The 71,898-nt window shown below is 37.5% G+C and overlaps 5 protein-coding genes and 1 pseudogene across 7 annotated transcripts; 5 read left to right on the top strand and 1 right to left on the bottom strand.

The window, feature by feature from the left end:
• The first annotated feature begins 23,986 nt into the window (after positions 1 to 23,986).
• LOC104110507 (neutral/alkaline invertase 3, chloroplastic-like) lies at positions 23,987 to 32,220 on the top strand. Of its 2 annotated transcripts, none has more exons than XM_009620019.4 (7): positions 23,987 to 24,143; positions 25,159 to 25,966; positions 28,669 to 28,834; positions 28,945 to 29,156; positions 30,430 to 30,923; positions 31,039 to 31,087; positions 31,626 to 32,220. In XM_009620019.4, exons 2-7 carry the CDS (start codon positions 25,250 to 25,252, stop codon positions 31,950 to 31,952), a joined length of 1,965 nt encoding a protein of 654 aa, XP_009618314.1. In that variant the 5' UTR covers positions 23,987 to 24,143; positions 25,159 to 25,249; the 3' UTR covers positions 31,953 to 32,220. The 2 variants fall into 2 exon arrangements, with proteins under 2 accessions (XP_009618314.1, XP_009618315.1); XM_009620020.4 differs by lacking the exon at positions 23,987 to 24,143 and adding an exon at positions 24,248 to 24,916.
• Positions 32,221 to 33,557: 1,337 nt separating this feature from the next.
• Positions 33,558 to 35,692, top strand: LOC104110510 (protein kinase G11A-like; annotated as a pseudogene).
• A 1,341-nt stretch (positions 35,693 to 37,033) lies between these two features.
• On the top strand, positions 37,034 to 37,861 carry LOC138893072 (uncharacterized). Its single transcript, XM_070176842.1, has 2 exons — positions 37,034 to 37,157; positions 37,365 to 37,861. The coding sequence occupies exons 1-2, from the start codon at positions 37,034 to 37,036 to the stop codon at positions 37,859 to 37,861; spliced, it is 621 nt and encodes a 206-aa protein (XP_070032943.1).
• Positions 37,862 to 40,441: 2,580 nt separating this feature from the next.
• Positions 40,442 to 41,131, top strand: LOC108947565 (uncharacterized mitochondrial protein AtMg00810-like). Its single transcript, XM_018775708.1, has one exon. The coding sequence runs from the start codon at positions 40,442 to 40,444 to the stop codon at positions 41,129 to 41,131; it is 690 nt and encodes a 229-aa protein (XP_018631224.1).
• An 826-nt stretch (positions 41,132 to 41,957) lies between these two features.
• LOC104110509 (histidine-containing phosphotransfer protein 2-like) lies at positions 41,958 to 48,052 on the top strand. Of its 2 annotated transcripts, XM_009620022.4 has the most exons (9): positions 41,961 to 42,354; positions 42,460 to 42,540; positions 42,946 to 43,023; positions 43,692 to 43,822; positions 43,896 to 43,964; positions 44,369 to 44,440; positions 46,581 to 46,653; positions 47,668 to 47,719; positions 47,802 to 48,052. In XM_009620022.4, exons 1-8 carry the CDS (start codon positions 42,283 to 42,285, stop codon positions 47,707 to 47,709), a joined length of 618 nt encoding a protein of 205 aa, XP_009618317.1. In that variant the 5' UTR covers positions 41,961 to 42,282; the 3' UTR covers positions 47,710 to 47,719; positions 47,802 to 48,052. The 2 variants fall into 2 exon arrangements, with proteins under 2 accessions (XP_009618320.1, XP_009618317.1); XM_009620025.4 differs by lacking the exon at positions 43,896 to 43,964 and having other exon boundaries at positions 41,958 to 42,354.
• Positions 48,053 to 48,739: 687 nt separating this feature from the next.
• Positions 48,740 to 52,283, bottom strand: LOC104110508 (pentatricopeptide repeat-containing protein At3g53360, mitochondrial-like). Its single transcript, XM_009620021.4, has one exon. It carries the CDS (start codon positions 52,203 to 52,205, stop codon positions 50,109 to 50,111), a length of 2,097 nt encoding a protein of 698 aa, XP_009618316.1. The 5' UTR covers positions 52,206 to 52,283; the 3' UTR covers positions 48,740 to 50,108.
• Positions 52,284 to 71,898: the final 19,615 nt, after the last annotated feature.

The raw sequence follows: 71,898 nt of genomic DNA, 5'->3' as shown, positions 1-71,898 counted from the left end.
CCGTTAACCATCCGGAATCCACCCGAGGCCCTCTGGACCTCAACCAAATATACCAACTCATCCCAAAACACATTACGAACTTAGTCGAGCCCTCAAATCATGCCAAACAACATCAAAACTACTAATCACCAATAATTCAAACTTAATGAACTTTGAAGCTTCAAACTTCTACAATCGATGTCGAGACCTATCAAATCACGTCCGATTGATCTCAGATTTTGCACACAAGTCATAATTGATATTACGGACCTACTCCAACTTTCGGAATTAGAATCCGACTCCGATATCAAAAAGTTCACTCCCGGTCAAACTCTTCAAATTTCTAACTTTCGCCAAATGACCCCAAAATGAACTACGGACCTCCAAATCCACATCCGGACGCGCTCCCATTACCAGAATCATCATATAGAGCTATTCTTAGACTTGAAATCTCAAACGGATATCGATAACATTGAAATACACTTCAACCCAAATTTATGAAATCATTCCAAAATGCCAACCTCTACAATATGCGCTGAAATGCTCCCGGGTCATCCAAAACCCGATCCAGACATACGCCCAAGTCCAAAATCATTATAAGATCCTATTGGGACCTTCAAATCCCAATTCCGAGGTCGTTTACTCAAAATTTACACCTTAGTCAATTTCTCCAACTTAAAGCTTCCGAAATGAGAATTTTCTTTCCAAATTAACTCCGAATTTTCTGAAATTCAATTCCGACCACACGTACAAGTCATAATACTTGAAGTGAAGCTGCTCATAGCCTCAAACCACTGAACGACACGCTAGAGCTCAAAACGACCGGTCAAGTCGTTACAATTAGTGTTTTTATTGGGCATAACCTTTAGGACCAAAATGGTCATTTCCTTCATTATGTTTTGGAGCACGGTTCTTGGGCGATTTTGAGGATTTCTTCATGGCTTCGACTGCGATAGGTGTTCTACATTCGAAAGTGATTATATTTCATAAATCCATGGTTATATTTATTGTTTAATTCGAGTTTTAATGGAAGAAATTTGAATTTTTGTAAAATCTTTCAAAAATGAAAATTTTAGATTTGGAGGTAGATTCGTTATCGGAATTTGATAAAATTGGTATGGTTGAACTCATATCGAAATGGGTGTTTGGATTTTATAAAATTTCTGTCAGGTTCCGAGAGGCAAGCCCCGCGTTGACTTTGGTTGACTTTTTAATGTAAAATTTTAAGTTGACGTTTTATTATCCGGAATTGTTTTCGATGAATTTTAATGAAGTTATACAATAAATTTGGATAGATTTGAGCTGTCCGGAGGTCAACTCAAGAAAGAAGGCTATTTTGGGATATCAGCCTAACTTCAAAAAGGTAGTATCTTGTCTAACCTTGAGTGGGAGAAATATCCCTTAGGCATTGAGTCTTATGTGGAAATTGTGTAATTGAAACCATGTACGCGAGGTCACGAGTATGTATTTAGTTTATATGTGCAAATTACATTGGTTGAAATTCGTAGATACCCTTATATATTAAATTGAAAAATTATTGGAACATAGTAAATCCTTTATTTGTCATTCTTCATTCCTTGTTTGCCGGGATTGTTTTTATATGATAATTTGGTGTGATTTTCACTTTGATTTTTATGTGAAATACCGTGGTTAGTCGGGTTGACATTTTTTGAAAATAATTTCATTATGAATTACTTATCTGCAAATAATTATTAAATAAGTTTAAAAGGAGGCACTAATCCATTTGCCAAAAATTTGGATTTAAGAAGGCGTTGTTCCTTAATGAATTACTTTCCAGTTCATGTTGTTGAAATTGGTATTGAGTTATAAAGAGCGTAAATTATATTGAGGCAAAGTGTTAAATTGTGAAATATTATTCTGTGTAGTTGTTCACTCTCGGATATTTTGTTAAGATTTTGTGCACATTATGGTTGAGCCATGGTCTCCTTATTGTGGAAAATAATGTATTGTTGATTTCTGTGGCAAGTTGTAATATTTGAGCACTTGAGGTGCAATATTGACACGTGATATTGTTGGGAGGTTTGTTTGGGTGTTTGCACGAGGTTTCTGTCGTGCTATTGTTACTATTGATATATGCACATGCGGCGTGACAAGGCGGGCTATATATGTGGGTTTGCGCAGGTGGCGAGACAGGGTGGGAATATTATTATGCACGTGCGGCGAGACAAGGCGGCCATTTATTTTATTATTGCGCACGTGGCGAGACAAAGTGGTCCATGTCGGGGATTGATTTGTGATGACTTGTGATGGCCCGGGGGCCTTGTTGTTGTTGATATTTGTGTTGGGACTACAATTCGGTACCCTGGGAGTGCCCTTTTGTTGATATTTCTCTATGGATGCACTTGACTTTGGTTATTTTGATGTTCCGTAAATATGTAAATTCTTGTGTTCTTCATGATGTATTATTTGACTTAATATTAAGTGTTTTGCATTTCTTGTTGTATTGTGTTGGCTTTAGATTTTTCGTACGAGACTGAGGATTTATATGTCGGGTTTGTACTTGTTCTTAATGATTGAGTTGTTTTAAATAAAAGAAATTACTATTATATTTTAATTTAATAAGTTTTACATCCAAATCAGTAGCTTATCCGATACTTTATTTTAATTGAAATGATATTTTTCTTCACTCAAACTATTTCAAAAATAAACTCATTTCTTTGTTGAATTCTTACTTGATTTACAAAAAATAATAATAATTGTAACCTTACTTTATTGAAAATAAATTGATCGTGCATATTTTATGCATTGATATATATCTGGCACGAGAGTTGTCCGTACGGTTGTGATAGAGATATGGGCACGAGGTGCCGTGAGAATATGAAAGGAGGCTGAGACCCCTTATTTATGATTATGATATATGAATAACTTGTTGTTAGCTATATACTCTCTATGTGTTAGAGAAATTTAACTATAAATCATGCTGAGGCTATGTGATAGTATTATTGGGACCCGCAGAGGTCGCGTACTTATTAAATTATTTGCTAATTGTTGTTTTGTACTCAGTTATAATTTTTACTTACGTATTATACCTCAGTCTTTCTTGATTTTTGTTGATACACTATGTTATCTTTGTTTGGGCTGATCTTTGTGATTTCCGAGAGCCCGAGAGACTAGAGAGGTTGATGACTGAGTGAGGCCGAGAGCCTGTTAGTGAAGTATGGATATTATAACACGTGAGTTATCCGTGCAGCACGTGAGTTGCCCATGCTGATTATAGCGCTTGGGCTGTAGGAGCCCATCTGCAGTCTGTACATCCCCAGTGAGCGCGGGTACCTATTGATTGTGAGTGCTGAGGGCTGGGAGCCCAGTGAGTGATTGTTGTCCTGAGAGGTTGTACTTGCTTTTCATTTGTTGTTGCACTTGGTTGCTATCTATCATTGTTGTGAAATTCTCTGAAAGATTTTATATCCGGATTACATGAACTTGAACCGTATAAAACTGATTGGACTTAAACTGCTGGATTTGAAAGCATGTCTATTCTTTGCTGAAATTACTCAAAGTGAACTATAACTGTGTAGCTCGTCACTGTCTTCAGTTCTTTAATTATTATTGCTACTTGCTGAGTTGGTTGTACTCATACTACACCCTGCACTTCGTGTGCATATCCAGATGTTCCCGAATATAGCGGGTGTTGATTCTTTTGCACTGTTGATTTTTCGGAGATTTTGAGGTAGCTGTCATGTTTTGCAGACCTTGTCTCTCCTTCCCTATCTCCTTATTTATTGTATTTGGTCTCATACTATTATGGACCGTATTTTTCGGACTTGTATTCATATTAGATGCTCATGTACTCAGTGACACCGGGTTTTGGGAGAGTTTATATATGTATTTGTGAGTTTTCTTCCGCTGAATTTAATCATTATATTTTTTAAAAAAACATAAAAGATATGGGAGTTTATTGAGATTGTCGGCTTGCCTAGTATTGAGATAGGCACCATCACGATAAGTGAGATTTTGGGTCGTGACAAGTTGGTATCAAAGATCTAGGTAACATAGGTCTCACGAGTCATGAACAGGTTTAGTAGAGTCTTGCGGATCGGTACGGAGACGTCTGTACTTATCTTCGAGAGGCTGTCGAATCCTTAGGAAAATTTTACTTTCTTGTATTCTATCATGCGGAATTGATTCAGCTTGAAACATAACTCTTTGAATTTCTTCCACGTATTTCGTATGCGCATATGAGCGCTCGGTATCATCTGTGCATCGCCGGCTTGTGATTCTATGAACGAGGTTCAAGATGTGTATTTTGTGTTTTGGTGATGGGCCAGTCTGGAGGACTTGAGGCCAGGTTTAGACCGCAGCTTAGGCTTGGTAGCTTCAGTTGTAACTTGTACATTTGGACTCATATGTCCGGTAATGTCCCTACGAGTGGAATTAGTAGCTCGATGAGCGGTGGAATAGCTTTGTGATGAGTATGATGTAACTGCGGGATGTGTTAAGACGATTTGAATGTTCTTTTATTCCATCTCAATATCTGTATTTTTTTAATGATTTCGAGACTGTGCACGGGTTGCTATGATGGCTATGCGATGTTATCGCACAATATTGGTGTAATAGTAAGGTGCTCGCTATGTGTTGAGGCGGTGAATGGCTTGAAGAGAGGATTTCTCCATACATGATTAAGGGGTTCAACAATTAATTCCAGCGGAGGAAAGGCAGTCGGACTATAGATGTACAAGTTTGGTTGTTAAAGTAACAAGACTTGGTATTTGCGAGCATGCTCGAATTTTCATTGTGATGTTGTGTCGCCGTCCTTGTTTGAACGTATTATGGTCCGCCGGTGTTACGGTCTTCTTGGATTTTGCCTTCGAGGCAGGGTGTTATGAAATGGTGCATGGGGTCGGTTGCCAGAGATAGCTGTGTGCAGCGGTTCAGAATCGAATGGGTATTTCTAATATTGATGGCTCGAGAAAGATGATCTTCGAAGAGGCTTAGGGTCGGTAATAATTTATTGGTTCATATGCTACAGAGATGCATTTTCATTTGATGCAATAGTTTGGCAGCAAATTATGAGAGAAGACATGACGGGAAGTGTTTCGCGGTAGTTGAAGTAGTAGCAGGTCAAGTAGGAGAAGTAGAGGTTGAGAAGTTGCTTAAAGGAGATGGTTTAACCGAAGTAAGAGAGGCAGATTAGCATATAGATTATGTGGTAGGGTAGTCGCGCGCCTTGAGAAAGTGTAAAACGGTTTGGAATCGTGATAGAATGTGATTTGCCCTACGAGCTTTATTTGGAGTGATTGTTACTGTACGAAGAAAGATTGAATATGGCAAAAAGGAGTTTGTTTGAAATGAAGAGGGAGGTGAAGATCTGATTATCTTTTCAGGCGCAATATGACTTGAGTTCGGAAGGTATTGTTGAACTTTTAGTTGATATCAATAGGGAAAGTGCAGACTTATACAAATGGTGGGCGAGTATGAGCTCAGGAGAATTTACTGATTACGTAGTTGTTGCACCTAGTGCAGCATCGTTGGAAGATATCGGTAAGGAATTCCACATGTGGGTTATCTCTTATGAGCAGTTAGCGGTGACGTGATGTTAATGAAGCTTCTGCGAGGAATATTACTTGCTACCCGGTAAGAGGTCGAGTGTGTGACTGTGGCTGGTGATTCTGAATGTTCATGAAAAGCTTAACAAAAGACTTTGAGAAGTATGGCGGGTTAACGGTGCGAGATCATGATAATTGAGAAGGAGAAATCCTTGCGGGTTCTTTATACAATAAAAAATAATAAACCAATCAACCACACCATTCATAAAACACCGAAATTGATAACGTATATGTTTCCCTGCACATACCAAAACTTTACATTTGATAATACTATTGCATTACAAGTCATGACTTGCGAAACTAATGAGACTTAATTTGTTGTTTTCAAATCCAGAGTTAGTGTATATTTTCTGATGGTTTCTTTTGTAGCTTAATTTCTCCCTAATACTATTTGTTCAAGTCCATCGTTAATGTACATTTTCTATTGGTTTCCTTTTTAGATTAATTGTTCCAGGGAATATGATCTTATTGTTTGCTTAGGAACACATCTTTTAATTGTAATTTGATATTGATATTTTTTTTATTCTTTTACCAAAAAATTATTTTGCTAAACCATATATTACATAACTTAGTAAACACGCGTATATATATATATATATATATATAAAATTTCACACAGTAGGGTAATAGTAGCGTAAGAGAGTAGTAAATCTAAGAGCACATTCACTGTTGAATTATCTTATTTTTAGATAATTCAATCATTTATTGAGTATTTTGTAGCGTATGCAGTTGTTACGGTAATAAAATTAATGAAGAGATCTATTTGGTTTCAAAGTCCCAAAAATAGTTTTTAAGTTGGCTGGACGTTAATATTCGAAATCGTAGTTTTTGCAAAACACAGAGTTCTAGTGCAATCATACTATTAAAATTTAAAGTAATTATAAATTTATCCGGTATAAACTTATTTGTACTTTAGTTTTCAAAGGACATAAAAGTCAATCAATATTTTGAGTATATTTTGGTCGTTCTAGCGTTTTAACATTTGTATAGATATAGGCTCTCCTGTTTCTAAATGGATTTGAACAATATAATACGTTTTCAAATTAAATTAGTAATATAAATTTTTTAAGAAGTATATCCTAAAAGTAATAGGATTACATGGCTAAAAATATGTCCATATCCCGAAAGTAATTATACTAATAGGAAATCTAACGTGTTCCTAAAGGTATTAGGTTTATATGCTAACATGTAGTATTATATATCTATACCCGAAAATAATTATACAAATAGGATTCCTAAAGGTAATCATGTAGGATTCCTAACGTGTAGTATTGTGTCCTAAAACTAATAGGATTACAAGACTAATGTCTAAACTTTCAGTTATGTCCTTTTATTGTGAGTTATTATGCTTAAGATTAAAATATTAATTTTGTAAACCAACATTTTACTTATACTTTTATAATAATACTAGTTTCTATGAACGTGCGTTGCACGTTAATAATGACACGTGGTGGTTTAGTCAATTATTTATCCGAAGAAATACCAAATTTAATTATTAAGAGAAATATAAATAATACAACAATTATATATATTACGTGAATTCAAACTGATTGGACATCATCATCCGAACCTGCAAAATTATTAATATAGTTATGTTATGCAAATCACGTCTGTAAAAAGTATTAAGAGAAAACACACGTAAGATTAACTATTAAAGGAAGTGAAATATTTTACATACATTAAAATAAAAGTATCCATGTATTATCAAAAGATATCAAGAAAGAAATTACTAAATAATATTCTAATGAAGTAGTGAATTTTATTGTCTCTTTAAAGTTAGAAAATTATTTGAAATTTTGTGGTCGAAAAGTGTGATGGCCCAAAAGGTCATCTTATGTTTAAGAACTCGAATATGCGCTCTTAAGCCTTAAAAATCTCATTTTTATCCTCCTCGATTTGCGTGCGCAGTCCGGGCATGTATAACGACCCGGCCGGTCGTTTTGACTATTGCAATCTCGTTCTCCCATTTACTGCTCAAATTGTGAATTATAGTTATTATTGGGCTTGCCGGGGTAATTGGTTTGGGTCCGGTGAGGTTTTGAAAGGATTTGGAGTACTTAGTTCCAAGGTTTAGAATTTAAGTTGAAAAGGTTGACTGGGTGTTGACTAATGTGTAACCACCCCGGAGAAAACTTTGCTAAGGAAATTAAGGTTTGATGGTGCCGAGGTAGATCAATTAGTACAAAGATTAAGGTTTGGTGGTACAAGGCTCGGACCTTTTGAATTGAATAATGCACCGATGTGTAAAGAAAAATTTTGTCGGAAAAGGGTCATTTCTCCGACCACTATGCGGTCGTAGAATCACTATGCGGACCGCATAATGGTCGCAAAGTGGATCGGGAGAGGGGCAAGATTTGAGAAAAATCTGCGGTATACTATGGGACTGTAGACCTGTTTTGCGGTGCATTATGCGACCGTAGAATAAGTATTCGGGCCGCATAATGATCGCAGACCGGGTCAGTAACGCCCAGCTTTGGAGGCCAAATTATGTGGCCGGTATACGGACCGCATAACTGCGTCGGAGCTTCCATTCTTTCTAAATTTTGACCCGATCCAACTTCAATTTATAGTCCTTGAAGCTCATTTTTTAGCCAAAATCTGACATTTTAGAGAGAGGTGAGAGCATTTAGAGAGAGAAAGTGAAGACTTAGTCATTTATCCATCAATTCTTGTTCAAGGTTTGAAGATTTCACAAGGATCTTGCTAGGGCTTCAAAGAGGTAAGAATTTCTTTCCCTAATTCTTCAATTTTGGGTTTGGAGTAAAGATGGGTGAGTAATAGTATGATTCTTGGGTATAAGAGTATTATATATACATACCAATAAGGATGTTAAAAGATTGTTAAGTTCAAATGGGTAAAGATTGGGTTGAAAATGGTAGAAATCTTCATAGACTTTAATTAAAGATTTGAGGGTCGAGTTGATATCGAAATTTGATAAAATTTATACGGTTGGACTCGTAGTTGGATGAGCGTTCATACTTTGTAACTTTTGTCGGGTTTCGAGGCGTGGGCGCCACAGTCGATTTTTGAGTTAATTTCGGATTTTATTGAAAAATTAGTATTTCCTTATGGAATTAATTACAATAATTGGTATTGACTGAATCAAATTAATTGTGGCTAGATACAAGGCTTTTAGAGTTAATTTTCGTGGCAAGGGCATAGCGGAATAAAGAATTACACGGTTTGAGGTAAGTAACGATTGTAAATCTAGTCCTGAAGGTACGAAACCCCGGATTTCATATCATTCTACTATTTTGAGGTGACACACATGTTAGGTGACGGGCGTGTGGGCATACACTGTTGGGGATTGTGACTTGGTACGTCCCATAGCAAATGTAAAGTTGCATATTTTGTTGAAACTATATGATACTTATATGTTTTAGAAAGAGTTTCTGTAAATTGGGCTGAATGCCATGTTTTGGGCCTTGTGCCAGTGCTGTGTGGACCCTTAGGGGCCTTTTCTTACTATTCTCTCACTATTTTCGATTGAAAATCTATACTCAGTCATGGTTATACATGTCTACTGCATAACTCAGTTTTATTACTCTGTTTTGATGCATATAAATGTTGTTTTGGGCTGAGCACCCTATTTTTACTGAGAGCCCGAGTGGCTTGAGAGGTTTATGACTGAGTGAGGCCGAGGGACTGATTTATGAGGATATTTATGGGATCGGGCTTCACGCCGCCGCATGTTTGATATAGGCCGAGGGCTTGAGTGATTTATGCCATGATTTGGCTTGATATAGTGCTTGGGCTAAAGGAGCCCCTCCGGAGTCTGTACATACCCCCAGTGAGCGCAGGTACCTACTGAGTGCAAGTGTCGAGTGTCGAGTGCCGAGTGTTGAGTGACTGTGAGGCATGAGTGATTGTGAGGTATGTCCGAGTGGCAGGAGTGATTGTGAGGTATGACCGAGTGGCAAGAGTGATTGTGAGGTATGCCCGAGTGGCACGAGTGATTGTGAGGTTTGCCCAAAGGGCTGTTTATGATTTCATCATTTTTGCTCACCTGTGCATTTTTCATCTGTTGGGAAACTGCTGAAAAATATCTTTAAATGATTTTTTACTGGAACTGGGTTTAAACGAGATGTTTTGATTCAAATCCTGATTTTAAAAGCATGTGGTATCTTACTGAAATTTTACGATATGAACGTTATATGCTTTATTGCTCGTCACTACTGCTCAGTCTTTATTTATTGTTGTTACTTACTGAGTTGGCGTACTCACGTTACTCCCTGCACCTTGTGTGCAGATCCAGGTGTAGCTGGACACGGTAGCGATTGTTGATTATTCTGGTAGCAGATTTTCTCGGGGATAGAAAGGTAGCTGTTTGGCGACCGCAACCCCTGCTCTTCTCTCTTATATCTTCCTTTAATTTTATTTAGCTATTTTCTAGACTATGTTAGTCTTAGTTTTGTTAGACAAATGGTAGTAGATGCTCATGACTAGTGGCACCCCGATGTCGGGCTTTTCTTTCCGCACTTATATTTTGATTTGAACTCCTTTACGAAGGTTTTTATGTTAAATAGCCTTGAAATAATCTTTGAAATAAAAATATCGGTTTATTTTGGAAATGAGTCGGCTTGCTTAGTTCCACGATAGGCGTTATCACGACAGCATTAGTTTGGGTCGTGACAGTAGGTTTCCGGAAAGTTTTTATATTGAAAATTGATGAAAATAAGTATTTATGCCTTAAAAGTTGATTTTAGTTGACTTTGGTCAATATTTTTGGTAAACGGGCCTGAATCTATATTTTGACGGTCCCGGTGGGTCCGTATCGAATTATGAGACCTGGGTGTATGCCCGGAATTGAATTCGAAGGTCCCTTGCTCAAGTTATGAATTTTTGATAAAATTAAAAGTCTGAAAATTATTTATTTTTAAGAATTGATTGATATTTGGCATTGTTAGTACCGGGTCCATATTTTGGTTTCGCAGACCGGTACAGGTTCATTATGATATTTAAGACTTGTCTGTGAAATTTAGTGAGAAACAAAGTTGATTTGAAGTGATTCAAACGTTTTACTTGAGAAAATAGAAATTTTAAAGTGTTCTTGAGAATTTCATTTGATTTGGTGCTAAATTCGGAGTTCTAGGTGCTATTTTGGCGATTGGATCACGCGATCAGGTCCGTATGATATTTTTAGACTTGTGTGCATGTTTGGTTTGGAGCCCCGAGGGCTCGGGTGAGTTTTTGATATGCCACGGGATGTTTTGGACTTGGGAAAAATCTGGTTTTCTGCAGATTCTGGTGTCTAGCATATCCTTCTTCTCGTTCGCGAAGGTCCTCTTGCGAACGCGAAGAGTAAACTGGTGAGGCTGAGACTTCTTCTTCACGAACGCGAAGTGATGGGGGATTTACCCTTCGCGAACGTGACCGGCTCATCGCGAATGCGAAGCACTTGGAGACCTGGGGGAGGGTTGGTCGTTCCTTCATCGCGAACGCGAAGGCTAGGGGGGAGTAACCATCATGAACGCGAGCAGTGTCTCGTGAACGAGAAGGCTTGGCAGCCAGTACCCTTCGCGAACGCAACAGTGGCCTCGCGAACGCGATGCACACTATCGCCCAGTGCATAAAACAGAATCAAACACGGGTTTAAGCCATTTCTTCAACATATTTCAAGAACCAAACGGGTAGAGGCGATTTTCAAGAGTCATTTTCTTCCCCAAAGTGTTGGTAAGTGATTCTAAACCATTTTCTTTCAGTTACCGATTACATTTCTTGAATTATCAACCTAAGATCTAGAGTTTTTATGGTAGAATTAGGAGTTAGGGTAGAAACTAGGAATTTCGAAAATTTGGGGATTTAGACCTCAATTTGAGGTCGGATTCCAAAATCAATTATATATGCGGGCTCGGGGGTGAATGGGTAAATGAATTTTGGTCCGAACCTCGGGTATTGACCAAGCGGGCCCGGGGTCGATTTTTTGACTTTTGTTTTTGAGGAAAATTTGAAAAATTTAATTTATGTAATATAATTAATTCCTTTAGCAATATTTGATATTATTGAGTCATTTTAAAATAGATACGAGTGGTTTGGAGGTGAATTCCAAAGGAAAAGGTATGATTGAGAATTAAGTGGCCTTCGGAGCAAGGTAAGTGTTGTGTCTAACCCTGACTTGAGGGAATTAGGAACCTTAGATTACTTGCTAAGTGAAATTCATGTGATCGGCGTATATGTGAGGTGAAGAGTACTTATGCGCCGCCAATTTACCTAGGTTTTGTTTCCATATTTCTCTGTTTTTTCTTATATTATCTCATTCTTATGCCTAATTGCTATATGTTATACTAGTGTTATTCAATTTATCGTTCTTATTATGTTTACGGATTTTCTGGTGATAATTGAGTTTTTATTTCAAAGTTGAGACTAATATTATGGAACCAAATGTTGAAGTAAGGTTTGTACTTGTTATTCTATCTCCCTATTATTATTTATGCATTGCATTATGGTAAGGGGAGTGTTAATGCACGAAGGGTGATGCAGTGCCATATTGTGAGTGTTAATGCACGAAGGGTGATGTCGTGCCATATTGTGAGTGTTAATGCATGAAGGGTGATGCCGTGTCATATTGTGAGTGTTAATGCACGAAGGGTGATGCCGTGCCATGATATGAGAGTTAATGCACGAAGGGTGATGTCGTGTCGTTTCTATTAATTTTATGGTGAGATTGAGAGTAAAAGCACGAAGGTTGATGTCGTGTATTTTTTCTTACTGTATTCACTATTCCTTTTGATTCATGGTATATTAACTGCTCCAGTGATCATTCTGTTGTAGTTCTTTATCTTGTATTCCCTCAAGAAAGTTCCTCTCCCGACAATTCCTGTTTAGTTCTTCATTTATGTTATTTGTATATACACTATTAAATTGTACAGGTTGATTTGTTGGTGCCTTGCCTTAGCCTCGTCACTACTTTGTCGAGGTTAGGCTCGACACTTACCAGTACATGGGGTCAGTTGTACTGATACTACACTCTGCACTTTCTGTGCAGATTTTGATACCGGCTCGGGTTGATCGAGATTTTATTATTGGTCCGCTGTCCGGAGACTCAAGGTAGATTTGTCGGTATTCACAGACCTTGAAGTTCCCGTCTATCTTTTATGTTCTACTGTTTCTTTCATTTAGACAGTTGTATTTCTTTCAGACTGTTACTTGTAGTAAATTCTAGAATGCTCGTGAAATGTAACTCCAGATTCGGGTGGTAGTAATTAATACAGTTTTATGATACTCTGCACTTATTATATTTCGTCTTAGTTAATTATTGTTAATTACTGAATGGGGATAAGGAATTGGTTTAATGATTCCCTAACGTTGGTTTGCCTAGCAAGTGAAATGTTAGGCGTCATCACGGTCCCGTCGGTGGGAAATTTTGGGTCGTGACAGTTGGTATCAGAGCACTAGGTTGCCTAAGTCTCACGATTCACGAGAAATCTTAGTAGAGTCTGGAGGATCGGTACGGAGACGTCTGTGCTTATCTTCCAGAGGCTATGAAGTTTAGGAACAAGTTTCACTTCTATTATTCTCTGTCGTGCGATTTTGCTTTCTCAATGCTGATTGAACTCTTCTACTCTTATTCTCTCGCAGATGGTGAGAACACGTACCGCTTCCTCAGCTGAGCAGCAGCCAGAGCCTCCAGTGGCAGCTCCTACGCGGGGCAGAGGTTAAGGCCGAGGCCGTGCCAGAGGTCGAGAAAGGGACAGGGCTCAGCCTAGAGCCCGAGCAATAGCCCCAGCAGTGAAGCCTCAGATAGAGCTTGACGAGGAGGTTCCAGCCCAGACTGTTCCTGCCGGACCAGCCCAGGTTCCGGAGGGGTTCATTGCTACCCCAGTACTTCAGGACGCTTTGGTCCGTTTGGTGGGCCTTATGGAGAGTGTGGCCCATACTGGTGCATTTTCCATAGCACCAGCAGTCTCCCAGGCTGGAGGAGGAGCCCAGACTCCTACCACTCTCGCTCCGGAGCAGATAGCTCCCCAGTATCAGGCTCCAGCAGCTCAGCCAGTCGGATTAGTTCAGCCAGTTATTGCGGCACAGGTCGGAGATGGGCAAGCTATGTCTTCTGAGGCTTTATAGAGATTGGACAGGTTTACCAAGCTTTTTCTTGTTCACTACAGTGGTGCTCCTTTAGAGGACCCCCAGGAGTATCTTGACAGTTGTCACGAGGTCCTACGAAACATGGGTATAGTGGAGACCAATGAGGTTGATTTTGCTGCATTTCAGATGACTGGTTCCGCCAAGAAATGGTGGAAAGATTACTTGTTGACCAGACCAGCTGGGTCGCCTGCTCTTACTTGGGACCAGTTCTCTCAGCTCTTCATAGAGAAGTTTCTACCTATCACATTGAGAGAGGAGCGTCACCGTCAGTTTGAGCGTCTCCAGCAGGGCAGTATGACTATTACTCAGTTTGAGACCCGTTTTGTGGATTTGGCCCATCATGCTATTCTTCTGCTTCCCACCGAGAGAGAGAGAGGGTGAGGAGGTTTATTGATGGACTTGCTCAGCCTATCAGATTGCAGATGGCTAAGGAGACTAGGAGTGGGATTTCTTTTCAGGCGGCTACTAATATCGCCAGACGAGTCAAAATGGTTCTTACTCAGGGAGGTCAGGGGTCTGACAAGAGACCTCGTCATTCTAATGAGTTAAGTGGTGCCTCATCTAGAGGCAGGAGTACTTTTGGTAGAGTCCATCCTCCCAGGCCATTTCATTCAGTGCTCCAGGCATCCCACGGTGCCTCGGGTGGTCGTGGCCCTCAAATGCATTATTCCGACCAGCTAGCCTATGGTGCACCACCAGCTCCTATTAGTGCACCTCCACTCCAGAGTTATCAGGGTGGTTATTCAGGTCGACAAGGTCAATTCCATGGTCAGCAGTCACAACAAGTCGAGGTTATGTTATATTTGTGGTGATCCGAGGCACATTGCTAGATTTTGCCCTCAAGCAATGGGCAACTCACAGCATCAGAGTTCTCATGCCATGGTTCCGGCACCAGTTGCTACACCACCTGCTCAGCCAACTAGAGGCAGGGGTCAGGCAGCCAGAGGTAGCGGCCAGACTATTAGAGGTGGAGGTGAGGCCGTTAGAGGTGGAGACCAGCTAGTTAGAGGTCGTCCCAGGGACGTAGTTCAGGGTGGTGGGGCCCAGCCCCGATGTTATGCTTTCCCAGCTAGGCCTGAGACTGAGTCATCTAACGCTGTTATCACAGTTCTTGTTTCAGTTTGCAGTGAGATGCTTCAGTTCTATTTGTTCTGGGATCTACTTACTCCTATGTGTCATCCTATTTTGCTTTTTATTTGATTGTGCCCCATGATTCTTTGAGTGCTCCTGTGTATGTGTCCATACCAGTGAGAGATGCTATTGTTGTAGATCATGTTTATCGTTCGTGTGGTCACCATTGGGAGTCTGGAGACTCGTGTAGATCTTCTACTTCTCGACATGGTTGATTTTGATGTCATACTGGATATGGATTGGCTGTCACCTTATCATGCTATATTATATTGTCACGCCAAGACGGTGACCTTAGCCTTGCAGGGGTTGCCACGATTAGAGTGGAGAGGGAATCTTGGCCATTCTGCCAGCAGGGTTATCTCTTATGTGAAGGCCTGGCATATGGTCGAGAAGGGGTGTCTAGCTTATTTGGCTTATGTCAGCGATTCTAGTGCGGAGGTTCCCTCCATGGATTCGGTACCGGTTGTTCGTGAGTTTCCAGAGGTGTTTCCTGCAGACCTACCGGGGATGCCACCCGAAAAGGATATTGATTTTTGCATTGATTTGGATCCAGGCACTCAGCCTATTTCCATTCTACCATACCGCATGGCCCCGCCAGAGTTGAAAGAATTGAAGGAGTAGTTGCAAGATTTGCTTGATAAGGGCTTCATTAGACCTAGTGTCTCGCCCTAGGGTTCACATGTGTTGTTTGTGAAGAAGAAAGATGGATCAATGAGGATGTGTATAGATTATCGGCAGTTGAACAAAGTCACTATCAAAAACAAGTATCCATTGCCGTGGATTGATGATTTATTTGATCAGCTTCAAGGTACCCAGGTGTTTTTGAAGATTGATTTGAGATCTGGCTACCATCAGTTGAGGATTACGACATCTGATGTCCCTAAGACAGCTTTTCGGACTCGGTACGGGCATTTCGAGTTTCTAGTGATGTCATTTGGGTTGACAAATGCCCTAGCAGCATTTATAGATTTGATGAACCAGGTGTTCAAGCCCTACTTGGATTCCTTTGTGGTTGTGTTTATTGATGATATCTTGATCTACTCTCACAGTTGTGAGGAGCATGAGCAGCACCTTCGGATCGTTCTTCAGACTTTGAGAGACAACAGTTATATGCTAAGTTCTCAAAATGCGAGTTTTGGTTGAGTTCAGTTGCTTTCTTGGGTCATGTTGTATCAACAGAGGGTATTCAGGTGGATCCTAAGAAGATTGAGGCAGCTCAAAATTGGCCTAGACCCATATCAGCTACATAGATCCGTAGTTTTCTGGGTTTGGCGGGCTATTACCGTCAATTTGTGGAGGCATTTTCATCCATAGCAGCCCCGTTGACCAGATTGACCCAGAAGTGTGCCCCGTTCAGGTGGTTAGACGAGTGTAAAGCGAGCTTTCAGAAGCTCAAGATAGCTTTGACTATGGCACCGGTATTGGTGTTACCCACAGATTCATGATCTTATACAGTATATTGTGACGCATCTCGTATTAGTTTGGGTGCGGTATTGATGCAGGGTGGCAAGGTTATTGCATATGCTTTGCGACAGCTGAAGGTTCACGAGAAGAATTACCCTGTTCATGATCTAGAGCTGGCAGCCATTGTTCATACACTGAGGATTTGGAGGCACTATCTTTACGGCGTGCCATGTGAGGTATCCACCGATCATCGGAGCTTGCAGTATTTGTTCAAGCCGAAGGAACTCAATTTGAGACAAAGAAGGTGGTTGGAGCTATTGAAAGACTATGATATCACCATATTGTATCATCCTGGGAAGGCCAATATGGTGGCCGACGCTTTGAGTAGAAAGTCAGTCAGTATGGGTAGCCTTGCATATATTCCAGTTGGTGAGAGACTGTTTGCCTTGGATGTTCAATCCTTGGCCAACCAGTTCGTGACATTGGATGTTTCTGAGCCCAGCCGTGTCCTAGCTTGTACAGTTTCTCGGTCTTCTTTGTTTGAGCACATCATAGATCGGCAGGATGACTATCCTTATTTACTTGTCCTTAGAGACACAGTGCGGCACGGTGGTGCCAAGCAGGTTACTGTTGGAGATGACGGAGTTTTGAGGATGCAGGGTCGTATTTGTGTGCCTAATGTAGATGGGCTTCGTGAGTTGATCCTTGAGGAGGCTCACAGTTCTCGGTATTCTATTCACCCGGGCGCTTCCAAGATGTACCAGGACCCGTTGCAGCATTATTGGTGGAGGAGGATGAAGAAAGACATAGTTGCCTATGTAGCTCGGTGCCTAAATTGCCAGCATGTAAAGTGTGAGCATCAGAGATCTGGTGGTTTACTTCAGAGTTCATAGGTAAGAAACTCCTGAGTGGAAGTGGGAGCGTATCACTATGAATTTTGTTGTTGGACTCCCAAGGACTCAGAGGAAGTTCGATGCAGTTTGGGTCATTGTGGACAGGCTGACCAAGTCAACGCACTTCATTCCTGTGGCAGTTACCTATTCCTCGGAGAGGTTAGCAGAGATTTATATTCGGGAGATCGTCCGTTTTCACGGTGTGCCCGTGTCTATCATTTCTGATCGAGGTACACAATTTACCTCGCACTTTTGGAGGGCAGTACAGTGTGAATTGGGTACGCGGGTTGATTTGAGCACAACATTTCATCCTCAGACGGACGGGCAGTCCGAGCGCACTAATCAGATCTTGGAGGATATGCTCTGCGCTTGTGTTATAGACTTTGGAGATTCCTGGGATCATTTCTTGCCACTTGCGAAGTTTGATAATAATAATAGTTACCAGTCGAGCATTCAGATGGCTCCCTATGAGGCATTATATGGTAGGCAGTGACGGTCGCCAGTTGGGTGGTTCGAGCCGGGAGAGGCTCGGTTGTTGGGCACAGACTTAGTACAGGATGCCATGGATAAGGTCAAGATTATCTAGGATCGACTTCGTACAGCTCAGTCCAGGCAGAAGAGTTATGCCGACCGTACAGTTTGTGATGTTGCATTCATGGTCGGAGAGAGTGTGTTACTTCTGGTATCACCCATAAAAGGTGTAATGAGGTTTGGAAAGAAGGGCAAGTTGAGCCCTAGGTATATCGGACCTTTTGAGATTCTGGAGAGAGTAGGAGAGGTGGCTTACAGGCTTGCATTGCCACCTAGTTTAGCAGTTGTTCATCCGATATTCCATGTGTCCATACTTCGAAAGTATCACGGTGATCTGTCTCATGTGTTAGATTTCAGCTCTGTCTAGTTGGACAAGGATTTGACTTACGAGGAGGAACCGGTGGCAATTCTAGCCCGGCAAGTTCGCCAGTTGAGATCAAAGAGTTACCCTTCAGTTCGAGTGCAATGGAGAGATCAGCCTATTGAGACAGCTACTTGGGAGTTCGAGTCCGATATGCGGAGTAGATATCCCCACCTTTTCACCAGGCCAGGTACTTTTCTATGTTTGTTCGAGGACGAATGGTTGTTTTAGAGGTGGAGAATGTGATGACCCAAAAGGTCATCTTATGTTTTAGAACTGAATCTGCGCTCTTAAGCCTTAAAAATTTTATTTTTACACTCCTCGAATTGAACTGAATCTCATTTTTACCCTCCTCGATAAGCCTTAGCCTCGTCACTACTTCGTCGAGGTTAGGTTCGACACTTACTAGTACATGGGGTCAGTTGTACTGATATTACACTCTGCACTTTCTGTGCAGATTTTGATACCGGCTCGGGTTGATCGAGATTTTGCTATTGGTCTGTTATCCGAAAATTCAAGGTAGATCTGTCGGCGTTCACAAACCTTGAAGTTCCCGTCTATCTTTTCTGTTCTACTATTTCTTTCATTCAGACAATTGTATTTCTTTCAGACTATTACTTGTAGTAAATTCTAGAATGCTCGTGAATTGTGACTCCAGATCCAGGTGGTAGTAATTAATACAGTTTTATGATACTCTGCACTTATTATATTTTATCTTAGTTAATTATTGTTAATTACTGAATGAGAATAAGTAATTGGTTTAATAATTCTCTAACGTTGGCTTGCCTTACAAGTAAAATGTTAGGTACCATCACAGTCCCGTCGGTGAAAAATTTTGGGTCGTGACAAAAAGTGGCTGGTGCATTCTCTAACTGTACTATAATTTTCAAAAGATATTTCTAACTCGTTGTGCACAGATAAATAGGTAAAGAACCATTTAGAATTCAATACCTTTTGTTTTGTTGAAATGAATCTTTCCCATCTTCAACATTTTTATTGAAAAGTAATGCATGGATCTTTATCCCCCCTATAAATTAATATAACCATAATTTAAGAAATTAAAAATAATACAAATAAGTAATAAATTATATCATAATAAATGTACAAAAGAAGATTACCTCTTCGCCAATAAATATTAAATGCCAACGAACTCGCTCCTTTGCCGTTCTTATTTTTTATTATTGATCATGTTTGAATATCCAATACTTTAATTACCCATTAAACATCTTAAGGTTAAAGTTATTTATAGGGACACAATATCCATTACCTTTCGCAAAATACCTGCAATAGATAAGAAAAAGCTATAAAATATTATCTAATATTGATGATTAATATATTTATTATCTACAAGCTAACAGAATGCTCAGTACACAGCAACTGCAAAATAATATCTTATTTGATTGAATAATCTATATAGTAGTTATAAGTATCAGAATGCACAATATAGCAAATAATGTATTGACAAAGAAGATAATTTATTAGATATTATAAAAAATGACTTAATACATACGTTCCTATATTAATATAATATATGTTCTAACAATATATGAATAGAAATTCAATCGGACAAAAGCCTTAATAGTAAAAGAGTATATGAAAGCAAATATAAAACGATTAACATGAAAAATATGAGAGAAATCTTTTAAATGCTGAGAATCAATATTAATCAATATTATTACACTAACATAATATTTGAAATTGCATAAATTATTTATCTCTTAATATATAGAATTTAAACTTACATACTATGTCAATATATAAGACTTTGATATCCAAAACTAAAAATTATGACAAAAATAAAAAAGTACGTCATAAGACAATTGAAATAAAAGTTAAGATGTCATTATTTTATTTTTACTTTTCATAGAATTTCTAAACCATGTTATTTCGCTCGAATTCATATAAATGACCCTAAATCAAAGCATTACTCAATTGCAAAAATCAAAAATAATAAAGTGAACTAACAATACCTTCAGATAACTTTGCTTCTGTCTACAGTAATACCATAATTTATGGCCAATACTCCCTAAAAATTTATAACAGATAATGTGGAACAATGATATATTTTATAAGAATAACTGACTTATTCTTTTTTTTTTACGTGGATTCATGCAATAAATCTGAATCCCATACAAACCGGAGAAGAATAACAAAATGAATCATATTATTATCCAAAAATAAAAAGGCTACTATACGTACCATATTATGAAATACCATAAGCATATTTTATGGAATATGAAGTTTGGGTCCTCTCTGTCTATATTTTATGAAATACCGTAAGCATATTAACTATTTGTAAACTACAAAAAGGGAAATAATTAAACATATTTGTGGAAGAATATAATTTTCAAATTAATAAGAAAATAAGTCTAACTATACAACAAAAACGATGGAGACCCAAAAAGAAATTTGACTCAAAGTAGGATCAACTTTGTAGGCTGTGTAGTTTAAAAGGAAAAGAAATTCAGCCTCAGATGATTTACAATTATATCCTTAAATTCTATAAATATTTAAGGTTATAAAAGTCGATCAATATTTTGAGGATATTTTAGTCGTTTAACATTTAACATAAATTATTCGTATTTTTATAATAATATAGATAGATAGATTAGTTTTTAATGAGTATCTTTTGATTGTAGCCTTTTAATTTAGTAAATCCTGAAAAATCCTCATAATTCCTTACTTACCTAGACAAACCCCAATCTTTCTAAAAGATTTTTCTTTTTCTCTCTTTGAAATCAACTTTCTTTCTACACCGATTCTACAAGTTCTTTTCTTCTAAAGTTCATAATTTTCTCTAACAATGGTGAAGAAAGAAATTAATTTTTTATCGATTTGAATTTTGCCATGGCCAGAGTTTGGAGCTTTTCGAGGCTTTTCCCTTTTCTTGTTGGTGTTCCGATGGCAGGCTAGAAGTAGATGCATATTAATTATTTGGTTGGATTGTTCGAATTGAAATTGTCAATCAATAAATTTTGAAGGTGTTGGACTCTCCACCATTGACAATCATTAAAATGCTTCGAAGCTTTAAATTCGAATTCAGATTTTCAAAGATTATTTTTTGTTTGGATTGGGTGTTAATGCAAACGATTAGGAATATTCTATGGAGTTTATATCTCGATTTTGAGGGTATTTAGTGAAGATTATATTAGATTTGGATGGATCTTCGGATTAAAATTCGAAGAAGAAGCAGAAGAACACACCACATACAAAATGTATACAAATTATATACAAAAGACATATTGTATAAAATTTATATGAAAATTATATTTAAGTTGTATGATATTGTAGTTGTATTTAATTGGGTAAGAATGATGTATGAAAGTTGTAAATAAGTTATATACTGTATAATTAGTTGTATGAAATTTATTTTTAGTATATATGTTGTTGTAGATATATCAAATTTGGTATTAAATTTGTGTGAAATTTATTTTTAATTTGTACGTTGTTGTACCGTGCATTATTTTTTTCTTAAAATAGATAATTGTGGCAAAGAGATAGAAGAGTTGCGCTAATTATGGCTTAAAATAAGTAGCAAACAACTGGAAGAAGTCTTATTTAGATGGAAGGACAATTTGGACTCCGTCCCTTCAGTTACATCCTTTTCCAATAAAAGAATCCCCTAATTTAAGGCACTAATAATGGATTGTATATAAATTTTAAGAAAAACTTGTTTAGGACGGGTAATATACAAAACTTGAATAATTTTAGTAAATAAGTTTCAAATATTGTATAAGAAGGAAAAAATCCCTTTCAAATTCTAACACCCACAAAATGGGATATATGGACTTTTGGCCCAAAAACTCAAGCGCAAAGTGCACAAACGTGGAAATGACACAGGTAGCGACCTTTAAACATGCTGTTTAAAATATATTCACAGTTTACAATGTATTTAAAGATTAGCCAATTTGCTCAAATTTCAGGACACGATATCCTAAAGTTTAAACCTTAAAGTTCAAACTTCAGGACATTGTGTCCTAAAGTTCGAAAATTATGTATAGGAATTTAAATCTTATGTCCTGAATTTTAAATTAGCAATTCAGGAGTGTCCAAAATTTTAAATTAGCAGCTCAAAAATTTAAAAACTAAGTCCTGAATTTTAAATTAGCAGCTCAAAAATTCAGGATACTTAGTTCTTAAGTTTGGGTGAATTGACAAATTTTTAAATACATTGTAAATTATAAATATATTTTAAACAACATACTTAAAAGTGGCTTTTGCTGTCATTTTAAGACTCCTATTTAAAGAAGTAGAATTAACTTAAATAGCGCCTATTCAACCGCTTCAAATTAAAAATAGTCATCAGATGTATAATACATGTATAATTGATGTGTATAATCATGTATAATTCATATACACCGATTAAAAAAAGTAAACCGTAAATTCGATAGGTTAGTTGTGTAAATATTCCTTTAAAGAGTATCTAAAGTTTACAACATATTTAAAGTTTAAGCGCCTAATAATCAAGCTTCAGATCATCGGTTTTAAAGTTTCAATTGCGTGTCTGCATTTAGAACCCAAGGTTTGAAGTTTGAATGCAAGGATGTTAAAAACCCATGACTTCTAGACTTCCATTTGAAGATAATAGTAGTTCACTTACTTTCTTATTATTTTGCTTAACAATATGAAATAATCGACGAGTCAATGAGAGCATATGAAAAACAAAAGAATTTATATTTTATTGAATTTAAAAAAATCTAATTACAAATCTATTTGATAAAATAAAATATCGTTGTTGATAATAGAAATGAAAAATGTTAAAACAACACCGCCTACCCTTGTTGCTAACTCCATTCACATATGATTTTTATTACTTGCGTTGTTTCGCTTTAAATAACATTACAATTATTCCGTTTTTCTTTTTTACTACAACATTTTCATTTGGTATTAAATATTTGTACTTATAAAAAAGTTGTAATATACAATACTTTATATTTAATTTTTAGTATTCTAAACTGTATCTACAAAAATTAAGTAATTAATGTTTGAGTAACAGTATAACTTATAAAGTAGGGGCCAAAAGTACAAAAGTTTAATGGTATACACAAGCAATTACAGCCACACAAAAAGGAGGAGAACATGGAGAAAAATATAATAAAAGAAGAAAAAGCGAACACAGAGATAAACTATGTTGGCAAAAAAAAAAATGTTAACTTTTGGTACGTGGAACGAAAAAAAAAAAACTTTTGAGACGTGGAAACTTGTTAATATTTGAAAGGGACGAAGTAGATAATATTTTGCGATAATATTTCAAACAAAATAACACATATGAATACTTTTTTTTTCCACCTAAAGTTGACGGTAAAATTTATTCTGACATTAATCTAATAGAAATCAACTTAAAACTTATCATTCCTGCTTTAATTTTGAATTTAATTTTAAAAGTTACAACTTAAAGGGAGAATATAAACAATTTAAATATAGTTAAGTGATAAAAATATATACATAAGAATCATATATTGTATTTATTAATTTAGTGTAAATATTTGATTAAAAAAATTTCGGGTATATAATCTGTCTCTAAAAAAAAGTTTCATTTAAATCGTGAGGTCTCACGTTTAATTTTCAGCAGAGACAAAAAAAACTAAGTGATTCTTCCCAAGCGTTGGTGAATAGAATTACTTGGTACATGTTATTGATGAAAGTTAACAGGTATCCTATAAAATTAATTAAAGTATGCGCAAGTTGAGTCGGACACCACAATTTTCAGAAGAAAAAGGAAAAGAAATGTCTTCTTTCATCAAGATTTTCTAGTACACTTTTCTTTGTAACTTTTGACTTCTAATATATATCTGTTTGAAAACTTGAAACTTTACTTTTCCTCGCAAACTTTTAGCTACACAATTTATTCTCAGCGAAAAAAATCAATTAAATACAAGTTAAAAGATAGAATTAGAAAAGGCAATGCAACATTAGGCTCTTTAAATAAAAGTGTCAAATGACGTAGAGACAAAACTAACCATAGATTGTTCCCATATATTGATCAATCAATCAATTTGTTCACGTTTTTTTAGGAAAAAAAAAGAAAATAATGTTCACGTTCATTGTGTAGCTTGTAGCCGTAACTTGCAAAAGCTATAACTTATACGCCCGCCATTGATTTTCTCTATATTCATTTCTCTCTCCTTATAAGTTATAAAAATAAGAAAAATCTCCGATATTTGTCCCGGTTCCTTTTAAATTCTTTATCAGGTAAACTCAAATTTCGATTTTTTCTTTAATTTTATGAGATTTGCTTTATTTTTTACCTTCAGTTTACGCTTAATTGCTCAAAGTTTGAAACTTTAATGTTTTTTTTTCATTTGATTTTATGCATGGCAATTGGGTTATTGCCACAGTTCAAGATTGCATGTGGGTTCATCTTTGCTCGTTCTTTTAAGAAGTAATTAGTGATATTGTTTAAGAAATTTTTGTTTTTGTGTATACCCACTTTGTAATTAAGTGAAATTTGTGGGCTTACTGGGGTATGAGTAATTGATTAAAAAGATGGAATTTTTAGATGACTTACTGTTGGTCAAATGTTAGTATGAAATAAGATTTTAGTATAAGTGAATTATAGAAGATTTAAAGGTAAAAATAGTGGATTATTTATTGTTCATCAGCAGCAATGGGAGTTTATTGACTGAGTTGAGATCTTCTTCACTTTTATTTTATATGATCCATGTAAAGGAGGAAATACCTAAATTCTGCACAATTGTTGGCTATATTTGACAAGCAATTTTGAATTCCAATTAATTTCGTTATCTGATGAAATAATGTCCTCCTTTCTAGTGTCTCCAATTTTGAAGTAGTTGAGAGTAACTTGTTCCTTTTTCAAGTAGTGCAATTTTTGAATATCTTGTAGAATTTTTATCTCCATAAAGAATACTATGAAGTAGATTTTTGGAGGATTATGCTCCAAAGTGGGATGCAATGAGAAGGAAAAAGCTAAGCAGAGAAATTTATTATACTTACTTTATAAATCGGTAAGTCTTGTACAACTTTGTCTTCTTGGTCTTTTGTACCAATCTCTTTGGACAACAAATAATTCAATAGAGCCGAAGTATGTAGACAAGATTCTACCAGCAGTCTGACGTGTGACAATTGTAATCAGTTAGCTGGTTAAATATTTTGAATTAGTGGTTTTTGATATATATGGTATCTGGTTGATGGATATTTTTTCAAAGTATCATTTCATTCTGATAGTAACCCTCTGGTGAATGTCCAGTATTTTTAGGTATCTCTCATTGGAACCAGAGGTATTGGATTGTTGATAAGGATTCCGGGTGTAGAAGCTGTTCCTTGCCTCAACATCAGGAATGATGGCCACTTCTGAGGCAGTTCTTCAAGTTATAGGTGGTTCACAGCCTTGTCTTTTTGGATCTGATCATTCTTTCAGGAAATTGGGATCATCTCGTACCTGTAGATCCTTCATAAGATACAGAAGGAAGAGGGTTTCAAAGTATGTGAATTTTCTCAACTGTTCAAACACATCATATCGTGCTATTAGGGCCGATCACTTTCTGAACACCAGACAACCTGTGCACGGGAATATTGCTCAGTCCTATTTAAGATCTATGAACTGCAAATGCCAGCGAGCTGACAGTGTGAGTAGTACTGCATCGGAAAATGGAACCGGGACATGGTTTGTTGACAATGACCAGAGCTTCGATGCAGTTCATGGTAATACACCAAGTGTTCTGCAGTTTGAGACAGTAGAAGAGCTTAAAGTAGGAGAGGACTTTCAATCCAATGGGAGCTTACCTCCAAATGGCTCAGTGCAAGATGCCTTGAACAGAATAGCTGAAAACTCCATTGAGGATGAAGCGTGGGAACTACTACGGGAGTCTATGGTTTATTATTGTGGTAGCCCTGTAGGAACAATTGCTGCTCAGGACCCAACTAGTTCCAATGTTGGTGTTCTGAACTACGACCAGGTCTTTATCCGTGACTTTATACCTTCTGGTATAGCTTTTCTGCTGAAGGGAGAATATGAGATTGTTCGCAACTTCATCCTTCACACTCTTCAGTTGCAGGTAAAATGCTACTTAACTTGCACAAAAGTTTGTTTCGTTTGTGCAAAAAGATCATTTACCGATATTTTCTTTCATATAGTCATACATTTGTTTATCGCATTTTTCTTGCTTGTATCTCATCATTTGGTTTCTTATCTCATTGAGCAATCTTGCTATGGATGTTCCTTGACAGCTGTGTAATTAAAGATGGATGCAGGAATACCTTATAGTGATATGCGACTGCTTCTTATTTAACTTATTCAGGGATAAATGCCTGGGGAAAATTCATGTTAATCTCTGGAAATGTATGCTAGGATGCAACTGTTTTTTTGTCTAATGTTCTGGAACGAATGGTTGGATACTGATATTTTCTCTTAAAACGCTTGTTGAGATAATTGTAATGTGGGTATACATTTATTATTTTTTATGTCTGCCAACAATTAGATCACTGTTTTTTCACTTTCCGCTGTTATATGTCCTCAACATTCTGATGGTTTTGCTTTTCTACTTCAAGGTAAAATAACAAATCTTTGGATTATTTTCTTGTGTTATACCTTCCTTTATATAAAGGGTATGTTAAATATCAGTCTTCTTCTGATTTATCAAGGTAATAGTAATAGTATGATTAAACTAAATGATGAACGCCTTATTTCCTTGTTGGCTGTTCTTTTACAACAAAGAGGCACTGAAAGAAACCCCCTAAGCTTTTCACCGATGGTGTGTTCAGTTTTTGCTTATCACACATCAGGGAGGAAAGGCTGTTATCATCTAATTCCCTTAGGGGTCATTTGCTTTGCGAACAAGTTATACAGGGAGTATAATATGGGCATTTATGATACGAGGATTAGATAATAACATGATTATTTAGCGGATATTCTTTTCTTGGTCGAAGTTTGGTTCATTGGTTAAAAAATGGAATATATTAGGTATAGTATAAAACATGTGTTCAGTTTTACACTAGATAAACTTTTATTTCAAATATTACCTTTGCCTTCTCAAAGGATTTAGGGAGAAGAGCTTTGGAGAATGACAACTTTCTCATTTGGTTGTTTTACCGCTGGATGATATGATCTGGGGATTGTTATCATCAAATGTGGTATGCAAATAATACCAAAATTGTGGTATAAATAATCACGAGATTATTTATACCAGAATAAAAAATTTCAAGCAAACACAGGATAAAATTATCCCATATTTTATCCAGGATTATTATCCTTATCACTGATACTAACAACCCCTTAGTGGAACTAAGAAACCGTTCTTGTTATTGGTTGGCAGCACTTAATATGATTAAGATATAGATTAAAATTCTTTATTGGGAGGTTTATCATCTTCAGATCCCTTAATTGGGCTGAGATACCTCCTTTGTGACTAGTTGGAGGCACTTGAAATGCATCTCACAAGACTCTTTCAGGCAACGTCAGTATTATTGGGTTAGGGGGTTGGCTGAACTGTGCCTCTGCTGTGATTACCTGATCTAGTTGCAGATAGGTGTACAACAACCCTGGTCAAATGGTGATAAAGAAAGTTGGTGGCAATCTGGCAAAATGGTGTTGCTTTTTGGAAACTTCTCATTTTGTGCTTTTTTATTAATGTACCAGGGCATTCAAGGGTGTGGTCTAGTGGTTATTGATGTGGGAAAAGGCTCCGGGAGACCACACCACAGTTCAAATCCTATTGGAGATAAAAATGCTTGGTGATTTCTTTCCATCTACCTAAGTCTAGTGTGCAGCATTAGTTGGTACTTGTATTGGCAGGGGATAGTAGATGTAGGTACCTGATGGATTAGAGGTGCGTACTAGTTGGCCCAGACACCATCATTATTAAAAAAGTGTGCCAATCATTCACTCGCAAGCATCGAGCGTGCATCTTTCCAATCTTTTTTTTGGGTGATATTTCTTTTAGTAAAATATTTATATGAGAGTAGAAAAGCATAGTGGGCCCCAAACTCGGGTAAATGAGGAGGGTTGTGGTAAGCTGACAGTCAGCATAAAATTAGTTACTTATGATGAATCCTTAGAATACTTAACGTGATGTTAAGGACGCCAACTAATTCAAGATTGAGTCCTAGTTGATTGATTGTATCAGAAAAATATGCTTGTTGTGACTGATCATATTTTGGTAAAGGAATGGGCATTTTTTCAGTAGCTTCTCTTATATGATTAGTTATAGCTCGGGAAGAAATAACATGATTTATCATAAGTTACTTGTACTTTCATTGGAATTTCAGAAGTAAATGTCTTCAACTACTGGAAATTTGTAAAGTCCAGTTCCAATGTAAATTGATGTTTCCTAGAAGTATAAAAAAGTCACTCATACAGACCTCCTCTTCTGCCCACTCTTCGTTCACACGGTTCTCAAAACAAAGGAGGAAGGGTGGGGAGCAGCTATTTATCCTGCATGGAACAAGTGCGGATTTACCTTTAAACTCTGTAGTAAAAGATTGAAAACTGTGGGTTCAACCTGCTAAGTTGTTTTAAATTTCGGTGTAGATGTTTCATAGGATGTAACCCTGAACGTTCTCAATATATTCCGCTAATGTGGCTAGCATTTCGTGCAGTCTAAAAATTCTCTTAATGGAAGTGGTCAATTGTACAACTAAACTTAGATCAAATGACAAGTGATTCTGATGTCAGAGTAATCTGTATTATCGAGTATCTTGTTCATATTTCATTGGAAAAATTTTATAAAAATGACAACTGTGATATGACATTATTTTGCAGAGCTGGGAAAAAACTATGGATTGTCATAGTCCCGGTCAAGGGCTGATGCCTGCTAGTTTCAAAGTCCGGACAATCCCATTGGATGGTGATGATTCTGCGACAGAAGAGGTACTGGATCCTGACTTTGGAGAGGCAGCAATTGGTCGCGTTGCCCCAGTTGATTCCGGTAGGAAAAAGGATCTCTCCAGAAAACAAGAGTGTGTTTATTTGTGTTTTCTTTACCTTGTCATTCTTGTGCTTACAGAGACCTCTATCCACTATAACTGTTAATCCCAGGACTATGGTGGATTATTTTGTTACGTGCATATGGGAAGAGCTCTGGCGATCTCTCGGTGCAGGAGAGAATTGATGTTCAGACTGGAATAAAAATGATACTAAGACTGTGTCTTGCTGATGGCTTTGATATGTTCCCAACATTGTTGGTGACTGATGGTTCATGCATGATAGATCGCCGTATGGGAATTCATGGTCACCCTTTGGAGATTCAGGTTTGATTTCAATCACTGTAATAAAGGAGCTGTTATCCCTGGCGGATTAGTCTTTAGATGGGATGGAAAAATAGTTGAACAAAATGTGGTTGGTTTAGTCCTTTACTAGATTTAAGAATATTGATCAGTCACAAATTTTGGAGCCTATTCTTCACCTTAGAGTAATTCCAAGTTTTCTTTTGCTGCACTGTGCTACTGAGATTTTTTCCTGTTAAATATTTATGAAGTTACTCGCAATGGGGACTTGCATGGGACCTGAACCGAGTGAAATTGTGTTTGGTCCTTCTATTTTCTTCAGTAGAAGTAAACAAATGTGGGCAGATCAATTGATTTATCTTCCAGAAGATTCTCATGCTGTTGTTTATATTCAGTCTGACGTCTAATAGAGAAGTTTTTGTTGGTTACTTTTCAATGGAGTGTCATAAATTTAGTGGACTCTACTGACTTTATAGATGCTGGGATGGGAAAGAATGGATTTACAGCTTTAGTTCATCTGAAATAGGAAGTCTTTACTCACAGGTATATGTTTTAAAAGTCATTATAGTTTAAATATTAGTCAGTCAGAAGACATGGTGGAGATTGATACCTGCTTGTGTATGGTGGACCGAGAGGAACTCAAGAGTTTTTGAAGATGGATACAATACTCTTCAGAATGTTAAGATGAATTGTATTCTTTTGTTTCATTTTTGGTGTAACGAAAGGCATGTAGAGAATACAGAGTCCCTGGTTGACATGTTAGGTTTTTTGTAAGTCTGGTGGATCAGTTTTGATCTTCCCCCCTGTACATATGGCTTTGCACTGCCTTAGTGCCTTTTCTTAAAAATATATTGGTACCAGTTTTCCAAAAAAAAAAAAAAAGATCAGATCAGAAAATAAGAGTTTCTTAAGTCCAAGATTGTAGTTCCTTCATTTTCGTGGAAGACTGTTATGATGCAACCCATGTGTATCTCATCTTGCCAATCAAATCCAAGGATTTTCCTTGAAGTGTTTAATGCAACTGTGGTTGAATGATTAATTGGGACATTAAAGAATATGTATATCTTTTGTGAAGTATTTTACGTCCTTCCTTTTCAGAATCACTTTTTACTAGTGCATTTCTTCCGTATCTCTCTACTCATGTGTGATGATCTTCTATGCGGTTAGAGGCATTGGTTCCTTATCTGAAAACTTAATGAACCTTAGTGTTTGTACGTTGTCAGATCCACCTTGGCTTTAGGTTATCTCAATTTGCTCCTAAGAATGTTGTTTAAGATTATATTTTAATTTGTTGCAGGCACTGTTTCATTCAGCACTGCTTTGTGCTCGGGAAATGCTTACACCAGAGGATGGATCAGCTGACCTTATCCGAGCATTAAATAATCGTCTTGTTGCCTTATCATTTCATATTAGAGAATACTATTGGATTGATATGAAAAAGCTAAATGAGATTTACCGGTACAAGACGGAGGAGTACTCCTATGATGCAGTTAACAAGTTCAATATTTACCCAGATCAGATTTCTCCTTGGCTTGTTGAATGGATGCCAAACAAAGGTGGATATTTGATTGGAAATTTGCAACCTGCTCACATGGATTTCCGATTCTTTTCTCTAGGAAACTTGTGGTCTATTGTCTGCAGTCTTACAACAGACGATCAGTCACATGCTATATTGGATCTCATTGAGGCCAAGTGGGCAGATCTGGTCGCTGATATGCCTTTTAAAATATGCTACCCTGCTCTTGAGGGTCAGGAGTGGCAGATTATTACAGGGTGTGATCCCAAGAACACGTAATTTTCTACCTCGGTTACGTTAAAAAGTTTACTTCTTTGTCTTCTGTTGGCTCTTAATGCCTTGGTCTATTATCTTTCTTCATCTCACATTATCTTCTTGTTTGTGATGCAGGCCTTGGTCCTACCATAATGGAGGTGCATGGCCAACTTTGCTTTGGCAGGTAACATCTAATTCTCTATCTTGAATGAGGAACTGGATGCTTGTAGCCAATCTGATCTTGGGTTGGGAGATCATTTCATTTCTATTTTTCCTTTATCAAGAATCTTTTAAACATTCCCGATCTGATTTTTCGTTCAGTGCATGACTTTGCTAATATAATCACTTATTTTATAGCTTACATCTCTGTTTTGTGTTATGTCTCATTAGTTAATCGACAATTGCGTTACAAAGAATGACCTGCATTAAGGTGCATTCTTAGTCTTGTTTTTATCGTGGGAATCTCATCATTCGTCTTATTTCTTTTATCATGCTAGTATCTAATGAAGTTGCACAAGTTTGTTTCTAAGATAGAAAAAGATACTACTGAATGTTTTGAACTAATTTCACGGTGATATATGATACTCATCGTGTACGAAGTAGTATTGTCGAAGGTTTGCTCGTCTTCTGTCCAGTAATTGAATTAGTTTCTCAAAGGTATTATTATAGAATCAGCTGGGAGGAATCCGAAGTTGACGTAATATCTCTTGTATCTTTTGTAGCTGGCTGTTGCTTCTATTAAGATGAATAGACCCGAGATTGCTGCAAAAGCTGTTGAAGTTGCAGAGGAACGCATATCACGAGACAAGTGGCCAGAATATTATGACACTAAAAAAGCAAGGTTCGTAGGGAAACAAGCTCGCCTTTTCCAGACTTGGTCAATAGCTGGATACCTCGTCGCCAAGCTTCTCCTTGCCAATCCAAGCGCTGCAAAGATCCTCATTACTCAAGAAGACTCTGAGCTTCTCAATGCCTTCTCTTGTGCTATCAGTTCTAATCCCAGAAGAAAGCGCGGTCCAAAAAGTTCCCAGAAGACCTACATAGTATGAGATCAAGTCAGTTCAAGATTATGATGAAAGCAACCCCACAAATGATTGGATGTTACAGTTGTTGATTGTCTCATATTTGACAACAGACATTCTTCTATGGGTAGTGACTATTCATTGAGCCAGTCAAAGTGTAAAATAGCTACAGATTATTGTTTTGCCTGGTCTTCACAAGCTGAAATTCTATTAACATTTCAGCTTATAATATTTCTGTTCTTCTGTAAACAACATACTAACTACAGTCAATACTAAGAAGCTTTTCAACCTCGGACGATTAAGCGTTGATGCCTGAATATGAAATGATTCAGTATGCATTATATCTCATAGTTCTCCATATGGAAGTTCCTAATTGTTTTTGCATAAATTTTACTGTTGTACAGTAGGGAGAAGCCAGGCTGGGGTCCTTAATTTTATATATATGGTTTGTCATGCTTGGTTGTAGTAACATTAATCAGTCTCTCTACCTTGACTCTTTCTACCAATTTCTGTGTGATATTGTAATACATAAGTTATTCCTTTTACCACTGTACTTTTGTTGAATCTGCTGAGAAAGCATTGATATGAAAAACAAGATATTATGCCACAAAGCATGAATAGTATGTAATAATACATTTTATTTATTAAGTGTAGGTCACTAGTCAAGGTTCTGAACTACAAAAGAATTGACCAAAGTAAGAGAAACCTGAATCTTTTTGAGCTGTAAAAGTTGCAAACACCAGAAGACAAACTAGTTAACATTAATAAAGGGACTTGGTGTTCATATAAGACCAAGCAATTTAATCATAAGAGTCACAAATTAAAGTGAGGATACATGTCAGTTAATCATGGTTAAGTGTAAAAGTTTATACAGAAACACGTGTTTTGTATTCATTTGCTTGATGTAAACATCAGTTTTTTCCATAAGAACCCTATAGGCGAGCCGTGAAAACAGTCTCTTGCATAAATGCAGAGTAATACTGCGTACAATAGATCTTTGTGGTCCGATCCTTTCACGGACCCCGCGCATAGCAGGAGCTTAGTGCACCGGACTGAGTGCCCTTTCAATAAGAACCCTATAGGATGTCATTATATTCCCTAAGAACAATATATGTAAATTGTTTTTAATATCTGTCACTTTCAATATCTTTAGCTGAGATGGCTCAGATATACATAATTAAACTAATGGTCAATATGCCACCAAAGAGGTGCCAGAAAACTAATCTAATATATGGTACAAAAATATCATACTCTTAAATTATAGCCAATAACAACAACAATAACAATCCAGTATAATCCTACTAGTGGGGTCTGGGGAGGGTAGTGTGTACGCAGACCTTATCCCTACCCTGGGGTAGAGAGACTGTTTCCGATAGACCCTCGGTCTCGCTCCCTCCAAGAATTCTCCACCCTGCTCTTGGGGTGACTCGAACTCACAACCTCTTGGTTGAGGTGGATGGTGCTTACCACTAGAGCAACTCACTCTTGTAATATATAGCCAATATATATAGTAATAAACTGTTTGGGCCATGAATATGGGCCCGGACTCTCTCCAACCGCCGGCACAATGTCCCACAACCATTTTGCCGGCCCAAAAATCTACATTTCTCCTACCCTTCAAAACAGAATGAACTTCTTTCCATTCTCCTCTCCATTATAACTCACCAAACAATATTTCCACCATCTTATCACCTTCATTATTTATCTCTTCTTCTCTGTCAAAAACCATGTTAACATCTCCGGTCCACGAGGACGCCGGCTTGTCACCATCTCCAACCATTAGCTCCACCACGTTAGAGGTGGAAGAAGTCCGTCTTAGCGTAAACTCGGAGGTGGAAACAACCATATACAATGCTCATACTTCCATTTCATCCTCCATAAAGCCCCATGCAACGTCTAACGATCCATGCTGGAACGCCATGCGTCGTGTCCAGACAGAAGTCGCGAGTTTGAGCCTTGATGATTTTTCCTTTATTCGAAAAGTTGGAAGTGGAGACATTGGTTCTGTTTATCTTGTTGAACTAAAGGGTAATAAAGGGTGTTTGTTTGCAGCTAAAGTGATGGATAAAGAGGAATTGGTTAGTAGGAGTAAAGAAGGTAGAGCTAGGATAGAAAGGGAAATATTGGGAATGTTGGACCACCCTTTTTTGCCTACCCTTTATACAACGTTGGACACTGATAAATGGTCTCTTTTGTTGACTGAGTTTTGTCCTGGTGGTGATCTTCATGTTCTCCGGCAACGGCAGCCGGAAAAAAGATTTGATGAAGCCGCCGTCCGGTTAGTAGTACTTCTCTTCTATCATTACTGTCTTTTTGATTTAACCATCTGTTATTCGAAACCTACTATACCGATTAATTCAGATTCATGCCGCATAGACATGTTAAAATGGAGAAGTACTACCAACAGGGTTGTAGTGGCGTGTGTAAGTACTCTTTCTTCCTTATTACCAAAGACTTCAGGTTCAAGCTTGGGTATCGCCTTTGTTAGAGAGTGCTTTAATCCTAATGTGAGATTTTTTGAAGCAAATACGGATTTAGTCTGGTCCCAATACTAGTACTATACACTAGGTGATAAACCAAAAAATAAATGAGAAGCGCTATTGTATTAGTCAATTCTCTATTTTCAGAGCTCAAACCCTAGAAGTCCGATTAAGGTTAGAGGAATTCCATCCATCCCGGCCGCCATACTCATTGATTTTTCCTCTACAATTAATTATTCCAACTATATTTTAATTAACTGTGTGGTGATGATTGATGTAGTCAATGTGAATGTTTGTCCAGTTTGCCACTTTGCCTATGGGCCACTTTGGTAGAGTTCTAAGATAATGTGGAAATAAATTTTAATATAAAATGATGTTTAATGTGTCCTACTATTATTTTGCTTTCTATTATTAGCTGAAACTTATTATGACTAATTAATGTAACATGTGACTTTGTCTATTTGATGTAACAGGTTCTACACATCAGAAGTGGTGGTTGCTTTAGAGTATTTACACATGATGGGGATAATTTATCGTGATTTAAAGCCTGAAAATGTACTAGTAAGATCAGATGGTCATATTATGTTAACTGATTTTGATCTCTCACTAAAATGTGATGATTTAACAGTAATGCCTCATCTTGTTCAAGAAAGTAGTCCAAAGCTAAATCATTCAAATGATCGTTCCTCCAATAATTCACCTCCATATAATTCTACGTCTTCGTGCATTCTACCAAATTGTATCGTGCCACATGTCTCGTGCTTGTACTCTAAACACAGGCGAAGAAGAAGAAGAAGAACGATTCAACGGCCCCTCAGGATGGTAGCTGAGCCAATCGAGGCGCGATCGATGTCATTTGTTGGAACCCACGAGTACTTGGCCCCAGAAATTGTGTCAGGGGAAGGCCATGGCAATGCAGTGGACGCTAGGGATTTTCATGTATGAATTGTTATACGGTGTGACGCCTTTTAGAGGGCTTGACAATGAGTTCACTCTCTCAAACATTGTGGCTCGACCCTTTGAGTTCCCTAAGGAACCAATAGTTCCAACCATGACTAAGGACTTGATCACTCAACTTTTGGTTAAGGACCCTACCATGAGAATGGGGTCCACAATGGGGGCCACAACAATTAAACAACATCCTTTCTTTGATGGTGTGAATTGGGCACTCTTGAGATGTACAACCCCACCTCATATTCCCCAATATTTCAAAACTAGAGACTTTGTCTCATCTTATGATAATTGTGATGATTATGTTGATTATTATTAATGATAAGAGTTTCACCAGCATTGTATAGTCATTATATATATGTAACTGTTTATTGCTAGTCTGATATAACTAGTTATCTAGAAAATAGAGTAAATAATTTGATGTAGTATGTGAAAACGCATTAATAATATAAAAGAATTTTTACACTATTAGTGCATTAATCTAATTTTTTCACTTGATATTCATGAATAGAACTGCATATGCTACCATATTAGGCGTAATTGCCACACCAATGATTGATATATTAAAGTTGCACTAGGTTGTTAATAGGGAAATGAGTTTTAAAAGGGGTCTTAGAAGAAGATTTGTTTTAAAATAAATTATTCACATAAATTGTGAATTGGATCCTAAATTGTAAAATAATTATTAATTTTGACTTTTACTCACTTACGGGGCCTTGTTTATAAGTAAGGCGGGACAGCTGATTACAAATAATTTGTTGGTAGATTGCTTTATACATGGTAACATATTTATCAGTCTAGATTGCATAACATTTTTCTCCAAGCTGGTAATTCTTTTATTCTAATATTCTATTCATTGGATGATGTTACCCTTTATGTGAGGTAATGAGTTTGCATGTATATAGTCATCATTCCTTCTATTTATAAAAAGTTGAGAGTTGATATTAATGATTGTCATGAAATGGAGAGATATCAAGTATTCGAAATTCATTAATTTGATTAATTTGAATTCGCGTCTCGTTAAGTCCATTAAAAAAAGCTTTCTTACCAAAAGTTTATCTATAGGATTACCCTTTTATTTGAGATAATGATTTTGCATGTACTCATCCTGCTATTTATGAATACTTGAGAGTCGATATTAGTAATTTCGCTATGAAATGGAGAACTATCCTATATTATAAACGTATTGACTTTATTAACCCGATTTTGCGTAGTGTAGGGCCTATTAGTAGTTTATCTATTCATATGTGCTATTCAAATTAGTTTGAAACAGGGGCGTGTTAATCAACAGCTGAGCAATAAGCTAGTAGCTAACTGTGATTAATTTTAATATAATATTAAACTAGAGTTAGAGAGTTAGTTAGTTGACAGTTAAGTAAGTCGGTTAGGTTATTATAAGTAGTAGTCGACTCTGTACAGTTGTTCAGTTTTTCAGAAATACATGTAGCTCTTCTCTGATTTCCTCTTCTTCCAGATTCTTTTTCTTAGCTTTGATTTCCATATCCATAGCAGCTAACATGGTATCAGAGCTGGTTGAAATCTAAGCTAATTTGCGAGCACATCTCGTCTTCTCTGTTACTTCAATTCTGCAATTGAGTGCTGAATTGAGCTAGAGTAACCTTCGATTGAAGATAGGGTTTGTTAGCTACTTACTCTGAAGCTATTTCTTAGTCAATAATGGCGATTGGAGATGAACACACTACCACAACCTTAACTACTGGTAATTTCACTGCTGGAATTACTACATTTCCTACCATCGATCACAACCACCCTTTTTACCTGCAATTAACAGATACACCAGGTAGTTCTCTGATTTCTCTTTAACTTACTGGATCAGACAATTATGCCTTGTGGAGTCGTGCAATGAGAATTGGCTTGCTAGGTAAAAGTAAACTAGGTTTTGTCGATGGCAAATTTCCTAAGTCTAAATTTGAGCCTGGGCTTCATGATCTATGGGAGAAAGTTAATGCTATAGTTCTCTTATAGATAATGAATGTTGTGAGACCAGGGTTGTTGAGTAGTGTCTTGTATGCATCTAGTGCTCATAAAGTTTGGAAGGATTTGAAAGAGAGGTTTGATAAAGTAAATGGTTCAAGAATACTGTATTTGCACAGAGAAATTCACACACTAACCCAAGGTACTATGACTGCAACTGACTACTTCTCAAGGCTTAGAGAGCTGTGGGATGAGTTTGATACCCTCATGCCTTGTCCTTGTCCTGAATCTAAACAGTATGCTTTACACTTTGAGTATCAAAGACTTCTTCAATTTTTCATTAGGTTGAATGAGTCCTACTCTCAATCAAGGAGTCAGATCATGATGATGTCCCCTCTCCCTAGTATAAACAAAGCTTATTCTTTGTTAGTAGATCATGAAAGTCAAAGAAACCTCACAAGCACAACACAAGTTGCTCAGGTTACTGAGGCTTTGGAGAGTACAGCCATGTATAGCAGTAAGAATGTGAATAATGCTGGAAATTATAAATCCAAAAAGAGCCAAGTTTAATGTGAATACTGTCACTATAAGGGACATACAAAAGAAAATTGTTACAAATTGATTGGATATCCTTCTGACTTCAAGACCAAAAGAAAAGGAGTTAGTCCTGGACAATATGCCAATTATGCAGGCAATGTAGAAATTACATGTGTAGAAAGATAATGAGTCAACCTGCTCTTTTCAGTAGATGTCACATCCAGCTCCTGTTTTCACTCCTGAGCAATATCAACAAATTATTCATCTACTTTCTAAAGGGAGCTCAGAAGGATCAGACACATCCAACAAAGTTGCTGCAACAGGTATTCTAAATCATGCGAATGCTTTTATGTCTCAATGTGTCAATAGTAAGTGGATAGTTGACACCGGGCCTTCAAATCACATGACTTCAAGTTTAGAGATGCTACATACTCATATACCACTTCCAAATATAGAGGCAAACAAAGTATATTTGCCTACTGGACATGTTGTGTCAGTGTCACACACAGGTTGCACTTCTGTATTAAGTAACCAGGAGATCTCTAATGTTCTGTACATTCCTGACTTTAAGTTTAACTTATTATCAGTCTCAAAACTCACTAAGGAGCTAAAGTGTATGGTTGGATTCTTCCCTGACTTCTGTATTTTTTAGGACCTCTTCAGTGGTCAGGTGAAGGGGATTGGTAGAGAAGAACATGGGTTGTTCTGCAAGGAGGCACCTCAAAACAAGATCTACATCAGGCAACAAATAAGTATGTTAACACAGTAAATACTATGTCAGTATCTTCATGTACTTCTATTTCTAGCACTTTGTGGTATAGAAGGTTAGGACATGCTCCTTTAGATATAATAAAGAGAGTATAAACACTAAGCAAACTCACAACAATTGATTCTCATCATTGTACTGTCTGTCCTGTAGCCAAACAAACTAAGTTGCCCTTCCAGCTAAGCAGTACCACTACAAAATTAGTGTTTGAACTAGTTCACTGTGATATATGAGGATCTTATAGAGTGCCCACACATGATGGTAAGAGATATTTTATCACAATAGTTGATGACTATACGAGGTATACTTGGATCTTCTTACTACACTCTAAGTCAGATGTTATTGTAGTTCTAAGAGATTTTCTTAATCAAGCAAAAAATGTCTTCTCTACTGCTGTAAAAGTTCTAAGAACTGATAATGAAAGTGAATTTTTCAGTACTGAGTTTAAGAGTCTACTATCTAGTCTTGGTATTTTACATCAAAGCACATGTGTTTCTACACCCCAACAGAATGGGGTGGCAGAAAGGAAACACAAGATCATCTTGGAAATAGCTAGATCACTCAGATTCCAACCTGCTGTACCTTTACGATTTTAGGGAGAATGTGTTGCTACAACAGTATACTTACTTAATCGACTGCCTTCTAAAGTTGTTGGATACAAATCACCATTTGAGATGCTGTATTTGCACCCTCCTTCATTGCCTCATCTCAAAGTTTTTGGCTGTTTATGTTATGCCACCATACCTCAAGTGCTGGATAAGTTCTCACCCAGAGCAATACCTGTTGTGTTCTTAGGATACTCCTCCACTCAAAATGGGTATTTGTTGTACACTTTGCATTCAAGAACATTCATAGTCAACATGAATGTTGTGTTTCAAGAGAATATTTTTCCCTTCAAGCATGCAACATCTACTGGAACTCCTGTATTCCCTATCCTAGATTTGTTATCTCCTACTCTGAGCAAAATCACTTCTCCTTCCCCTACACCACAAGTAATAGAAGTGTCCATTGATACTAGTTCAAATCAGTTGCCTGCACACTCTTCTCAGGGAGCCCCTCACTCTGCAACAAACTCAGAAGAAGCTGCTTCTACAACTCCGTCTGTTGTTGGTCAATTGCGTGATCTCAGTCATAATACACTTGTGTTTCCTCAACAAGCTGATGAGATTCCTACAGAACACAGAAGATCATCTAGACCAAGCAAGCCACCTCTGTGGCTGCAAGACTATGTCACTACTTCTAAAGGCTCTAAATGCACTTATCCTATCTCTTCCTATGTGGACTACTCTCATGTCACTCCATCCTATAAGAAAGCTCTTGCAACCTATTCAGCTATTTCAGAACCAACTTCCTTCAAAGAAGCTGCAGCTGATCCTAAGTGGATAACAGCAATGAAGTTGAAAATTGCAGCCTTTGAGGATAATCACACTTGGAGTATTGTAGATTTTTCATCTAGGAAGACTCCTATTGGTTGCAGGTGGGTTTACAAAATTAAGTACAAAGCATTTGGTGAAGTAGAGAGGTTTAAAGCCAGGCTAGTGGCTAAAGGTTATAGCCAGAAAGAAGACTTGGATTATGGAGAAACTTTCTCCCCTGTGGCCAAGATAGTGATTGTTAGGTCTGTTATTGCCTTAACAGCCTCAAGACATTGGTTGATTTTTCAAATGGATGTCCACAATACCTTTCTCAATGGAGATCTCACTGAAGAAGTCTATATGCAATTGCCTGAGGGGTTTGCTAGACAGGGGGAGACTTATAGGAAGGTCTGCAAACTACATAAGTCCCTTTATGGGCTTAAGCAGGCACCTAGACAGTGGAATATGAAGCTGACATAAGCTCTACTCAACATGGGTTTTCAACAAAGTCACTATGGTTACTCTTTGTTTACAAAGAAGGCTGGGGATGATATAGTTGTCATATTGGTATATGTTGATGATCTTCTGATCACTGGGAGCAACCAACAACTATTATGTAGTACTAGATCAGACCTCAAGAAGAGGTTCAAAATGAAAAATCTAGGAGAACTTAAGTTCTTTTTAGGGATTGAGTTTGCAAGGTCCAAGAGAGGAATCCTTATGTGTCAAAGAAAATATGCCTTAGAGATAATTTCTGAGTCAGGTTTGAGTGGTGCAAAACCAGCTGGAACACCACTAGAGCTGAATCAGAAGTTAACTTTAGTGGAGTATGATAACTGCTTCAAGAATGACAACACTCAGGTAGATGAAGTTCTTAACAATCCTGGTGCTTATCAAAGGCTCATTGGAAGATTGTTGTATCTCACTATGATAAGACATGATATTGCATTTGTAGTTCAGGTTATTAGTCAGTATATGCATTGTCCTAAAATCTCTCACATGGAAGCAACACTAAGAGTTGTAAAGTACATAAAAGAGGCTCCTGGACTGGGGTTGTTCTTGCCTGCAGAATCTGCAAATCAATTAAGTGCCTATTGTGACTCAGACTGGGGGGCATGTATACAAACTAGGAGATCAGTCACATGGTATTTGGTAAAGTTTGGAAGTGCATTGATATCCTAGAAATCCAAGAAGTAGAGTACTTTATCCAGAAGTTCTGCAGAAGCTGAGTTTAGGAGCATGGCATCATGCGCAGCAGAAGTCACCTGGCTAGTAGGACTGTTTAGTGAACTTGGTGTCAAAGTTGAACTCCCTATAACTCTGACATGTGATAGTAAAGCAGCAATCCAAATTGCAGCAAATCTAATCTTTCATGAGAGGACAAAACACATTGACATAGATTGCCACTTTGTGAGAGAGAAGCTGAGTCAAGGTCTGCTAAAAACTGAGTATGTTAATACTGAAGACCAACTAGCAGATATACTTACCAAAGGTTTGGGAAAAGCTCAACATGAACAGCTGCCGAACAAACTAGGGTTGAAGAACTTGTATCAACCATCAGCTTGAGGGGGATTGTTAATCAGCAACTGAGCAATAATCTAGTAGCTAACTGTGGTTAATTTTAATGTAATATTAAACTAGAGTTAGAGAGTTAGTTAGTTGAAAGTTAAGTAAGTCGGTTAGGTTGTTATAAGTAGTAGTCGACTCTGTATAGTTGTTTAGTTTTTCAGAAATGCATGTAGCTCTTCTCTGATTTCCTCTTCTTCCAGATTCTTCTTCTAGCTTTGATTTCCATATCCATGGCAGCTAACGGGGCGGAGCTAGAAGCTGAAATATGTGTTCAGCCGAATCCAGTAGCTTTTGTTCAAATAGTATATTTGTGTTAAAAAATAAATTTAGAACCCAATTATTAATATTTAAATCCAATTAACTATATATAAATATTAAAATTATTGTTCTAAAATTCAGAATTCAGGTTACTTTCCTTGACTTTGGTAAAGCAAAAAAGGAAAAATAATTGAATAAGGTTGAGAGAAGTAAAACCAAAAAAGGAAAAATAGAGTTCGAAAGACGGTCATTAATCAGTTTCGTCATTTTCTTCCATATAAGGCAACAATAAATAGCCTGCTGCTAGAGAGCCAAAAATTTGAACCAAACAGAAAACGCAACAGCCAAACTATAGGGTTTTGGGAAGAATTAAGCTGTTTAATTTGTCTCCTTCAACCTCTTACCAAAACCACCATATTCATGAAATCTGTGTGTCAATTTTGTATATAAAGAGATGTTACACAACTCAGCTTCAGTTTCCTCTGCAATTTTTGAGTTTTTAATTGATGAAAATGGATAATAAAGAAGCATTCAATCACAAACTCCTTGATCGTGTCCAGGAGTCAATGGAAGAAGAGGTACGTCAATGGCGTCCGAACTTTCTAGAACTTTCTACCATATCATTTTTCCTTTTTTTTTTTTTTGTTTTGTGAAAGATATACACGTTTTTGTGCTGTTTTTAGGATATGGAATGCGAGAAAATGGATGATGACGTATTCAGCCAACAACTACTTGGTGATATCTATCAGTCTCTCGAAAATGAGGTACGTCATTTGCACTGCATATTCTAGAAACATTTTTTTTTTTTTTTACAGTAATTCTGTAATTTCGAACCTTAAATTCTCACTTGCATTTATGCGTGAAGGCCGTTACAGTGCATCAAACATGTGATCTTCAAGTTACGTATAGAGAAGCTCTATAGTTAATCCTTTATGTTTGCTAGTACTTAATTCTTTTTTGTTTTAGTTAGAATCCAATTATTTTTCATTGTAAAATTTAGTCAAAGTTCATCTACTGAAGAGATCCTTTTGTAAGGTGTTTATTTCTTGTTTTTTTGGTATAAGTTTAATGATATGGTTAGAGACAGAGATTACAGTTTAATTATATGTGCTACGCTTGGTCTCTCTCTTAATGTCACAGCAACTCTCATTTTTCTCTGCTATTTCTAGGTTTCCAATTGCCAGAAAATGGATAAAGGCGCACTCGTTCAACAACTACTTGACCGCATTCAGTCCCTTGAGGATGAGGTATACCAATGACACTGCATTTTCTGGTAGTTTTCTATTCCCCCTTTTCCCAATTTATATGGCATTGTTTTACCGCGCATAGAGTTTAAGAGAGAAAGAAAAGCTTTTAAAACTTGTGGTTTATGAACAAGCCATAGACACTTGTGTGGCATTGCATTAAGGGTAAAATGAGAAATTTAAATTTAAATTATTTCTATATAAGAAAGTATGACATTCCTTTTTGGATATACTAAAAAGGAAAATATGCTACATAAATTGGAACAGAGGAAGGAGTATAATTTTTTTCTTCTAATTTTTGAACCTGAATTGTCTATTGTCTTAACTCTTAAATAGCTCTTGCACAAATTCCTCCTCGATTAGTGTGGTAAGCGGAGAGTGGACTAATAACATTTTGCAGCCGTGTCTTGCATTTAGCAAAGAGGCTGTTTTAATGCCTTGAAACGGTGACTTACATGTCACTATTGAGACATTGAGTAATTCCGTCGTTGTGTCAATGCTTATCCTCGTAGAAATCTACAGTGTAGGCTTAAAATTTATGTGCATTAGTAGTTTTTCTAGGTTCACGTAAAGACAAAGATCCTTCTTTGAGGTGTTTGCTTGAGTTTTTGTATTATTAAATGACGTGGAAATGTTAAAGGTATATCAATCATTGGGGATGACTTTTGCAGGGTTTGGTTGATAGCTATTTCCAAATTTGCTACTCGTTGAAGGAGGACAACGGTCCTTATTTCTTCCTGGAGCTAATTCCAAGCTTTTTATCCGATGCTCGCACTGTTATGCGTGACATGGCTGAGGCCCTGTATGTTCTTGTCGTGTTGATATGTTTTGACCTACAGTTGTTGATTTGTGTTACTTTCTTTCTTTAATTTTAGTGAGTCACCAGTTGTGGACTTTGATGTTTTAATTGAGCATTGTATCAAGCTGAAAGGAAGTTCTGCATGGTAAGTTGTATTTTGTTAAAGTAGCCATAAATGTTCTTCCACTTAAAGCTTATTTAGATACTTGATATTTGCAACACGGTCTAAAAGTTATATACATTGCATCATTAACACAGAATGGGCAGAGAGGATTCAAATAGGAAACACTAACTAGTTTGCGACGAGGCATAGTTGATTGATTTTGTTTTATCAGAAAGAAGCCGTTTTGTAATTTTTTTAATCTAAACATTACTATCTCTCATATCTTACCGAGGATTTATCAATACTTTTTCCACGGAAAACTCTCTGCAAGTGGATCATCAATCTTTTGTTGAATATGCCACAGCTGGAATCTTGGGTTAGCCTTTGCCTCTATAATTACTTGCTATAGGAATGATTCTAATGATACTGCTCAACTTATTTTGCAGCCTTGGAGCCTGTAAGATTACGAATGTATGTTCTGATTTTTCCAAGGCTGTTGACAAGAAATCCAAGGATGAGTATGATTGTTTCTTCATCAGCTTGATATTTGTATACAACTCCTTGTTCTTTAGGTTTTACGATTGACTTGCTTGTTAGGTAATCTGTTTGAATTGGAAGCTGTTTAATACATGTCCTTATTCATCTAAAAAATGTAGGGATCTTGTGGTATCTCACTGGCATTGATTTAGTTTTGATGGAGATGGAAAACTAATGGTTTAGAGAACTTAATTGTACTTGGCTTTTTGTTACCATAGCTTCCATTTAGGTAGACAGTTTAGAATGCATTCCCTTGAACAGGCAAATATAAGAAAAGGAAAATTGAGTTTCATCTTGCCTGCAACCCCATGCATTTTATGGCCATTGAACCCCTTAATCTTTTACTTTCATTTTCCTTTCATGGAAAAAAGAAATCTAGCAACTCACTCTGTTTAACACTTATGCTGACAAAAGGAGGACAAATTGTAATTCTAGTTTTTCACGTGGGCTAAGAATGTTTAAAAAGGTTCTTCTACATGTAAGCAAACTGCATAACCAGTGTGATGCTTATTATTGCTTCTTTTTCCTTCTTGTGATAAGGCTGGGAGACAGGGCTTTTACAAGATGTATGAGCACTTTATTTAAGAACAACTTTAGGATATAGTGCGGGTCTAGATGTGGGAAAAGATGTTTAAGAAAACGTTCTTTCTTATTCATGTAAGAATATTGCACAACTGTGATCTTGCTTTATATATTGTTTCTTTTCACTTAATATTAAGATTGAGAGACAAGGGCGGACTCTTTTAAGATGTGATGTATATTAGTAGAGATTATATATATAAAGAAAAAAGAAAATCAAACATTTGTTCAAGGTATTCTGAAGATGTGTATAGATTCAGCATAGTCCAGGAGAAAAAAATTGGAACCTTTGCTGGTGAGCTCTTCTGCTTCTTGTTTCCTTTCATGTTAAAGGTGGATGACTGTTTCTCGCAACTATTTTTCTGATTAGGACAGAAAGGTTCTGTGAAGAAAACTCCTTAAAAATCCTGGATTCAAATCCCTGCTTGGTGCATGATATATTAGAACACTCTACATTTCAGTTGAAAAAAGTAAAAAAGAAAGAAAGATTGAGTGGATCCATCTATTTTATCTATAAGGTCCTGTCTGGAGGTAACTAGTAATTATATTATGAGATTAAGGAGAAAGCTTAATTGTTTGAGGGATTAAGGAGAAAGCTTAATTGTTTGAGGGCACTCAGGAGCACACCTTGGGGTAGTTTTCTTGAGGAAGTCAGGTGCATATCCATGGACTTTAGACTTTTACCTGAGAGATACACCTGTTTCCTTTTGCCAGAATTGTCTGCATCAAAAGCTTTTTCTTTCCCTTAATGCACAAAAAAAGGAAAGAAAAGAGAAAGACGTTAAATGTCTCGAGTCATTTAGTATTGTGTTGGGTGACATGTCACCTGCATTCTATGTTCCCTCATAGGAAGATCTAGAATTCAATGAAGTTTTGGCTGTTCTGGTTACTGGAAGTGGTGGTTGTCCGAGTGGGTTACTCTATTGTATCCTCATGCATACTTGTCTGCGTGGTTTTTGACCTACATCTGTGTGGATGTTAGTTGTGAGAGAGGATGTATTAATCATTTTGCAATGATCAGAATGGTACTAATCTTGTTGCTTGGTTTTTTTTGTGACGTAGAATCGTTTCAGCATTAACTTTTCTTATTATGGTTAGAATTTCATTACCATTTGGAATCTTTTCTTTTTCAAAGCATAGATTTACATGATAGGAGTGTGCTTTCTCTAACAAGAAAAATCATTAACCACCCTCTGTGAGAATCATCTTGTTGGTCATCCTAATTTGCAAATATCACGAAGACGTCCCGTTTGGACTATATTTGGGTGAAGTTGAAACAACTGAGTATTTGAAGTTGAAGTTGAAATAGAGTATTTGGAAAAAAAAATTGTGTCCGGACATGAACTTCAGTTGGATAAAAGTTGAAGTTTGTCCTCAAACCAGTTTTCAAACTTCAAATTCTCTATTTCAAGTTGAAGTTGATATAATGGACAAAATTGTAAAACAGTCATTGATTTGCAAATAATATTTCATTGTTTTCATATAACATATTCCAAACGTCTAAGTGGTTATCTGACAAAACGTTTCCCCTTGGCTCTGTAGGTGTTTGCGGATATTAAGAAACATCAATCGAGAATATCGTGATCTTCAGAGCAAGTTGGAAAGCATTATGCAGGTACTATATTGTCATGTCTACATTTACTCTTAAGTCGTCGGTGACTTTTCAACTGTGTCATCTGGTAATACCGGAGAATCCAGCTTCTTCATGAGCTGCCCGTAGATGTCTGGGCAAATTACATTAACTTTCACTTACGAATACACCTATTCTATATCAATCTTTCTAACAGGTGTAGAAGTAAGGTCTTTCATGAATAATTCTAAAGCAGCTTAATATGATTTTCTTTAACTTATTTTAATCACTATTTAACCATCTATCAAATTTCTTCTGACACAATTGTATGTCTCTGTTGTATGGTTTGTTATATTGCATTGCTCTAATACTATAATCCCTCTGTAATGCAGTTAACTCATTATAATCCTGAAGATTATATTGCTGTCAGCTGACAGAAGTAATGAACCTAAAATTATAACCTCTTGAGATTATCCTGATCAAAGTTACATTCTACTTTTATCTTTTACTCCTATAGTACTATGCTATGCAATGTTGGCTTTCGTACATTTCCTACTAGATCCCACTCTAAGATGTCCCTAAGAACTATATCAAATTTTCCTTTTTTCCCTCTGTTTCTTGATTATGTCATTTCTGCATTTCATCATGTGAACATAGCTAGAGGAAAGTTAATAATATAACAGGAGACAGAAACCTCAATTAGGATTATATAAAGCCTTTTTAGCACGCATGAGAGTTACCATGGATGCGGCACTTTGAGATACTTGATAAATTTACTATTCTGGTGGTATTCCGAGAGAACCTGAAGTTACTAATTTTGGCTCTTAAATTATGAGAGTATGCTTTTGTTAGTCAGGAAACTGCTGCTGCTTGCCGAAATGCTAATCATGATAAATAAGAATTTTGCTCGTATTTAAGACTAAACCATTCAATTTCAGAGGAGGTTTTATAGAGTAATCAACCTAATTTCTTCTTGCATTTTTGTTTTCAACTGTAATGCTAGTAGAAGTTTGTGTAAATTGTCTAATAAGTAACATTCTTCTTTGCATGTAAATGAAGCTTGAGAAGGAAATCGTTTCTGCTGACAGCTCAGAGTCATGATCTGTCACTGGTGATTCTCTCATCCTAAGTAACCGTAATATTCTGTACTTCCCTTTTTTTTAATATTTGTGTGTAATGCTTTTTGCTTCCAGATCTAAAGATGGGGAATCAAGGAAAGGCCGAATCATGGACATCGTTTCAAGAATCAATTATAACGTTGGAGAGCTTGAGAAAGCTGCTTAGGTTTCCAAATCTGAAGAACAAAGAATGTGCTTTACAATTCTACTGCTAGAAAAGCTATGAAAAATAACAATGTTTAAACTTTTTTAATTACCATACAGGTGCAACTGTTTTGTATAAGACAATTACAGTATCTTCATTTATTTTATCTTGTTTTATTGTACCGTGTTCTTTTATGGTTGAAAAGTCAAGCTGCGAAGCAAGATAGTAAGAGTATTTTAAAATATCTTTTTTAAGTTGTGCACAAGCCATCCCGCGTTCCCGCAAGATCTAGGGAAGAGTCGCATCCTAAGGGTGTGATGTAGACAGCTTAACCTAATGCAAGCATTAGTGGCTACTTCCATGGCTTAAACCCTTCTGTGACATATAGGTTAAAAAAATTATCTTTTTTAAGTGAGCTTTATTAATTATTACACTATTCGTTTTGTTAGGTATTTATGGAAGGCCTAAAAGGATGAAAAGATCACACTTTCGCGGTTAGCCTTGACCCTTTTCTTGAAAGCCAAACGTCAAATTGTCTTGCAAATTATTTTTTGAACTGTAAATGCTGTCGAACTTCCCGATAAAGGAACTGTATAAGACAAGGATCAAATGAAGTTAAAATGGTTGTGTCCTCTTATTGGAGAATCAAGCACTTATTTATTTGTTCATATGTACTAGACCACCTCTTACAGAAAAACACATGAGTCCAAAAAACATATTGTCCTTTTTGTTAATGGTTGCTCTCTTCAATTTATAGAAGTTTACACTTGTATAAGTGGTCTCCAGCATAGAGTCCATGTCCGAAGAGAAAGTTATACAACTAGGGAATGAAAGAGCTTCTCAAATGGATGAAATGGGGACTCAATGCTTGTGCTTTCAAGAAGCTTCTGTCAAAAAATAAAATTGCACCAAACTTGTCTATCAAATAGATAAGGAAATATTTTCAACAAGTTATTAGCAAGAAAGGGAAAGAAATAATTTGTGCTTTCAACCACATAAGACATGTTTTACTCGGGACTTCCTTTCCCTATGATGATTGAGAAATGAATCTTCTGTTTCAGTCTGCGTCAGCATACAGTTGACAATAAGTTTGTGCTCGAGGAGGATAAACTGGACAACTTCGTGAGTTTCCTCGAAAAAAGTGGTATTGATCTGAATAACTTCAGGTATTAATTTGTATGCCTGCATCTTTCTAATGGTATTCAGGACACCATTTAGACACGAAAGTGTAACAAAACTGATTGAACGCTAAGAGAACTACTTGTAAATCTCTCTTAACCTTGAGAAAGTTTTCAGCATTTGCTGGGATTTCCATTTCAAATGCACACGCCAAAGATTACTCAACATTAGGGAGGTATTGTCCTCAAGTGAAGAATATCACAGCTATGGTACATTTGGTACAGGTGAATTGGTTGAAGAGAGCGGACTCAAGCCCTGACTGACCTTTACCTGAAGCTTCACACCATGAGATGTAATCAAGAAGAACCAGTTGGAAGAACCATGGAAGTCTGATTGTAAAATATCAGTGGCAGCTTTACATGGGCTTTTTCCGCTAGTATGCATACACCAGGGACTATTATGCATACACCAGGTAAAGTTGTTGCCATGTGACCAGGTGGTCACTGGTTCAAGCTGTGTAAACAGCCTCTTGCAGAAATGCAGGGTAAGGCTGCGTACAATAGACCTTTGTAGTCCGGCCCTTCCCTGCACTCCGCGCATAGCGGGAGCTTAGTGCACCAGGCTGCCCTTTTTATGCATACACCAGGGACTATTATTTCTTAAAAAGAGATGCGACTCAAATTTGAACCCAAGGAGGAGGCAAGCTCATATCAGCTAGGGCATCACTATCTTTGGAATGGTCAACTGGAGTAAGCCGAAGAATGGATGTGTTGCTAACTACAGTCAGAGCTCGGGTTTAAAAATTTATTGACCTCTCAATAGTCAATCAACTACGCCTCAACAGTAAACTAGTTGGGGTCGATTGAATGAATCCTCTTGTATCTACCGAGAGGAGTTATCATGGTTAGACTATCTCTATGCTGCCTGTCAACCTACTGCAATCCTTCTCCACAATTCGGGCTTGAGACCGAGTTTGCTTGAGACATATTGAAGTCATGGAGTTAACATTGTCGACCTCTCACACAGAGATTCCAGCCAAGAACTAATTAAATATTTATTCTACTTAATTGTCACCTGTCAATCATTGGTAGATGAATCTATTCAGATATCTTGTATACTTACTCCTCAAACTGCAATGAGAACATGACCTCAGGCACATATCCTGAATCAAACAATTGGGCCGTCAATCCAGTCAAAACTTGCTGCAGATAGCTTTCCTGAAGGGACATAATATTACATGCAGAGAATGTATATATTTTATTCTGCAACTCAGTCCAACTATATCCAGTCTCCTTCTTTAATGATTTCTCCTTTATCAGCTTTCTCATCTTGGCCGTTTCATCCCACATCTGTAATTCCGCATAGATATTAGACAATACGATATAGGCTGAAGTATCATCTGGATCGATACCTAAAATCTTTTCAGCGGCATATTTCCCCAAGATGAAGTCTCTGTTAGCTTTGCAACCAGACAAGAGGCACCGCCACACCACCTTATCTGGTTCCCCTGGAAAGCTCTTTATAAAACCATAAGCTTCTTTTGTCTGTCCTTTGCGAGCAAATAGACTCACTATACACGCCAAGTGATCTGTCCTTGGAGTGATTCCATACACCTGGGTCATACTATTGAAGTGATGAAGTCCCTCATCTAAAAGTCCAACGTGTCCACAGGCAGATAATACTCCAAGAAATGTGATATCATTAGGTTTAATCCCACTATTTTGCATAGTAGCATAAATCTCTAAAGCTTCTTTCCCAAACCCATGTTGCGCATATCCTACAAGCATGGTGTTCCAAGATACCAAGTTTTTCATAGGAAGGATGTCAAAAACTCTACGAGCGTCTCCAAGTCGTCCACATTTAGCATACATATCAATGAGGGTGCTCCCAACAACCACATTGGAATCAAATCCAGGCTTCAGAACACGACAATGAGATTGCTTGCCCCATTCAATAGCAGGTAAATCCCCACAAATGCTCAAAATGCTAGAGTAGGTGTAAAGACTCGCTTCGAAACCCTCAAGCAACATCTCCTTGAGAAATCTCATAGCATCTTCATACCGACCTGAGCTCACACATCCAGCAATTAGCGTATTCCAGCTAACAACATCATGTTCTTTCATTTCTTGAAAGAGCTTTAATGATTCGTCAAACAGGTCACTCTTGGAGTAAAGGTCCATCAAAGCATTGCATACGAAACTAAATGAGTCGAATCCCAATTTTACAATCCGGCAATGGATCTGTTTCCCAACTCGAACTCCTTTTACATCAGCAAAAGCTCCAAGAACTGAAGAAAAAGTTCTCTCACTTGGTTTCAAGTCTGAGGAAAGCAACTTACAGAAAAGGTCAATGGCCTCTCTTCCACTCCCTAACTGCACACAGCCACCAATCATTGCAGTCCAAGCATGCAATTCCCGTGCATCTGCCTCATCAAAAGCTCGACGTGCCAAGTCTAATACACCACATTTTGCATAAAAATCAATCAAACCAGTCACCAAAAACTGATCCATCCCAAAACCAGACTTGACAATCAGACTATGAATTTGCATCCCAAGTTGCAAAGTTTTCATAGCAGCACAAGCATTCAAAACACTCCCACAGAAAAACTCGTTCACTATCCCCCCTACCCTCAAAGCCAACAAGAAAATCATCAATCCTTCTTGATACTCCCCACAATGGCAATAACAAGAAATGAGAGAAGCCCAAGTAACAGAATTGGGTTCCAAAATGCCATCAAATACCAGTCTTGCTGACTTCAACAACCCACATTTGCCATAAAAATTAACCAAACAATTAGTCACAAAACTATTAAGGCTCTCCTCAGTTCTATACATCCTCCCATGTAACTCCTTCCCTGTTCTTTCAGCTCCTAAACTAGTGCAAGCTGATAAAGCAGCTACATATGTATAACCATTTGGAGCAAACCCATCTTCAAGAACCATTGATCTAAAACAACCCAAAGCTTTTTCCGACATACCCTTTTGAGAATATGTGGAAATCAACGTTGTCCAGGAAATGATGTTTCTTTCAGGCATTCTGTCGAGCAGTTGTTGGGCATCAGCGAACTGATTGAGTTTTAGGTACATGACGAGCAAGTGATTGTTTATGTAAACGTCAGGTTTGGACCCAAATTTGAGTAGCTGTGCATGGACTGCCTTGCCATTGAGCAGGGATTTTGAGTTGGTGCATGCCCGAAGAAGTTGACTAATGGACATGAAAGAAAATATACAGAGTAATAATGACTACAGTGAAAATGTGAAATATAATTTCAAAATTTTAGACTCCTAAATAAAGTTATAATCTGTTTGACCAAACTTTTAAAATCAATTTATTTTGAAAAGTATTTTTCTCAAAAAGTAAAGTACTTTTGGTGATAAATAAAATATTTTTGAGCAGTAATTAGTATTTGGCCAAATTTTTAAAAACTGTTTCTAAATATATTTTTCTCAAAAGTATTTTTCAGAAAAATGATTTCGAAGAAAAACTACTTTTTTCTGCTTCTCAAATACTACTTTTCCTTTTACTCAAAAATATTTTTTTTTCTAAAAGCTTGGTCAAACACTCTCAATTTTTGGAAAAAGACACTTTTGGTAAAAAAAAAAAAAAAAAACACTTTTGATCCAAAAAGAAAATTTGGCCAAACAGACTATTAGGCTATATAATTTCTCTCAAACTTTGGGAATATATAATTTTGCCTAATGATGTCAGAATGTAAGTTATTACTTGACCAGGAGTTTAAATGGTTAGTATTATTTTTATTGTTTTAATGACTTATGGATTAGTATTTTTGTCTTAAGGAAATTGGCTCATCACTTCTTATCATTGAATCGTGTTAGTTAGCCTATTAATTAATGTCTAACTTAATTCTTTTAGATTTTCACTAAAATAAGTTATAACATTTCATGTTAGCCACTTGAAATTTTAAAAATTTTATCAATCATTCACGAGCTAGTGAAAGAGTCTTATAATTTCTTGTGGTACATGCACACAATACATCCCACCTAACAATAATAAAAGTTTAGTGACTTTAAATTAATCACCTTAATTTCAAGAATTAGTATATTTTTTCTCTAACCAAATTGTGGAGCAAATCAGAAGATGCTTAATTATCATGATTGTCTTAATACATATACACCCCTTTCAACTTGCCCATTTCTGGTTTTCACACCCTAAAAAATGAGTTCCTTTTTACACTGTTTATAGTATTTAATTTATTAATTTGTGCAGTTATGTCCTTGTCGTCATCTCCCACTTACAGTAATTGCCAATGAGAAGTTATTTTTGGGTACGTTTTCAGGTACTTTGTAATTATTGAATCCCTTATTATAATCTCAAGGAAGAAAACCCAGCTTAGAAAAGATAGGAGAAAGGGGAGGATATTAGAAAATTTTGTAAGTAGCTCTCTACAATTCCATGTTTATATAGGTTTTAGGTTAACAACTAACTAATGCCTCGCGTATTATTAGGATTTGGACAAGTGAGCAGTTGGTAAAAAACTTTCACCTGCGACCGTTAGATCCTGAGTTCGAGTCATGGTGGTGGGAAAGTGTGAAAACACTATAGATCCTCCTAATTCGGGAGGGGTTAAAAAAAAAGTATTATTAGGATTTTGATAACAAAAAGCTAGTCTCTTAAGAATTTGATAACCAGAATAATCCATAATAAATCTGTATTGGATAGTTTTTACTATTTCAAGATAAGGCAAAATAAAATAATAAAATACTTAAGGGAACTCTTTCTAATTAATGAAGGACATCCTTTTGAGATATTAACTAGTTTCTCCACCAAGAGCTCAGTAAGAGAAAAAATTAAATTCCTATTGGCGTATATAATTGGGATTTCAAATTACTCGTTCTTAACAATTTGTTTGGATGGTTGTTACGTATCGTATTGTATTGTATTATATTATATTATACTGTATTATTTTAGTCTATACAATGTTTGAATAAATTATACATTTTCAGTCGTTTCATAATATCATATACGAACAATTTGAAGAATAGGTATACAATAATACAAAGAAAAAGTAAAGTATGAGATAGAGTAAGTATTAAAAGCTAGGATGAAGAGTAAAATAGAATTTTAGTAAGGGCAAGATGAGAAAAGAATAAAGTAACGACGCAATCAGATCAAATCGATCGTTACGTAAAAGGGGTCTTTTATCGACAACAATAAATTTAACGATATAATACAATAAAAATAAAATAACAGTCAAAATAAATATTATATTTAAAATCACAATACGATACACTATAATAAATAACAATCATTGAAACAAAATGGTCATGAACGAGAGTTTGTATGTTATGGTTGAGCACTCTCGAAATAGTGGGAGGAGATGAGTCATTGCTGATGGAGGGAACCTACATACATACTATATAATATAGCTAAATGATGCAATAATTTGCACGTATAATCTACTTTTGGGAGTATTTTTTCTTTCTTCGAAGAATAATATATGTAAGTAGAATCTCCCCTTTTCTTTTAATTAAATCCAAAAAAGCAAAGAATCAAGCTTCCTTCTATTTTCTCTTGCCCTACTTGTTATAAAATAGGTGTTATATGGCCAAATTTTTATGTTATTTGTCATGGCATAATATCCATTATAATAAAATTTATGGATCATGACATTTGTCATGACATAATATCCAATATTAGGCCAAGGATTTCTTGCTATAAATAGAGGAGCTTCTGCTCATCTGAAAATACACTAATTCAAGAGCTTTTCACACTTGTCTTTCTTTCTCCTCCTTTATTTCATTATAGAGTATTTTGTAAGAGAGTGAGTGTTGGAAAACACTTGTGTGAACCCTGTCTTTGGAGTGATCTTGTGAGGTTATTCTCTTGGGGTATTTGGGACTAATTAGAGTATTTACACTAATTTTATACTCTCTTTTGTACTCTTGTTGGTATAGTGAAATTGCTCCTCTCCGCTTGTGGACGTAGGTCACCTTGACCGAACCACGTTAAATTTGTGTCTTCTTTATCTTCTTTAATTGACGTTATTATCAACTTGCATTGTCTTTGTTATTGTCACTATAACTTTGTTTGGCTAAATTTCACACCACCCGATAACCCGATCCTAACAAATTGGTATCAGAGCCAGATCTAACCGGGTTAGTTTAAATAGCCAAAATGACTCTAGCAAAGTCTTATGTTGATAAATTTGACCGAAGTGCAAACTTCGAAATGTGGCAATTAAAGATAAAAGCTATCCTAATTCAGGATGGCTTAGATTTGGCACTGCAAGGAAATGAGAAGATGCTGGTTAAAATGACGGACAAGAAGTTTGCCGTCATAGACAAAAAACAAAAGCAAGTATTATTTTAAATCTTTCAAATGAGGTTTTGCGTGAAGTTGCAGCAGAAAGCTCAGCCAAAGGCATATGGGAAAAACTTAAAACCCTATATATATGAAAAGAACAGTAGAAAACAGGCTTTACCTAAAGTAAAAACTCTACACTTTTCGTATGGCTGAAGGTACCTCTATACTTACACATCTTGATAATTTTGATTCTCTTCTTATGGATTTAAGTAATATAAATGCTGAAATCAAAGATGAGGATCAAGCTGTGTTATTGCTTATTTTCTTACCCCAGTCATTTAAATATATAAGAGATACTATACTTTATGGAAAGGATAATATCTCTTATAAAGATATCAAATCTATTTTGAAATCAAAAGAACAAATAGATAGAGATATTACTAGGGAAACTAGTGGGAACCAAGGGGAAGGCTTTGTCATGACCCGAAATTCCCACCTTCGGACTGTGATGGCGCCTAACATTTCACTTGCTAGGCAAGCCAACGTTAGAGTAATATTATCTATTTTTAAAATAATTTTTATATTATTAATAACCAAGAAAACAAAGACGGAAGCAAAGTTTGAAACATAGTGAAATAATTCATAAAAATAATGGTGTCTAAATACCATCCCAGAATTAGTATCACAATTCACGAGCATTCTAGAATAATACAAATAAAGGTCTGAATAAAATAAAGCTGTCTTGAAATACACACACAACTAAAGTAAAATAGACGGGAACTTCAGAACTGCAGACGCCATGCAGTTATACCTCAAGTCTCCTTCGAATAGCTGAAATCCGAGCAAGTCTATGGCACGCCGCTGGGACCAACTCCGAAATCTGCACAAGAAGTGCAGAGTATAGTATCAGTACAACCGACCTCATGTACTGGTAAGTGCTGAGCCTAACCTCGACGAAGTAGTGACGAGGCTAAGACGGTTTATTTACATTAACCTGTACACAATATTAATAACAACCACAAATAATAGAAATAAATCAGGTAACTCATTTATAATAATTGAAGCCAACCCAGCAGTCATAATCCATTATTATTTCAACCAATTCTGTTGCAGCGTGCAACCCACTCTCACAATATATTCACATTCAATTCTGTTGCAGCGTGCAACCTGCTATCCCAATATTTTCCTTTTAATCAAGTTTGTCATATATTTATTTCAATTAAATGTATATATAGACTTTTAAATAAGTCTGTTGCGGCGTGCAATCCGATCCCCCAATATTGACTTTTCAATAAGTCTATTGCGGCGTGCAATCCGATCCCCCCAATATTGACTTTTAATAAGTCTGTTGCGGCGTGCAAACCCGATCCTCCAATATTAACTTTTTAATAAGTCTGTTGCGGTGTGCAACCCGATCCTCTAATATTAACTTTTAATAAGTCTGTTGCGGCGTGCAACCCGATCCTCCAATATATCCATTTCAATCAATTCTTATAGAAGAAATTTTTCCAATAAATGCAATAATTAAAATAAAATTATAAGACAACAAGCATACAATAATTATGATTTAATTATGAAACAAACAATGATAAATAACAAATTATTATAGAAATCAGGGAGAAAATAGACAGTTTAATATTTAATATGCTATATTTCAAATAACAATTAAAACACATAATTCAAATAGCATGTAACAATTAATGCAGGAATTCAAGAATTAATATTTGACAAAGAATTAGAGAGAAATAATTATTATAATAATTAATTTATGATTAAAAATAATTTATGATTTTTCAAGTAAGCAAGCAAACAATTAATTTGATGACGTATAGATACTCGTCACCTCGCCTATACGTCGTTCACATGAAATTCACATAACAAATAATTTAAGGGTTCTATTCCCTCAAGTCAAGTTTAACCCCTACACTTACCTCGCTTTGTAAATTTTAATCAATTATTCAACCACAACTTTTCCTTTTAAATTTGCCTCCGAAAGCTTCAAATCTATTCATAAATAATTCAATATATTCAATACTAATCATAGGAATTAATTCTATATGAATTTACATATTTTTCGGATAAAAATTCGAAATTCATTAAAATATTCGACAGTGGGACCCACGTCTCAAATCCCGGAAAAACTCACGAAATCCGAACACCCGTTCCGATACGAGTTCAACCATACAAAATTTGTCCAATTCCGATATCAAATGGACCTTCAAATCTTAATTTTTCGTTTTTGGAAAGTTTTATAAAAATTCCAATTTCTTCCATCTAAATCCGAAATAAATGATGAATATAGACATGGATTTGTGAAATATAATCACTTTTGGTTAAAGAACACTTACCCAATTCAAACTCGTGAAAATCCCCTTTGAAATCGCCCAAATTCGAGACTTGAAACTCAAAAATGAGTAAAAATGACGACTTCCGAATTTATGGGCTCTGCCCAGTCATTTTCGTATCTGCGGACAAAAGTTCCGCATTTGCGGACTCGCATTTGCGAGACAAAGCTCGCATTTGCGATGCCAGGCTGCCAGGTGAAGTTCCGCATCTGCGGACACTCCTGTCGCACCTGCGACATTCGCTTCTGCGCAAAAAAGCCGGACCTGTGAAGACCCCAGCCCAGTCCAGTCCCGCATCTGCGAGCTCGCACCTGCGGTCAAAAATCCGCAGGTGCGATTACACCAGAACCCAAAATTTCAGATTTTGCTTAAGTCCAATTCTTGTTCCGATTTCGATTCGAATCATACTCGGGGTACTCGGGACCCCGTCTGAATATACCAACAAGTCCCGTAACATAATACGGACTGACTCGGGGTCTAACATCACGTCAAACAACACTGAAATTACAATTCACACCCCGATTCGAACTTTGAGTTTTAAACTTTCAATTTGCAGATCTCGTGCCAAAACATATTAAATGAATCCGGAATGACTTCAAATTTGGCACACAAGTCATAAATGACATAACGGAGCTGTTCAAATTTCTAGAATCGGATTTCGGCCCCGATATCAAAAAGTTAACCCCGTGGTCAAACTTGAAAATCTTTAGCCTTTAAATTACTAGTTTCCGTTAAATGGTCATAACTTGAGCTAGGGACCTCCAAATTAAATTTCGGGCATACGCCCGTCCGAATCACGATACGGAGCTATCAGAACTGTCAAAATACTGATCCAGGTCCGTTTGCTTAAAATGTTGACCAAAGTCAACTCAGTTGAGTTTTAAGGCTCTATTTCACATTTTAATCCATTTTTTACATGAAAACTTTTCGGAAAATTGTACGGACTGCGCACGCAAGTTGAAGAATTATAAATGGTGCTTTTTAAGGTCTTAGAACACAGAATTACTTATTAAATTTAAAGATGACATTTGGGTCATCACATTCTCCACCTCTAAAACAAACGTTCGTTTTCGAACGGAGTTAGAAAAAAAAATAACTGAGCTGGAGAAAAGGTGTGGATATTTACTCCGCATGTCTGACTCGGACTCCCAGGTAGATGCCTCTACCGTCTGACCTCTCAATTACACCCGAACTGAAGGATAACTCTTAGACCTCAACTGTCGGACCTGCCGGTCTATAATAGCCACCGGCTCCTTCTCGTAAGTCAAATCTTTGTCCAATTGGACTGAGCTGAAATCTAACACATGGGCTGGATCACCATGATATTTCCGGAGCATAGACACATGGAACACCGGATGAACTGCTGATAAAATAGGTGGTAATGCAAGCCTGTAGGCTACTTCACCCACCCTTTCAAGAATTTCAAAGGGTCCGATATACCTAGGGTTCAACTTGTCCTTCTTTCCGAACCTCATTACACCTTTCATAGGTGAAACTCGAAGCAATATTCTTTCTCCAACCATGAATGCAATATCACGAACTTTACGGTTGGCATAACTCTTTTGTCTAGACTGAGCTGTGCGAAGTCGATCCTGAATAATCTTGACCTTATCCAAGGCATCCTGTACCAAATCGGTACCCAACAACCGAGCCTCTCCCGGTTCAAACCAACCAACTGGCGATCGACATCGCCTTCCGTATAATGCCTCATATGGAGCCATCTAAATGCTTAACTGGTAGTTATTATTATAAGCAAACTCTGCAAGTGGCAAGAAATGATCCCAAGAACCTCTAAATCTATAACACAAGCGCAGAGCATATCTTCCAATATTTGAATAGTGCGCTCTGACTGTCCGTCTATCTGTGGATGAAATGTTGTGCTCAACTCCACCCGCGTGCCTAACTCACGCTATACAACCCTCCAAAAATGTGAGTTAAACTGCGTACCTTGATCTGAAATAATAGACACGGGCACACCGTGAAGGCGGACAATCTCACGAATGTAAATTTCAGCTAACCTCTCTGAAGAATAGGTAACTGCCACTGGAATGAAATGTGCTGACTTGGTCAACCTATCCACAATGACCCAAACTGCGTCAAATTTTCTCTGAGTTCGTGGAAGCCCAACAACAAAATCCATAGTGATACGCTCCCACTTCCACTCAGGAATTTCTAACTTCTGAAGCAAACCACCAGGTCTCTGATGCTCGTACTTAACTTGCTGACAATTCAGACATAGAGCTATATATGCAACTATATCCTTTTTCATTCTCATCCACTAATAATGTTGCCGCAAATCTTGATACATTTTGGCGGTACCTGGATGAATAGAATACCTGGAACTGTGTGCTTCTTCAAGAATTAATTCACAAAGTCCATCCACATTAGGCACACAAATACGACCCTGCATTCGCAGAACCCCATCTCCCCCCACATCAACATGTTTAGCATCACCGTGCCGCACCGTGTCCTTAAAGACAAGTAAGTGAGGATCATCTTACTGCCTCTCTCTGATGCGCTCATATAAATAAAACCGAGCGACTGTGCAAGCTAGAACCCGACTGGGTTCTGAAACATCTAACCTCACAAACTGATTAGCCAAAGTCTGAACATCTGCAGCTAATGGCCTCTCACCAACCGGAATATACGCAGACTGCCCATACTTACAGCCTTTCTACTCAAGGCATCAGCCACCACTTTGGTCTTTCCGGGGTGATACAAAATGGTGATATCATAGTCTTTCAACAACTCCATCTATCTTCTCTGCCTCAAATTAAGATCCTTTTGTTTGAACAAATATTGGAGACTACGATGATTAGTAAATACCTCACACGAGACACTGTAAAGGTAATGCCTCCAAATCTTCAGCGCATGAACAATGGCTTCCAATTCTAAGTCATGAACAAGATAATTCTTCTCGTGAACCTTCAATTGCCGCGACGCATATGCAATTACCTTGCCATCTTGCATTAATTTTGCACCAAGCCCAATGTGAGATGCGTCACAATATACCGTATACGATCCTGAACCTGTGGGTAATACCAATACTGGCGCTGTAGTCAAAGAGGTCTTGAGCTTCTGAAAGCTCATCTCACACTCGTTTGACCATCTGAATGGGACACCTTTCTGGGTCAATTTGTTCATTGGGCTTGCTATAGATGAAAACTCTTCCACGAACCGACGATAATAACCTGCTAAACCCAGGAAACTCCGGATCTCTGTAACTGAAGTAGGTCTAGGTCAATTATGAACAACCTCAATCTTCTTAGGATCCACCTTTATGCCTTCTGCCGATACAACATGTCCCAAAAAGGCAACTGAGTCTAACCAGAACTCACATTTTGAAAATTTGGCATATAACTAATTATTCTTCAAGGTGTGAAGCACACTTCGAAGATGTTGCTCATGTTCCTCTCGACTACTGGAGTAAATCAAGATATCATCAATGAATATAACCACAAAAGAATCCAAATAAGGCTTGAACACCCGATTCATCAAATCCATAAATGCTGCTGGGGCATTTGTCCACCCAAATGACATCACTAGGAATTCATAATGCCCATACCGAGTTCGAAAAGCTATTTTAGGGACATCAGATTCCCTAATCTTCTGGTAGCTAGACCTCAAATCGATCTTCGAAAATACCTTAGCACCCTGAAGCTGATCAAATAAGTCATCAATTCTTGGCAGCGGATATTTGTTTTTGATAGTGGCCTTGTTCAACTGCCGATAGTCTATACACATCCGCATAGAGCCATCTTTCTTCTTTACAAATAATACTGGTGCACCCTAGGGCGAGACACTGGACCTAATGAATCCTTGGCCAAGCAAGTCTTGTAACTGCTCTTTCAATTCTTTCAACTCTAGCGGGGCCATACGGTATGGTGGAATAGAAATAGGCTGAGTGCCCGGAGCCAAATCAATACAGAAGTCAATATCTCTGTCGGGTAGCATCCCCGGCAGATCTGCAGTAAATACTTCTGAAAATTCACGAACAACTGGTACTGAGTCCATAGAAGGGACATCCGCACTGGGATCGCGAATATAAGCCAAATAGGCTAGACACCCTTTCTCTACCATACGCCGAGCTTTTATATAAGAAATAACCCTGCTGGCAGAATGGCCACGAGTTCCTTTCCACTCTAACCGAGGTAACCCTGGCATAGCTAGGGTCACTGTCTTGGCATGACAATCCAATATAGCATGATAAGGAGACAACCAATCCATACCCAAGATGACATCAAAATCTACCATATCAAGAAGTAGAATATCCACACTAGTCTCAAGATTACCAATAGTAACCACACACGAATGATAGACTTGATCTACTACAACAGAGTCTCCCACCGGTGTAGATACACATACAGAAGCACTCAGAGAATCACAAGGCACAACCAAATATGAAGCAAAATAGGAGGAGACATAGGAATAAGTAGATCCTGGATCAAATAGAACTGAAGCATCTCTATGGCAAACTGGAATAATTCCTGTGATCATAGCATCAGATGACTCGGCCTCAGGCCTAGCTGGAAAAGCATAAAATTGGGGCTGGGCCCCACCACTCTGAACTGCGTCTCTGGGACGACCTCTGACTGGCTGGCCTCCACCTCTAACGGTCTGACCTCCACCTCTAATGGCCTGACCTCCACCTCTAATAGCCTGACCTCCACCTCTAGCTGACTGACCCCTACCTCTAGCTGGTTGAGCAGGCGGTGAAGCAACCGGTGTCGGTATGATGGCACGAGAATCTTGCCGAGACCTTTTACTCGCCAATCTAGGGCAATACATCCTGATGTGGCCAATGTTTCCACACTCATAACACCCATCCTGATGCCATGGCTGCTGAAGCTGAAGTTGACCCAGATGGGCCGGATAACTACTGTAGTAACTCTGGAGTGATGGTGCACTGATAGGAGCTAAATATGCACTGAATACTGGCTGCCTAGAGTAAGGCATAATAGGACCGTGACTCCCTGAAGCACCGGGAGATACATGAAGTGCTGAATGAAACGGGCTGGGAGGATGACCCCTACCAAAATTACCTCTGCCTCCAGACGAGGCACCACTGAAACCACCGAACTGACGAGGCCTCTTATCAGACCTCTGCCCTCTCTCCTGTGCAAGAACCATCTCGATCCTCCTTGCGACATTAGCAGCCGCCTGAAAAGAAATCTCACTTCCGGTCTCCTTGGCCATCTGAAGTCTGATAGGGTGAGTGAGTCCCTCAATAAAACACCTCACTCTCTCTCCCTCCATATGTAGTAAAAGGAGAGCATGGCGGGCCAAATCCACAAAACGGGACTCATACTGAGTAACAGCCATACTGCCCTGCTGTAGACGCTCAAATTGCTTATAGAATTCCTCTCTCAGTGTGATAGGGAGGAACTTTTCCAGAAATAGCTGAGAGAATTGCTCCCATATAAGTGCAAGCGATCCGACTGGTCGGGTCAATGTATAATCTCTCCACCACCTCTTGGCGGAACCCGTCATCTGAAATACAGCAAAATCAACCCCACTGGTCTCAACTATACCCATGTTCCGCAGCACCTCATGGCAGCGTTCAAGATAATCATGTGGGTCCTCAGAAGGTGTACCACTGAAGTGAACTGGAAAGAGTTTGGTAAACTTATCCAGTCTCAATAAGGCCTCAAAAGACATGGCGGGCCTATCACCGATCTGTGCCGCAACAACTGGCTGAACTACCCCAACTGGCGGGGCTGCTGGAGCCTGATTCTGGGGAGCCATCTGCTCCGGAGCGGGAGTAGTGGGAATTTGTGCTCCTCCCCCAGCCTATGAGACGGCTGGTGCCACTGGAAATATACCATTCTGGGCCATGCCCTTCATAAGACTTAGCAAACGGACTAGAGCGTCCTGAAGTACTGGAGTGGCTATGAATCCTTCCGGGACTTGAACTGGTCCAACTGGTACATTCTGAACTGGAGCCTCCTCCTGAAGGTCCACCTGAGGTTCTTCAATAGGTGCAGCTGCTCGAGCTCTGGACTGAGCTCTACCTCGGCCTCTAGCACGACCTCGGCCTCGACTTCTACCCATGGCCATAGTTTCCACCGGGGGTTCTGGTCCCTGTCCATCGGTAGAGGTATTACGTGTTCTCCCCATCTGCGAGAGAATATGCGTAGAATGGTTCAATTATCGATGATAGAATAAAATCGCTTGACAGAATAAGAAAGAAGTGATATTGTTCCTAAACTTCATAGCCTCTGAGAGATAAGTACAGACGTCTCCGTACCAATCCTTCAGACTCTACTAAGCTTGCTCGTGACTCGTGAGACCTATGTAACCTAATGCTTTGATACCAACTGTCACGACCCAAAATTCCCACCTTCGGACCGTGATGGCGCCAAACATTTCACTTGCTAGGAAAGCCAACGTTAGAACAATATTATCTATTTTTAAAATAATTTTTATATTATTAATAATCAACGAAACAAAGGCGGAAGCAAAGTTTGAAACATAGTGAAATAATCCATAAAAACAACGGTGTCCAAATACCATCCCAGAATTGATATCACAATTCACGAGTATTCTAAAATAATACAAATAAAAGTCTAAATAAAATAAAGCTATTTGGAAATACACACACAGTTAAAGTAAAATAAATGGGGACTTCAGAACTGCAGACACCATGCAGTTATACCTCAAGTCTTTTTTGAATAACTAAAATCCGAGCAAGTCTATGGCACACCGTTGGGACCAACTCCGAAATCTGCACAAGAAGTGCAGAGTGTAGTATCAGTACAACCGACCCCATGTATTGGTAAGTGCTGCGCCTAACCTCGACGAAGTAGTGACGTGGCTAAGACGGTTCATTTATATTAACCTGTACGCAATATTAATAACAACCAAAAATAATAGAAATAAATCAGGTAACTCATTTATAATAATTGAAGCCAACCCAGCAGTCATAATCCATTATTATTTCAACCAATTCTGTTGCAGCGTGCAACCCCGCTCTCACAATATATTCACATTCAATTCTGTTGCAGCGTGCAACCTGCTATCCCAATATTTTTCTTTTAATCAAGTTTTTCATATATTTATTTCAATCAAGTGTATATATAGACTTTTAAATAAGTCTTTTGCGGCGTGCAATCCGATCCCCCAATATTGATTTTTAATAAGTCTGTTGCGACGTGCAACCCGATCCTCCAATAATAACTTTTGTTTTTGGAAAGTTTTAAAAAAATTCCAATTTCTTCCATCTAAATCCGAAATAAATGATGAATATAGACATGGATTTGTGAAATATAATCACTTTTGGTTAAAGAACACTTACCCAATTCAAAGTCGTGAAAATCCCCCTTGAAATTGCCCAAATCCGAGACTTAAAACTCAAAAATGAGTAAAAATGGCGACTTCCGAATTTATGGGCTCTGCCCAGCCATTTTCGTATCTGCGAGACAAAGCTCGCATTTGTGATGCCAGGCTGCCAGGTGAAGTTCCGCATTTGCGGACACTCTTGTCGCACCTGCAACATTCGCTTCTGCGCAAAAAGGCTGCACCTGCGAAGACCCCAGGCCAGCCCAGTTCCGCATCTGCAATGGAAAGCTCGCTTCTGCGGTCAAAAATCCGCAGGTGCGATTACACTAGAACCCAAAATTTCAGATTTTGCTTAAGTCCAATTCTTGTTCCGATTTCGATTCGAATCACACTCGGGGTACTCAGGACCCCGTCCGAATATACCAACAAGTCCTGTAACATAATACGGACTGACTCGGGGTCTAAAATCACGTTAAACAATACTGAAATTACAATTCACACCCCGATTCGAACTTTGAGTTTTAAACTCTCAATTTGCAAATCTCTTGCCAAAATATATTAAATGAATCCGGAATGACTTCAAATTTGGCACACAAGTTATAAATGACATAACGGAGTTATTAAAATTTCCAGAATCAGATTCCGGCTCCGATATCAAAAAGTCAACCCCGTGGTCAAACTTGGAAATCTTTAGCCTTTAAATTACTAGTTTCCGTTAAATGGTCATAACTTGATCTAGGGACCTCCAAATTAAATTCCGGGCATACGCCCAAGTCCCAAATCACGATACGGAGCTATCAGAACTATCAAAATACTGATCCAGACCCGTTTGCTCAAAACGTTGACCAAAGTCAACTCAATTGAGTTTTAGGGCTCTGTTTCACATTTTAATCCATTTTTCACATGAAAACTTTTTGGAAAATTGTACGGACTGTGCACGCAAGTCTAGAAATAATAAATGGTGCTTTTCAAGGTCTTAGAATATAGAATTACTTAATAAATTTAAAGATGACATTTGGGTCACATGCTTATTCATAAGAGGTAGATCTAATAAGAAAGATGCAAGTAGTGAGAAATCTAAATCATGGTCAAAATCGAGATACAGAAATGTCATATGCAAATATTGTCATAAGGAAGGTAACATTATTTCTGAATGCTTTAAATTGAAAAACAAAGAAAAGCATACAGAAAAGAAAATTGAGCACAAAAATACTGACACTGCCGAAGCAAGTGTAGCTGCTGATGAGACTGAGGGAACTATTTTTTTAGCAACTAATAATAGTTTCAAATCTAACAATGAGTGGATTTTAGATTCGGGTTGTTCTTATCATTTGTGTCCCAGTCAAGATTTATTTACCACATATGAATCTATTGGAGGTGGAGTTGTCTTGATGGGAAACAATGCTGCCTGCAAAGTTATTAAAAAAGGTACAGTCCGAATCAAAATGCATGATGGTGTGGTGAGAACTCTCACCGATGTTAGACATGTTCCTGACTTGAAGAAAAATCTCATCTCTTTGGGCACTCTAGAATCTCTTGGGTGCAAGTACACAGGTGAAGGTAGAGTTCTAAAAATTTCTCATGGTGCTCCTGTGATCATGAAAGCACGTAGATCTGGTACGTTGTATACTCTTTTGGGATCTACTGTTACTGGTGCTGCTGCAGTTTCAATATCAGATAAATCAGATTCTGACATCACCAAATTGTGGCATATGCGATTAGGGAATATGAGTGAAAAAAGTCTTTCCATCCTCAGCAAAAGAGGTCTCTTATATGGCCAGAGTACCGAAAATATGGAGTTCTGTGAATATTGTATGTTCGGTTAGCAGAAAAGAGTCAACTTCAAATCTCCAGCGATTCATAGAACATAAGGTACTTTGGATTACATTCATTCAGATCTTTGGGGTCCTTCATGTACCCCATCAAAAGGTGGTGCCAGGTATATGTTAACTTTTATTGATGATTATTCAAGGAAAGTTTGGGTTTATTTCCTAAAAAATAAAAGTAATATTTTCTTAAATTTCAAACAATGGAAAGTTTTGATTGAGAAGCAAACAGGAAAACAGGTGAAGCGGCTTAGAACAAATAATGGTTTGGAATTTTGTAATGATGAATTCAACGAATTTTGCAAGAATGAAGGAATTGCTCGACATCGTACTGTGAGAATGACACCTCAGTAAAATGGTGTGGCAAAAAGGATGAATAGAACTCTTTTGGAAAGGGCTCGTTGCATGATTTCAAATGTTGGGTTGACAAACGCTTTTTGGGCAGAAGCTTTCTCTACAACTTGTTATATTATCAACCGAGCTCCTTCTGCACCTTTGAACTTTAAGACTCCAGAGGAAATATGGTCAGGTACCCCTGGTAATTATTCTGATTTAAAGATATTTGGTTTCCCTGCATACATGCATGTAAATGATGGAAAATTAGAGCCAAGGGCTAAAAAGTGCATTTTCCTTGGGTATGCATCTGGGTGAAAGGATACTGACTATGGTATCCTGATCCCACGACACCAAAATTTATAATTAGCAGAGATATAACCTTTGATGAATCCTCTATATTACATTCTAGAAAAGAGTCTTCTAGTTCTTGTAATACAGATAAAGGAAAGAGTACACAGAACCAAGTGGAGATTGAGATTGGCATTCCTTCTGAGCCAAGCTCATCAACTTTGGAACAAAATACAGTTAAAACTCCTGAAGTTGAGACAGAAGCTGAAATTCCTGAAGTTGAGACTCCTGAAGTTGAACCAGAAGAAGAGGAGTATTCTATAGACAAACATAGACCAAGAAGAGAAGGTAAACAACCATTAACGTTTGGAGATTGTGTTGCATTTGCTTTTTTAGTTGCACATGAAATTGAAGAAATTGGAGAACCATCAAAATATTCAGAAGCAGTTTCTGGTGCTGACTCAGCCAAGTGCTGATTGCAATGAATGAAGAAATTGAGTCTCTTCCCAAGAATGGTACTTGGTCTCTTGTGAAGCCGCCATCAGAAAAAAGAATTATTGGTTGCAAATGGGTCTTCAAGAAAAAGGATGGCATTCCAGGGGTTGAAGATGCGAGGTATAAGGCACGATTAGTTGCAAAGGGCTATAGTCAGGTACACAGAGTTGATTTTAATGATATTTTCTCACATGTTGTTAAACATAGCTCTATTCGTGTCTTGCTTGCCTTCGTTGCCATGTATGATTTGGAATTAGAACAATTTGATGTTAAGACAACTTTCTTACATGGCGAACTTGAGGAACAAATATACATGCATCAAACCGAAGGATTTGAAATTGAAGGAAAAGAAGATCATGTTTGCTTGTTGAAGAAATCCTTGTACGGATTAAAGCAGTCTCCAAGACAATGGTATAAAATGTTTGATTCCTTTATGTTGGGTCATGGTTATTCGATGAGCATGTATGATAGTTGTGTTTACTTCCGGAAGTTAAATGATGGTTCATTTGTGTACCTATTATTATATGTTGATAACATGCTCATTGTTGCTAAGGATTTAACAGAAATTCACAATTTGAAAAGTCAGCTGAAAAGTGAATTTGAGATGAAAGATTTGGGAGCAGCTAAGAAAATCCTTGGCATGGAGATCAAAAGAGATCGAAAAGCCAACAGGCTATTTCTGACCCAGAAGAAGCACTTGGAGAAAGTCTTGGAGAGGTTTCGCATGAAAGATGCTAAACCAGTTAGTACCCCTCTTGCTGATCATTTTAAGTTATCAGCTGCTCAGTCCCCGCAGTCAGAGGAAGAAGAGAGGTACATGGAACGAGTTCCTTATTCCAGTACAGTCGACAATATTATGTATGCAATGGTTTGTACACGTCCAGACATTTCACAAGCAGTGAGCGTGGTAAGTCACTATATGGCTTGCCCTGGAAAAGCACATTGGCATGTTGTGAAGTGGATTATCAGATACTTGCGAGGTACTTCAAACACACGTTTGGAGTTTGGAAAAAATACTAACACTTTGATTGGTTTTGTAGACTCAGATTATGCAAGTGATCTTGACAAAAGAAAATCACTGTCAAGTTATGTATTTTGCATTGGTGGTTGCGCTATTAGTTGGAAAGCTACATTACAACATATTGTAGCTTTATCTACTACCGAAGTAGAATATATGGCAGTGACCGAGGCAATCAAATAAGCTTTATGGTTGAAGGGTCTATTTGCGGAACTCAGTTCACACCAAGGTGGTCTTACCATTTTCTGTGATAGTCAAAGTGGCATTCACTTGACTAAAGATCAGATGTATCATGAGAGTACAAAGCACATTGATATAAAGTATCATTTCATCCGAGAAATCATTAATGAAGGAAAAGTCTCAGTTCAGAAGATCAACACTAGAGACAATCCTGCTGACATGTTCACAAAACCTCTTCCAGTGTCCAAGTTCAAGCTTTGCCTGAACTTGATTGGCATTTGTGAAGAATGATTTTACCCATTGGGATTTTTGCGGGGAAGGTGAAGTAAATTTACTATATATAAGCTGAAATTAGGCCAAGGTGGGGATTTGTAATAAGACCAAATTTTCATGACATTTGCCATGACATAATATCCATTATAACAAAATTTGTGGATCATGACATTTGCCATGACATAATATCCACTATTAGGCCAAGGATTTCTTGCTATAAATAGAGGAGCTTCTCCTCATTTGATAACACACAAATTCAAGAGCTTTTCATTCTTGTCTTTCTTTCTACTCCTTTATTTCATTATAGAGTATTTTGTAAGAGAGTGAGTGTTGGGAAATACTTGTGTGAACCCTTTCTTTGAAGTGATCTTGTGAGGTTATTCTCTTGGGGTATTTGGGACTAATTAAAGTATTTACTCTAATTTTATACTCTCTTTTGTACTCTTGTTGGTATAGTGAAATTGCTCCTCTCCGCTTGTGGACGTAGGTCACCTTGACCGAACCACGTTAAATTTGTGTCTTCTTTATCTTCTTTAATTGCCGTTTATTATCAACTTGTATTGTCTTTGTTATTGTCATTATAATTTTGTTTGGCTAAATTCCGCACTATCCGATAACCGGATCTTAACAATAGGAATGTTGGAGTTTGAGGACGAAGATGAAAGAGGAAAGTCAAGAAGTCAAACCCTTATTACAAATTAAGAAAGCTATCCTAATGAGTTGACAAATACCATATGGGGAATGCACAAAGATACTAACACGTACTGGCAACCAACTAAACAAATAAATTAAAGAAGCCAACTCAAATACCAAGTGGATCTTGTTTTTTCAATACTACGACCAATTAAGCAAATCTTCAGTCAAATGACAATCGATTTTACTGCAGAAAGAACAAAGAATCGAGAGGAGCACTCTAGGAATGTTCTTTATTATCCATGCGCTACTTTACCACTCTCCTATTTTGGTCAACCATCTCCTTTAAGCAACTACTTGACTCCTGTTTTCTTACACTTGGCCTTCTCGGAACCTAACTACCACAAGACACCTTCCACATGTCCTTTCTCATCCTCCGCTACCCAGTTGTTGCCTTAACTAAAAATCCGTCTCTGTAGCACTTGAACCAACAGGTCGTTACCAGCTTTAAACCTTTCCGAGGATCATCCTTATCGAGCCATCAATACTAGGAATGCTGCTTCGATCCTGAACCACTGCACACTGCGATCTCTAACAATTGCTTCCCCAACACCAATTCCTAACACCCCGTCGTGAAGGCGAGTTGAAGAAAACCGGCAAACCTTATTGCATTTAACAAGGCGATGACACCACATCACAATTGAGAACTCTACCACGCTCGAAAATATCAGGTTTCGTTACTCCATCAACCCCAAACCTGAACATTCATAGTTCGATTGCCTTTTCTCTGCTAGAAATAAAACATGGAACCTCTGAATCATGTACTGGAAAAAAATATTCTTTCAAGTAGTTTACTGCCCTGACACATCGACAGGTATTCTACCATTACATAAATACTGTGCGATAACAACGCATGAATCATCATAACAATCAATGCCAAATCTCAAAACCTTAGGCAGTATTAATACTGGACTGAAACGATAGGGCGGCCTTCCACAAGGCGACGACAATAGCCCAATTAATTACGCAGGGAGAAGTATCCTGCACTACATCTGTAGTACCATTAAAAGTTTTGTCGATCCCCAATTTATAACAAGCGCTTCACATCGCATAAGATTGAATAGGAAGGAAATGAAGGCATAAGCCTTAAAAGAATCGAATCGCACGATGAGGAATCAAAAAGGGAAGTATTCCTAACAGCCCTGTAGCCTCTCGAAGATAAGCACAAGCGTCTCCGTACCGATCCGCAAGAATCTACTAGACTTGCTCATGACTCGTGAGACCTAAGTGAACCTAGTGCTCTAATACCATTTTGTCATGACCCAAAATCCATTAACGGTCGTGATGGTGACGGACACCGTTGTCAGGTAAGCCAACAATACATACTTAGCTTAATTACCCATTTTAGTATTTTTGAAATCAAAATTTCTTCAATGAAATAATAAAGATAAAACTCATAGAGTAAATGATAAATATTTTTAGCAACTAAATTTCTAAACAATTCACAACCATTCTCAAAACCCGGTGTCACAAGTGCATGAGCATTTACTAGGGAATTAAAAATAAAATACAGCATCTGTCCAGAATACAAATTAGACAGGAAAATATAATAACTCTTAAGGAGACTCTGTTAGTTGCGGATCGTAATACAGAATGCAGCTCACTTATGTCCCCACAATTATTAACCACACCTCTGCGCCCACAAGGCCGCTAGACATATATGTACCTGCACAATAAGATGTGCAGCAAGTGCTGCATGAGTACTAAAATAACGTGTACCCAATAAGTATCAGGCCTAATCCCGAAGAGGTAGAGACGAGATGGATTTTGACACTCACTAAGGGTCAATAATAATAAGTAACATAAAAATAGTAATATCTAGATCAACATAATTTATAGAATTTACAATGATTTTCTTTAACCAGCAGAAATAATTAAATTCCTTCAAATGCAACAATTCTCAATATATTAA

Source organism: Nicotiana tomentosiformis, chromosome 5, assembly GCF_000390325.3.
Source record: "Nicotiana tomentosiformis chromosome 5, ASM39032v3, whole genome shotgun sequence".
In the NCBI taxonomy this organism is placed as follows: Eukaryota; Viridiplantae; Streptophyta; class Magnoliopsida; order Solanales; family Solanaceae; genus Nicotiana; species Nicotiana tomentosiformis.
This window is presented reverse-complemented; position numbering and strand designations above follow the sequence as displayed.

Excerpts from the sequence above, each read along its gene's own strand:
- LOC138893072 (XM_070176842.1), top strand. The coding sequence starts at position 37,034 with ATGGCGATTGGAGATGAACACACTACCACAACCTTAACTACTGGTAAT. Across the intron at positions 37,158-37,364 it reads GCAATTAACAGATACACCAG|GGTTGTTGAGTAGTGTCTTG; the intron begins GTAGTTCTCTGA and ends TTGTGAGACCAG.
- LOC104110507 (XM_009620019.4), top strand. The coding sequence starts at position 25,250 with ATGATGGCCACTTCTGAGGCAGTTCTTCAAGTTATAGGTGGTTCACAG. Across the intron at positions 25,967-28,668 it reads TTCACACTCTTCAGTTGCAG|AGCTGGGAAAAAACTATGGA; the intron begins GTAAAATGCTAC and ends ATTATTTTGCAG. Across the intron at positions 31,088-31,625 it reads GGCCAACTTTGCTTTGGCAG|CTGGCTGTTGCTTCTATTAA; the intron begins GTAACATCTAAT and ends TATCTTTTGTAG.
- LOC108947565 (XM_018775708.1), top strand. The coding sequence starts at position 40,442 with ATGGGTTTTCAACAAAGTCACTATGGTTACTCTTTGTTTACAAAGAAG.
- LOC104110509 (XM_009620022.4), top strand. The coding sequence starts at position 42,283 with ATGAAAATGGATAATAAAGAAGCATTCAATCACAAACTCCTTGATCGT. Across the intron at positions 43,024-43,691 it reads TTCAGTCCCTTGAGGATGAG|GGTTTGGTTGATAGCTATTT; the intron begins GTATACCAATGA and ends TGACTTTTGCAG. Across the intron at positions 43,965-44,368 it reads CTGAAAGGAAGTTCTGCATG|CCTTGGAGCCTGTAAGATTA; the intron begins GTAAGTTGTATT and ends CTTATTTTGCAG.
- LOC104110508 (XM_009620021.4), bottom strand. The coding sequence starts at position 52,205 with ATGTCCATTAGTCAACTTCTTCGGGCATGCACCAACTCAAAATCCCTG.